Source organism: Equus asinus, chromosome 23, assembly GCF_041296235.1.
Source record: "Equus asinus isolate D_3611 breed Donkey chromosome 23, EquAss-T2T_v2, whole genome shotgun sequence".
Classification (NCBI taxonomy): domain Eukaryota; kingdom Metazoa; phylum Chordata; class Mammalia; order Perissodactyla; family Equidae; genus Equus; species Equus asinus.
The window spans coordinates 19,506,640-19,578,728 of record NC_091812.1 but is presented as its reverse complement, the minus strand read 5'-3'; the positions used below and the strand labels follow the sequence as shown (position 1 = coordinate 19,578,728).

At 42.2% G+C, this 72,089-nt stretch overlaps 1 protein-coding gene across 2 annotated transcripts; it reads right to left on the bottom strand.

The window, feature by feature from the left end:
• Window positions 1-19,392: 19,392 nt before the first annotated feature.
• Window positions 19,393-53,272, bottom strand: LOC106831015 (solute carrier family 28 member 3-like). Of its 2 annotated transcripts, none has more exons than XM_044756684.2 (17): window positions 52,775-53,272; window positions 47,138-47,304; window positions 45,851-45,942; window positions 44,282-44,471; window positions 43,056-43,200; window positions 41,696-41,809; window positions 40,999-41,076; window positions 38,845-38,925; window positions 37,399-37,479; window positions 35,462-35,587; window positions 33,700-33,830; window positions 30,581-30,749; window positions 29,983-30,180; window positions 25,393-25,474; window positions 24,559-24,657; window positions 24,214-24,334; window positions 19,393-23,327 (listed from the first exon to the last, which is right to left on the bottom strand). In XM_044756684.2, exons 2-17 carry the CDS (start codon window positions 47,245-47,247, stop codon window positions 23,204-23,206), a joined length of 1,941 nt encoding a protein of 646 aa, XP_044612619.2. In that variant the 5' UTR covers window positions 47,248-47,304; window positions 52,775-53,272; the 3' UTR covers window positions 19,393-23,203. The 2 variants fall into 2 exon arrangements, with proteins under 2 accessions (XP_044612619.2, XP_044612618.2); XM_044756683.2 differs by having other exon boundaries at window positions 20,460-23,330.
• Between the last annotated feature and the right edge of the window lie 18,817 nt (window positions 53,273-72,089).

The window sequence follows — 72,089 nt, the reverse complement described above, 5'->3', positions numbered from 1 at the left end:
CTAACAAGACAGACTTTGGGAAGCAGAAGAATGAACTTCATTGAGACGTGTGTGTACAACTGCCTTACACCAGGCAGACACACAAAGGGTTACTAGACTGATCAACTGGGGAAAGGGAAGCCCCCAAGTGATCTGTACCAACATCAGTAGGAAAGTAAAAGAAACAGGGCAAAAGCCTCTTGTTGTCAATTTCTTTTGTAGACATTTATTCATCTTGGAAGACAACATCTCTAGCACATATTTTGGTGAGCCTGAAATAAGTGTTCAGGTACTTGGGTCTTTGGAGCAGTTACAGAATCTGTTGTGAGCATCAGTTCTCTGCATGGATGCTGTGCTGTCAGATCAAACACATGATGCCCATCTGATCTGCCTTCTTCCCTGGGTTTCTGGGTGCACACACCTGTTGGCTCAGGCAGCAACTCCCCTGTCCCCAGGGTGCATGCCCTCAGTGAGGAGTGGCAGCTGTGAGAACCTTACAGGGGACTGTGCCTCCTGCTTTGGAACTGAGCTTTGCAAAGAGTGCTGCCATCAGCCAGACGAGCCTCTCTCCCTCCAGGAAGGCAGGTGCTACACCAAGTGCCCTAAGCTTCCCCCGTCCTCTCTCTCCCTGCTTGTGTGCATTCTCCTGCAGTATCTGGGGCAATTCCTTCCTATGCTCCAAAGAACCCTCTCTTTCCTGGTTAGAACATCTACATAAGTGTCCCTTCTTGACCATCTGGCATCACTGTTGGCCACAGCAGCCAAAATTTACATAAGGCCAGATGCACACTTCTCCCTCATTACTATTATATGAATATATTTTTACTTTTGTGAGAATATGTTATTTTTCCACCTTCTATTTGGGATCAACTAGTTGTCAGTATTTGGTTTTTGGGTTTCCCCCCAAATCACAATAGTGAGGCTGTGATAGGCTGGGTAACACATGAACTTCTTCTAAATGTTCAAAGTAGGTGAGGTGTGAATCATAGATAATTAATAAAGACTAATATAAAGGAGTGACATCAGCATCATGGCAGAGTTATCTCTTCCCTTAGTCTCTCCCCCAGAGAAACAATGAAAAGGACATTCATAAGCCAATGGAGGATATTCACACAACACAATAGACATCTGTGAAATCCACACAACCATATTTCTGAAGGTGGGAGTGCTGGAAACCCTGGGAGGCCATGGAAGGAGGTAAGCAGATCTCCTCTCCGTTCCCAGTGTCAACGATCTAGGGCATAGGGCCTCACATGGTGGCCAGTGCATGGCTCTGAGAAGAGAGGGGGGAAAAGGCAGCCCTCTGTGGGAACACTTTAATTCTTGGAGTTGCCCTCTAGCCTGCAGGAACACTCTACGTTGAGGTGGCTAAGCAATCTTGGGTGTGTCCTCACCTAGCTGAACATCTAGGCAGGCACACAGTGAATGCAGAGCAGGAGTGTGTGGGGTTGTGTATGTGAAAGAAAGTCCACCTCCCTCCCTCCCATGTGGCACACCAGCTTGGCTGATTGGCCAGAGCAGGGGATCCCTGCCACAGTGCCTGTGCCTATGTCCGTAAAGCAGCAGCTATCAGTGGACAATTGCAGACAGGGCCTGTTGGCACAGCTTCTTATAGACAGTACAACCGCCCAGGGTCCTGGTGGGCTCAGAAAACAGAGCTCCTGCTCCTTCCCATGGCAGCAGGTGGAATATGCGGCCAGATACTACTACTATGTGTCAGCAAAAGTCCATGCCATCAGGTAATATGAAGAAGTATATTAACACTCCAGACTGGAAGGAAAATGACAAGGACCCAGAAATCAATCCTGAAGTCACATAAATTTACAATCTAAATGACAGAGAATTCAAAATAGGTACCATCAAGAAACTCAGCGAGTTACAAGAAATCTAAGAAAGACAGTTCATTGAACTCAGGAATAAAACTAATGAACAGAGGGAATTATTCACAAAAGAGATTGAAACTATAAAAAAAATCAGAAAAATTGGAGATGAAGAACATAATGTATGAGATAAAGAAAAATCTAGAATCCTCAAAAACAGAGCTGATATTATGGAGCAAAGAATTAGTAACTTAGAGGACAGAAATATACAAATCTTCAGATGGAGGAGGAGAGAGAAGTAAGACTAGAAAGAAATGAGGAAATTCTCCAAGAAATATGCAACTCAGTTAGGAAACTCAACAAAATGATTATGGATATTCCAGAGGGAGAAGAGAAGGAGTCAGGAGCAGAGACCTCATTCAAAGAAATAATAGCTGAGAACTTCCCAAACCTGGAGAAGGAGCTGGAGTTACATGTAAATGAAGCCAATAGAACTCCTAATTACAAATGTGAAAAAATCTACTGCAAGGCATATATTAGTAAGACTGGGAAGAGACAACGACAAAGAAAAAATATTAAGGGCAGCAAGGCAGAAGAAAACAACCTACAACGCAACCCCTCTCAGGCTTTCAGTGGATTTCTCAGTGGAAAGTTTACAGGCTAGGAGAGAGTGGAATGATATATTCAAAATTCTTAAAGACAAAAACTTTCAGCCAAGAATACTCTATCCAGTGAAACTATCTTTCAGATATGATGGAGAAATAAAAACTTTCCCAGGTAAAAGCTAAGGGAGTTCATTATCACAGGACATCCCCCCCCCCACCACTAAGAAATGCTCAAGAAGACCCTCATACCTGAGAACAAAAAGAGAAAATATTCACAAAGCCTTGAGCAATGAGATAAATAGACAAAATCATAAAACTGCAGCTCTCTATCAGAACAGGTTAGCAAACAATTATAACATTAAAGATTAAGGAAAGGAAAGCATCAAAAGTAACTATAATCACTTCATTTTAATCACAAACTAAAAACACGAAATGGAATAAATTGTGAAAACAGTAACATGGATGGGAAAAGGAAAGGGATGGAAACTGCTTAGACTAAGGAAATAAGAGGCTATCAGAAAATGGACTATCTCATCTATGAGATCTGTTATACAAACCTTATGGTAACCACTAAACAAAAAATCAGAACAGAAACGTACATGACAAATAAAGAGAAAACTGAGAAAACCATCATAGGCAACCACCAAACTGAACTGGTAATCAGAAATACATGGGATAAGAAACACGGTAAATAGAGAACAAGCAGAAAACAAGTGATAAAATGGCAGTATTAAGCCCAAATATATAAATAATCACTCTAAATGTAAATAGATTGAATTCTCCAATCAAAAGACACAGAGTGGCTGGATGGATTAAAAAAGAAGATCCAACAATATGCTGCCTCTAGAAAACACATGTCAGCTCTAAAGACAAACACAGGCTCAGAGTGAAGGGATGGAAGATGATACCCTAAGCTAATGGCAAACAAAAGAAAGCAGGTGTTGCCATACTTCTATCAGACAAAGGAGACTTCAAGATAAAAAAGGCAATGAGAGACAAAGAGGGGGAGTACATCATGATAAAAGGGACACTCCACCAAGAGGATATAACACTGATAAATATATATGCACCTAACACAGGAGCACCAAAGTACATAAGGTGACTATTAACAGACCTAGAAGAAGAAAGTATCAGCAACAGGAAGTTAGTAGGGGACCTCAACACCTCACTTATATCAATGGATAGATAATTCAGACAGAAAGTCAACAAGGAAACAGTGGCCTTGAATGAAACACTGGTCTCGATGTACTTAATAGAGGTATAGAGAACATTCTACCCAAAAATGGCAGAATACACATTCTTCTCAAGGGCACCTGGAACATTCTCAAAGATAGACCATATGTTGGGAAACAAGGCAAGCCTCCATATAGTTAAGAAGATTGAAATCACATCAAGCATCTCTTCTGACCACAATGTTATGAAACTAGAAATCAACTACAAGAAAAAAGCTGGAAAGTCACAAATATATGGAGACTAAACAACATGCTACTGAACAAGCATGGGATCAATGAAGAAATAAAAAAATACCTGGAGACAAATGAAAATGAAAACATAACTCTTATGGGATGCAGCAAAAGTGGTATTAAGAGGGAAGTTTAGAGCAATACAGGCCTGCTTCAACAAACCAGAAAAATAAAAATTAAGTCATCTTAAACTACACCTAACAGAACTCAAAAAAGAAGAACAAACAGCCCAAAGTCAGCAGAAGGAGGGAAATTATAAAAAGTAGAGCAGAAATAAATGAAATAGAGACTAAAAAACAGTATAAAGGATCAATGAAGCTAAGAGGTGGTTCTTTGAAAAGCTATACAAAATTGACAAACCCTTAGCCAGATTCACTAAGAAAAAAAGAGAGAAGTCACAAATAAATGAAATTAGAAATGAAAGAGAAGTTACAATGGATACCAGAGAAATACAAAGGATTATAAGAGAATACTATAAAAAACTATATGCCAACAAATTGGATGCTCTAGAAGAAATGGATAAATTCTTAGACTCACACAACCTCTCAAACCTGAATCAAGAAGAAATAGAGAATCTGAATAGACCAATCACAAGTAAAGAGATTGAAACAGTAATGAAAAACCTCCCAAAAAACAAAAGTTCAGGACCAGATGACTTCTCTGCAGAATTCTACCCAACATTCAAAGAAGATTAAAGATGTGTCCTTCTCAAACTATTCCAAAAAAATGAAGTAGAAAGAACAGTTCCTAACTCATTCTATGAGGCCAACATTACCCTGATACAAAAACCAGACAAGGACAACACAAAGAAGAAAATTACAGGCCCATATCACTGATGAACATAGATGCAAAAATTCTCAACAAAATATTGGCAAATTGAATACAGCAAGACATTAAAAGGATCATACACCATGATCAAGTGGGATTTACACCAGGGCCACAGGGATGGTTCAAATTCCACAAATCAATCAATGTGATACACCACATTAAAAATGCAGAATAAAAATACACAAATCATCTCAATACATGCGGAGAAAGCATTTGACAAGATCCAACATCCATTTATGATAAAAACTCTCAATCAAATGGGTATAGACGGAAAGTATCTCAACATAATAAAGGCCATATGTGACAAACCCACAGACAACGTCACACTTAATGGTGAGAAACCAAAAACCAAACCTCTGAGAACAGGAACAAGACAAGGGTACCCACTCTTACCACTCCTGTTCAACATAGTACTGGAGGTTTGGGCCAGAGTGATTAGGCAAGAAAAAGAAATAAAAGGCATCTAAACTAGAAAGGAAGACATAAACCTCTTGCAGTTTGTGGACAACATGATTCTATGTATAGAAAACCCTAAAGAATCCATCAGAAAACTTTTAGAAATAATCAACAGCTACAGCGAAGTTGCAGGGCACAAAATCAACTTACAAAAATCTGTTGCATTTCTATACATTAATAAGGAACTAGCAGAAAGAGAAGTCAATAATACAATCCCATTTACAATCACAATAAAAGAATAAATATCTAGGAATAAATTTAACCAAGGAGGTGAAAGATGTATACACTGAAAACTAGAAGACATTATTGTAAGAAATCAAAGAAGACATAAAGAGATGGAGAGACATTCCATGCTCATGGGTTGGAAGAATACACATAGTTAAAATATCCATATTACTTAAAGTCCAGATTCAATGCAATCATAATCAGAATCCCAACATTCTTCAGAGAAATAGAACAAAGTGTCCTAAACTTTATATGGAACGACAAAAGACCTCAAATAGCCGAAGCAATCCTGAGAAAGAAGAACAAAGCTGGAGGCATCACAGTCCCTGACTTCAAAATATACTACAAAGCCATAGTAATCAAAACAGTATGGTACTGGCACAAAAACAGACACACGGATCAATGGAACAGAACTGAAAGCCAAGAAATAAACCCATATCTCTGTGAATAGCTGATCTTCGACAAAGGAGCCAAGAACATACAATGGAAAAGGAAAGTCTCATCAATAAATGATGTTGGGACAACTGGACACACACACAATAGAATGAAAGTAGACCATTATCTTATACGATACACAGTAACTAACTCAAAATGCGTAATATTGACTTGCATAATATTTGCAAGGGTCCTGCCCAGCTGGGTATTTGAGAAGATGCTTACTGGTGAAAGGGTCAGGGTCAGAGAAACCAGGGGGAGAAGGGAATGTGAGGCAAGACAGAGTCAGGAGAGTCCCAGCCCTGCTCCCCCAACGATCATGCTCCAGCCTCAGCAAAGTTAGCAAAGACATTATTACACAACAGAGGAGAAGGTCAGAAATCTACTTACCAAAGTCACCCATTGTTTCCTCATTGACCTTTGCCATGGTGGGACTGAACTGGTTATCATCATTATCACCTTATTTATTTAATCTTTACCACCCTTTCCCAACTGTCTCTTGGAGTCTTGGAATGTGCCAGGAGCTGACAACCCATTAAAGTGAGGAAAAAGAGATGCATTTTTGCCTTCATCCAATAGTAGACCACTCAACAATTCTTTCCTCCAAATCTGGGGTGATCCACTCTTAGGCAGCAATGGGACACTATGCAGTTACATGGCAGCCAAGATACTTTGTATCTTTGGAGCCATAGGGACACTACTAACATGGTCTGAAAATCCTTCAGACTATGGAATCACGAGCATGCGCCCTCCTGTTTGAGTAGGGTGGCCTGATTATCGTGGGGTCCCTTGTCCTCATGTTTACAAAAAATCAGAGGATTCAAAGTCTGAGGAACATATAGTACCCAGCTTGGCTTGGCAGCTTTGTTGCTGTTTCTGAGAAATTGCCCTTTTGGGTGCAATTCAACATAAAACAGAAATAAGATTTATAACAGGAACACAATCTGCAATGAAACGGCATCCAAGTATTCAGAATTATTTAAAAGCCAGCATTAGGGGCCACTTTTTCAAATATGGTATATGTTCATGAAAGAAAAAGCTCAAGTAGTAACATACATCATTATAGCGATTGTTTAAAAAGCAACGCAAAATTCAAAGTGTGCTCAAATTCACCAGATGTGAACAGATTTGAGGCTCCAGTAGAAGAAAAGCCAGTCTTCCTTTAAGCGCTGGCTGCCATTGTCTTGGTGTCTGTAAGATACAGGTGGAGCTCCAGACCCACACAGTTTTCGTTATATATATTGATCTGGGCAGAAAAACTTCAACGTAAATAAAGTACTTTCAATTTAACTATTTAATACAGGTGGTCATGTTTTCTCAAAAGAAATGTTTGTCTTCTGAAATAAAATTACAGTGAAATAGGGCCTTAACGGAAGAGTTTTGTAAGTGCAGGGAGAATGCAGGAGGACAAATTGCTGGGCAGATCTGTGTGGAGAAGTCTGCTTTAGCGAAGCAGCTCTCTGAAAAAAAACACCTCACGTTGCTTTCTGGCTGTCTCCCGACAAGTTTCTGAGATTCATGTATTTTGAGTTAGCAGTAGTCTTCAATACTGTTTCCCTCTATTTTGCTTGAATCCATTCCTTTCCTTTCAGCTTCCCATCTGACATCCACTGACTCCCTGACGAGAAGAATCTGAAAAAGGTTTCTTCGTGCTGCATCTTTTTCAAATTTGTACTAGAATTGCTCATCTTCAGAGTCCAGAAACTATTCTGTAGCAATCTAGGTCAGGTCTAGCATAGAAAATTCCCCAGAGGTCGACTGACATCACGTGGCCCAAAACCGCTAACCTGAAAACACAGAGTTGGTCTTCTGATGTATCCAGTCCTCATCCTAAAGCTGCAGGGTGTGGCCGGCCCACCCTGAGTCATTTTGTTAGCAGGAACTGACCGGTGTGGTAGGAGGGCCCATGATGGATAACACAGGCCTTCCTACCACTTGGGAAGTTCCAAGAGTTTAGAAGTTAACAGGGGGAAATGCCAGACCTCTCTTCATTCGAGGCCAAATTTTTCACTGCACACTTAGAAACAATGAATCCACCAAATTCTCATTCAGGTAGAACATGTGACGTGCTTGAGAATGCACTAAATTTCCTCAGTTTCAAATTTCTCAAATTCAATTAAACTCTTGGTGAGGAAGTAATATGTTTCTATCCACTGTCTCAGCAAATTCATTTTTAAGAGACTGACTTGGTTGGACAAAGCAGCAGTGTCTTTGTTCTTTAAGTGTTCTCCATCGTGGTCCAAAATCTAAGGATGCTAATGTGTGAGGAAGCGTGGTCTTAGCTTTCATCTGGTTACTATTTAGTTCCTCCCTCTTCTACCTAAACATTTTTTTTTTGATGAAGATTAGCCCTGAGATAACTGTCCTGCTTCTGAAAGCTCTTCTCTTCAGTTTTTCCCTCCAAAGAAACATTGTCCATACTTTGCTCATCTCCCAATTACATTTGAGAGGACTGGGTTGTTCATATTTACTATGTTCACACACGAGTGAGTGATTTCTATGATGTCACAGGTTAATCACTCAGGTACAACACATACAGTTACCAGATTCCACCTGGAAGAAAGTCAATCACACAAACACAAACTCCACTAACAGGCGCTCCAGCTGTGGTTGATGCTGTGTGCAAATGTTACATGTATGTTTGAAAGAAGCCTTTGGAGGCTGGCTCAGAGCATCCAGAACAAAAGTGGTTCCATTTCATAGGGCATTAAACCTCTTGAGACTTTTAAAAGTATTTTTTCTAATTTGTTAAATTAAAACAACTTTATCATTAAAAAACATATTAAATAAAAAGCATTTTCTACTTTGAGCATGAAGAAAAAGCAAAAGAAAAAATGAAAATCAGGAGATAAAACAGGGAAATCTGAAGAAGATGACTAAACTAGATAGGAATTTATATGAGCTTCTTCCAAACAAACTGAACTCCCCAGGATGACCCCTGTCCATTTCGTGTTACTTCTGCAGACATGATCTCTTACCACACTTCCTCAGGAGATCCGGTGGTTCGTCTGGGTCGACAGCAGCAGCAGTTCGTGTTCACAGCCCTGACTCCTTTGCCCCCAGGTGGGAGTAATCTCCCCGGCTGGAGGCTTCCCCAGTTGCTCTCTCCTCCCCACAGGGGCTTCTATGCAGAACATGGCACCTGTGAACGCTGCAGCTCTTCTTGCAGAACGTGGAGGAAATGCCACCAACGGCCACTCTTGTGAAGGGGGCCTCATCCTGGACCAGGGAGGGGGACAGGAAACCTGCTCTGAGAGGCACGTGGCTGTGGATCGCGTGTGCAAGTGTTGCCCAAAAATGTGTCAGGAGTGCACCCATGAGAAAACATGCAGAGGTCGCTGGGAGCATCCCATGGGAGAGCTTGGCTCTGCGGAGCCTCCCCAGCTGGGGACCGACTCTCTGAGGGTGGGGTGTCCGAGCAGAACTGGGGGAACCAGTCTCTCTACCTTCACAGAAACGTGTCCATCACTGTGCACATCACTGAGGAAACTGAGGGTGAGAGAAAGCCTTTCCATTGTGGACTCTGCAGGTTAAGACAGACAGCCCTTTTTTTGCACGATTTCTTCCACACACTTGTGCCGAGAACGTAGGGGGTGCCAAGCACTATCCCAAGTGCTGGGGGAAACTATAAGACTCTGAGAATAGTGCTGTAGCTAGGAACTTTCTCTCTGGAATTATCTCCCAAGAAATGCTGTCTAATTTCCTCCCAAGGATAAGACTGACTCATAACTGGTGCTGTCCTATCCAAGGGATTCTCTTGGTGTAAACAAAGTGTTTTCTGGAATTCTCCCCCAAATAAGAGAATGAACAGAAAGTATACCTACAATGCATTTTTCATGCTAATTAACTGTGTATATTTCATTGCTCTACCCTATCAGTGAATAAAAATTAATCCAAGAATTCCTAAACTGCTTTCTGTACTAAATAGAGCCTAAGGGGCTCGATACAACTTTAAAAATCTGTTACAGCTTTCTGGGATTTCAGGACAATCTCTCCAGCATCTCAGCCATCACTCATCTGCCACAGCACCACAGTTTTTTGCACCCCCAAGGGGAAGATCATTTCAGGATGTAAACCCAGCACCATCCAATCGGGCCACTATATGTGGTCTCCTCTCCCAAGGCAGGGCCTGTGCGACATGGGGGATGACCACTGGCAGGGTGGGGATGGGGCAGACGCACGTACACTCAGGTCCAATGAGACAAAGTGGTGGAGACAGGCCAGCCCTCTGCAGAAGGATGAGTTCCTTTCTCCTGTCCCCCTGGGGGTTGCTTGCTGCTCTTTCCCCAGAGTGTGTGCCTGGGTCCTTCCTGCGCAGGGATATGTGCCATCAGTCCTGTCCCCACCATTCCTATGAAGATGCACGCCAGTGTGTCCCCTGCCAGGAAGACTGGAGGGCAGTGGCCCCTCAGCGGATGACTACGACCTCCGTGCTGAGGCGTCCTTGGTTCTCTATGAAGCGGGGTGTTTGGACGAGTTTGCAGCAGGAACTTACTATGAAAAAGAGACTAAGGCGTGCAAAGGAAAGACTTCCCGGTGGTGCACAGCTGAGCGCTGCATCCCAGGGAGCCTGACGGGGTTATGGGATTCTGCTGAGACAAAGAAAGTTCTGGATTCGCACAGCTCCCGCCCCAGAGCTGTCGTCACAGCCATTCCCTCCTGCTCAAGGAAGCATATTGTGACTCTGCCCTGATTCATTATTTATTTTTAAAAGGCATCATTCTTTAGCTTTGATCTTGTGCCTGTCATTACAATGGCTAATGCTGACCCTCCTCACAAAAGTGGCTGATCCAAAAGGATCCTCATGTGAAGATTTACAACAGAGATGAGGAGCCTTCAAAAGCCACCCAAAATGGAAGATTTTTCTCAAAATTTTAAGTCTTTATAGATTACAGCAGCCTAAGGAAAGCTGAGCCACAGAGGATTTTCTCGGCGCCCCTTGTCCCCCTTCACCATCGCCTCCCTAAAGCTCCCTCCGTCCTCCTCACCTTCAGCTCTGCTGCCCTGGGTCCTTGCTCCAACCCACTTGGCACCTCAACCCTACACAGTCAAGAGGGGTCTGCTCTTCTGATGCCTCCTCATGTTTGAACTGGGCGTGAGTTCTTGCCTCTTACTAGGTATCAGGGAACAGAAAAATTAAACAAATTGCCCATTACCAGAGGAATCCTCAAGCAAGTGAGAGAAGCATCCTGGGGAAGGGAGTTTTCTCCACCCCCCCACCCCAGTTTTAATGATATATAACATTGTAAGTTCAAGGTGTACAACATGATGATCTCATACACATAGATATTGTGAAATGATGATCAGTTAGGCCAGTGAACACACCCATCACCTCACGTGCTTACCCTTTGTTTTGGTAAGAACTTTGAAGATCTACTCTCTTAGCACCGTGCGTGTGTACAATACTGTACCGTTAACTACAGTCACAGCATCCACTGCAGCTCGGCAGTCAGTGGTAATCTCACCCCATGTGGCCTCCAAGCAAACACGAGATAGACACCCAGAGGCAGGCCCCTAACCTCAGCGAGAGCTTGAGGGCGACTCCTGCGGCAGGAGAGACCTTGGGCCACCCACGTGCTAGGAGGTCTCAGGGACCTCTGTTGGTAGGACAGGAGGACGTAGGTTTCCTGGAAGCTTTCTGCTCTAGCCTGTGGGCGGGATCTACCTTTTTCTGTGTTCATGTGAAGCTTCTTTAGTGTCACTGTCCCAGCTGACTAGTTGTGAAAAACACGGGCTTGGAGACGGGCAGTGGTGCCATGCAGCAGAAGGACGGAAGGAGCCCGGGTGGCAGGCTGTGGAGTTGGGCTCTGTTTCCATGAGAAGTTCAGAGACTCGCCAAGGCCTGCAGGGCCGTCTTGCCTGCACCAGGCCGGGAACTGAGGACCGACTTTGGGCCCTTCTCTGGGTCTCAGTCACAGACGTAACTTGCCATCGAGAGAGCTTTACAGGTCTCAGAGGATGGTTCCTTAATTTACTTGATTTGATTTTCCCATTGAGAAAGGCCCTGGATCTCACCCCTGGCTGCCCATTAGAGTCACCTGCAGAGCTTTAAAACCACAGATGCCGGGGCTCCCCTCAGACCCACCCAATGCTGGAAAGTGACTTGAGTCTGTCCCTGCAATGCTGTTGCCCCTGTCACCAGTCCAAGGGGAGGCCGAGGGAAGAAACGCAGTGACCACTTGACTTTCCACAGAGAAGAAACAAAGGACCTGACCTGAAAATTAAGGTTTGGGGGGGGGGGGTGTGAAGAAGCACCTGGAACCAAGCCACCTCCAACCAGGACACCCTCTAAGAAACACAAGGACTGGGAATCCATTCTCATACCCCAAATTATCCCCCACGAGATAGCAGAGACACCTCTAAGCGTCCCACAGCTCTCCCGGGGCACCGGGGCAGAAATAGCGAGAGCTCTTCTTAAGGTCCTGGGTTCAACTGGTGACTCTGCCCTTTTCAGCCAAGTGACTAAGCTCCTCCAGCCTTTCCTGAGGAGGAATTTCCTGGGATAGATAAGAGGAGATGATGACAATCACAATAATAACACCAGGCAGCTATTCATCCAGTGAGTGCTTCCTGGGCCTCCTATGTGCCACGTGCTCCTCCAGGCACAGGAACATCAGGGGACAATACACACAGAACCCTGTCCTCGTGGAGCTTGCATTCTACTGTGGAAGGCAGACTCTACAGAAGATAAGTCAGAAGGAAAAATAAGGCAGGGAAGGGGGAAAGGATGTTGGGCAGGATGGAGCCAAAATTTGAGAAGGAGGTCTGGAAGATGTCACTGAGAAGGGAGGGAGCAAACCAGGCTATACCTGGGAGAAGCGAATTCTAGGCAGAGGGAGCAGGACTACTAAAACCCTGAGGGGGTGTGAATGGTTCTCACTCATTTGTCTGGCAAACATTCACAGAGTGCCTGTCACATGCCAGGCCCTCTCATAGGTGCTGTGCATTCACAAATAAGTACAAAAGAGGCTTTTTGTCAACAGGTAATTAAAACATATCTAGACAATGGTTACATTAGTCATAAGCACAAGGCATTCTGGGAGGTGAGTGGAGAACAAGAGAACAGGAGTCACGGCGTGAAAAGGCCACCGACCAGTGTGTGGCCATGCTGCCGCAGGGCCGCTTAGTGTGCTCTTGCTGCTGCTCAGGTAGTTACAATGAGTCTTCCTAATATTTCTGAGGGGCTGTTGCAGGAAGGGCCTCTAGATACTACAGAGAATATGAAACACACATTTTTTCTCTTTTTGTCACAAGAATGCTCCACCCAGAGCCCAAGGGCTGTCCTCAACTCATGGCCCCACACCCTTGGCACAGAGCCCTGGAAATCTCTGGAAGAAATGAAGAAGGCACATGACACACTTTCCAGGGAACCGATTCCCTAGACGGGCACCGTGGCCTCTCCCACTCTGTCGGCTACCCCGTCCCACCCACAGATTGCCACAAGTCCTGCCGGACCTTCCCAGGTCTGGGACGTGCACGACCTGCCAGGACGGCTTGAGGCTGAAGCACCATGGGGACTGCGTGCCCACCAGGAATGCGCCCCCTCTGAGTACTGGGGTGAGGGGCTCTGGGGTGCAAGCCCTGTCCCGCCAAATGCTCTGCTGCACGGGGCCCTTGGAGGACCAGTGTCACACCCGTCTGAGGGGCAGCCTTCTTCCCAGTGAGTTGCTTTTCCTTGGAGGAGGGCTTCATCCTTCCTTCCATCTGAGAAACGACCTTGCATGATGCTTGGTGCCCAGCAGGTATTGGTGTCTTTCTTTTCTTTGTGTTTGGAAAACTTTCAAACCTACAGAAGAGACACAAGATTGAGAAGAGTACAGGTGCTGGCTGGTGGCATAGTGATTAAGTTTGTGTACTCTCTTTCGGTGGCCCAGTGTTCATGGGTTCGGAGCCCTGGTGTGGACCTCCACACCGTACATGATGCCACACTGTGGCAGTGTTCCACATACAAAATAGAGGGAGATTGACACAGATGTTAGCTCAGGGACAATGCCTCCCCCCCCCCCAAAAAAAGTGAGAACAGTCAAAGAACAAGTACACGTGCCATTTACCCCCATGCCCCCTGTTCACCTCTGAGCCCCTCTGCTTTCTCAAGTGCTTGCTCTGGGTCTCCTGCTCTCAATGTATATGCTGACATAATCCAAAATATAGGTTTTTCAGAGCCATTTGCGGATATGTTACCTATGTCATGGCCCCTTTCTCACAAACACTTTAGAATGTATGTCCTGAGAACAGGATGCTTTCTCACATAAGAACAGCCCAGTTGTCAACTCCAGTGAATCGAACATTGCTATGGAACTTCAATATCCCATCCGTATTATAATTTTGTCAATTCCCCTTTAGGACATGGTCCAGTCTAAAGGTAGGTATTGCATTTTGTTGCCATGTCTCTTTAGCCTCTTTAAACTGAATATTTTCCACTGAATTTCCTTGTCTTTTACCATATTGACGTTGTAGAGGAAGTCAATCCCTCTCCCTCCTTGGTCTGTGTGAAGTTTCCCCACGAGTAGATGGAGATCATGCATTCTCAGCCAGAATTCCTCACGGGTGATGTTGTGTCCTTCTGGAGACACCACATGTTCACCTGCCTCTCGTCAGTGATGTTAATTTTGCTCATCTGTTCAGGGCGCTGTCCATTTCTCCACTGCGCAGTTACATTTTCCCTTGTGATTAATGAGCAGTCTGTGGAGAGACACTTTCTGGAAATGCAGGTGGTCAGCTCCTCATCAAAATTTCCCCTTGATTTAGCATCCATTGATTAATACATATTCTTGAACAGAGTATGGCCCAGTCTGAGGTTGGTGGCCTCCAGCAGATCCCACGTGGAGGTTCCCACTAATGTGGGGCAGTGCCCTCAGGTCTCCAGGGATGCCATGATGAGTCTCAGCACACGAAGGGGAGAAAGAAAACGAAACAAAACTCAACTGAAAGAAGGAGAAGTGGAGGGTACAGGAGAGAGAGAAGGAAGGACGAACATGCTGAAGACCTGGAAAGTGTCAGCATTCGTCTCCCCAGCCCAGCAGAGTAGAGCTGAGAAGCAAGACCCTCATGGCAGAAATGTGTGGCCACTTTTCCTCTTCATCATGAGGGATTATCAGCTAGGACACAATTTCCCTGCAAGGACACAGGGATAGCTATCCTCCACACCATTCCTGTTCCCCTCCCGGTAGAAAACACTCGAAGATCCAGGTCTTCTCCGTCCATCACCTCAGCTCCTCTTACACAAATCTCAGTGACCTTCCTTCCCAGCAGCTGCTGCTTCATGAGAACATTCCCAATCTCCCGTATCATCCCAACCCCAGACCTTCTTTCTTAATTGTCCCAATCTAGAGAGCCACAGGTGATCACCTCAGGAGCCTTCAGACAGACAGGAAGACGTCATCACTACAAGGTGGTCTTCCCTTAAACTAGGGATGAGAGTTAGACTAGAAGGAGACTTCAGTGCTGGTGCATAACACAGAGCCGTAGTCCCCCAAGGGCTGGGCACAGGCTGTCTCAGGCCTGATCTTCTCTCGTTCCCCCACCCTGCCCCTCACCATCATCCCACCAGGGTCGGCTAGTTATAAACTGGGTAATTCCTCTGGAGGCTGTGGTAGACTGAACAATGCACACCTACAAATGTCCACATCCTAATCCCCAGACCCTGTGAATGTCACCTTACATGGCAAAAAGAATTTTGCAGGTGTGATTAAATTAATGGTCTTGATATGGGGGGGGTTATCCTGGATTATCAGAAGGGTCCTTACAAGAGGGAGGCAGGAGGATCAGAGTCAGTAGTTGAAGGCTAAGTGATGACAGAGCAGAGGAACAAAAGAAAGAAGATGCTGTGCTCTGGCTTTGAAGATGCAGGAGGCAGCCACAAGCCAAGGAATGCAGTTGATCTCCAGACGCTGGAAAAAGCAAAGAAATAGATTCTCTCCCAGAGCCTTCAAAAGGCACACAGCCCTGTAGACCTGTTTTAGACTTCTAACCTCCACAACTGTAAGGTAAGAAATTTGTATTGTTTTAAGCCACTAAGCTTGTGGTAATTTGTTACAAGAGCAATAGGAAACTAATCCAGAGGTGTTTCATCTTGAGGGGATTAGGGCTCCGCCCTAGTTAACCAGATACATCAGCTGGACAACGAACTGTTGCCAACATTCGTCTTTAATACAAGAGCCACCGAATAAGCATTCACTGGAGCCCTGGCCTGTGCTGGGTGCTGGGAACTCAGAGTCCATGAGATGGCCCTGCCCTCAGAAGCTCAGAGGGTCTCCCAGCAGAGTTTGAGTCCACAGCACTTTCTGCAGCACCTCTAATATCGCTTAGCTTTTCCATCAGTGCCTGTGCTTAATGCTGACTAGAGTTATGGACACAGCCTGCCTGCTGGTCTAGAGTTGAACTGATCTCTGGGGGAAAGAAAGTCAGTCATGCTTATGTGGGAGGAGGAGTGAGACTGCATGGGAAGGAGCACCAGGGGACTTCCTAAAATGATGGGAATGTGCTGCATCTTGATTGGGGTAATGGTGACACGGGCGTATACGTTTGTCAAAACTCTTCAAGCTATATGCTTAAAATCTGTGCATTTACTGTGTATAAATTTTACCTCAATGCAGAGTGTATGTTATAGACTTTCTCTGTGAGGCGTTCTTCCAAGTGCTCTACATGATTTATCTTATTTAATTCTCACAAAAACATGGGAGAAGAGATGTTTATTTGCATTTTTACAGATGGAGAAACCAAGGCAGAGAGGCTACATAATGATCTAAGGTGATGGAGCTGGTGTTTGGGGTGAGGATTTGAACATTAACAGTTCAGCTCCAGAGCTGGACTCTTAGCTGCTGAGTTATACTTCCACACCTGCCAGAAGTAGCCACCAGCTTGTGGTTTTCCATTTCCTATTAAGAGCTTTTCCAAATGTGATAGAAGAACAATTACTCATCTAGGCAGAAAGAATCCGGTTACTTAAAATACATCTATATGTTAGGTATTGGGATGTTTTAATGATTCCATTTAGTTTCAGTGTAGACAATACTACTAAACTGCAGGCAGGCTTTATCGATTATTAAGAAGGCCAGTCTCCTGAACTGTGTTTGCTGATCACTGTAGAACACAGTTAATGTTGTAGACAAGCAAAGTCACGTGCCTGAGGTTGCCAAGAAAGGGAAGGTGGAAGTGATTGAGGCATTGGGCTGGAAAGAAGACTCATCCACTCCAGCTTGATAGTTGTAGCTTACTGTATTGTTTATAAGATGGAGAGAAAAATTAATAGTGACACTAAAATGTTAACTGTGGCAAACTATGGGGAATGAAATTGAGGTGGGTGGAAATTTCCAATTTCTCATTTACACGCTTGGATATCATTTGCAACTTTTATTACGAGTATGCACTTTAGATGGGATTTTTAAAAAGTTTTTTAATGGTGAACCAATTAACTGTTCCTGCTTATGTGAAGGTTGGCCATTTTGCAATATTCACTCATCCATTCATTGGGTATCATTTACTGAATGTTTGCTAGATGCCAGATCCTAGGTACTGGAGACAGATAGGAATTAGTAGTCTAGTGGTGAGACAGACGTATGGACAATTACAGAAGGAGGCAGGCGCTCTGTAGTTGAAGGGATTCAGATTAGACCAAGGGACTCTGCCCCAGCTCTGCTGTTAGCCATGCGTTTGACAGCTCTACATGACTAGGGGGTGAGAAGCATTTCTAAATGATGCAAACTTCTAACGTCCTCTTATTTCATGAATATTCCAGAAGCATGCCCAGAGCACGGAAGTTGTAGGGCTGATTCTCCATGTTACATGGCTTGTAAAACATCAGTTTTTCCTGATCGTAGTTTCTCATGGTAAAGCAGTTGGTTGTCAGTTTTCAGAGGACCACATTTCAAGGTTGCCATTTGAGGGCTTTTCTCTGTTCCATGTCTACAGGCTGATCCCTAAAATCAGTCACTGTCTTCGCATTTTGCAAAAGGCATAATGGGTAAGAGGGCTAGCTTGGAGCAGACTCTTTGTTTACTTTCTAGAGTCTCTTGAAATGAAATTGCCAAGTAGCCCACTAACAACCAGGATTGAAAGCAGTCCCCCTACATCCAGGGGGCAGTCACACTGCCTTTGTAATGTAAAGGAAAGGATAATTATTATCAGAAGCTTGTGCTGTCTTTAGAGCCAGAAGAAGAATGGGTAAGTGTATACTTTTCTTCTTCCTTTAGTTTAAAACAAAGTAATTTTTATTTAATTTTTTAAAATTAAGTAACAAATTGTAAAAAGTAGCTTATGTCAGGACCACGTGGTTCATTAGCTCCCCGTGGTGCCCCTGTACCAGGCGTTCATTTCTTAAGTCCTGCACTCCTGCCTGTTTAAATGTGCGTGGTTGCCTCCCTTCCCCTGCTCTGGTGCACTCGGGTAGTTTACCCCTTCCCAGCACACTGTCCTGCAGCACCTTCCTCATGAGCGTGCCTGATTCAGAATTGGTCTGTAATTGCAAGTCAGCCTCACTGGGCAAGTACACGTCTCCAGCTCTTCACAGTGGCCTGCTAGCCTCGTTAGATTACGGAAATATAGAAGCCATTAGTTGGAGGCATTTGCAAAATGAATGCATGTTAGTGATCTGTGTAGTTATAGAGACCTTCTCACTCAGATCTAACTGTGTGGATCTGCTGATTTGACAAATGGAAAAAAAAATCAAAGAAAATTCTCTATATCCCATGACTCCAGTCTATTCTTGGCTGAGACCCTAAGGTCTCTGCAAGGTCAGAGAATTTGTTTATAACCATGGTTTCTGGACTGGGGAGAGAAATGTCATTTCCACCTCTCTCTCCTTTTGCAAACCAGTGGAGAACAACAAGGAGAGCAGAAGCAGTAAAGAAACTTCCTTCTTCATTGGAATTTGGAAAAATTCATATCTGGACCCATAATATTGTGTTTGAAAAAGGGTTTTCAGATTAGTGAAAACTGTACCAGTGTGAAGATAGACACAAAAAGAAGGCTGAGGGCTTCAAATGTCATGGGCAGACTAGACAAAGTACAGAATTCTTCAAAATAGATGTCACAGCCTTGGCTTGAAACATGGTCAGGGTGCATAGATGGACAGCAACCTGCTGTCAGCCCTGATGACTTCAGACAACAACCAAGCAAACACACCGGAAACACACACACACTCCATCTTTGCCATCCTGGAAGGCTATGGGCGGGTGGGTGGAGGATGAACTCGGGGGAACAAACAGCCCCCCACCTTCTGTGTCTGCTAGAGAAGAGCGAGGACATCACCCAAAATCTCCAAAACCTCCATCAGGTGGTTTCACTGGGAGGAGGGAAACTTCCAGCCAGCCCAGAGCCACTCACAACATTCACAGGGGATTGAGAAGGTTCTGGAGGCAACAAGCCCAAAGTGCTCACCAGCTCACTCACCTGGTCCTTACCCTTACTATCTTTTCTCATATGGCTCAGGAATAGTAAGCCCATCCTCAACCCAAGGATTGACAACATTAAAAAAAGAAATCAGCATGGCACTTATGTGGTCATGTTGCATTAAAAATATCACACATACACACAGAGGTAAATGAATAAAACACATCAGAAAGATTGTATCACGAAGCAGATGAAAATTAAGACAATGTATTTTTCTAAGAAGCAATCTGGCCAATTAATACCAAATATACACACACATTTCAGTTCACCTAGGAAATCATCCTTTAGAATTTCACTGCCCAATATGGTAGCCACTAATCCTTAAAATATGGATTTATTTCATATATGGAACTGACGACGTAAAATTTTAATTTAAAAATTATATTAATTTCAACTGGAAATGGAAGTTTCCATTGGAAAACTTTTAAGCGTGTCTTGAACAACCTGAGTATGTAAATTTGCTTTTCAACTGTAAATTTTATGAAATCTAAATACAGAGCAAGTATTGCCAAAGAAAATTTTGTGTCACAAGATATGCTCTAAGTATAAAATATACACTAGATTTTAAAGACAATTCAATAAATAGAATGTAAAATACCTCATTGAAATAATATCTTGGATAGAGTGGGTTAAATATACTATTAAAATTAACTTTACCAGCTTTTTTTATTATTTTAATGTGGGCTACAAGAAAATTTTAAATTACTTGTGACTTGCATTATATTTCTGTCAGACATCACAGCTAAGGAAAATAAAAGCAGCAGTATGTAAAGTAAATGGACAAACACTGTTCAAAGTAGCCAAAAAACAAAACCAAAAGAAACTGGAAACAAAATGAATGCTTGTGCATAGAGGACTGGCTCATACATATACATACATGTCATGGGCTATTATGAAGCCTTTGAAAAGAAGAAAGTTTTGCCAGTGGACTTGACTATCCACAAAGTACTGTTATAGAAGAAAAGTAAACTGCATAGAAATGTGAGCAATCCCAGTACAGATGGTCTCCAACTGAACAATTGTTCAACTTGTGATTTTTTGACTTTATGATGGTGTGAAAGCAATATGCATTCAGTAGAGACTATACTTTCAATTTTAATCTTTTCCTGGGCTAGTGATACTCCATGTGGTACCACACTCTCTCGTGATGCTGGGCAGCTGCAGCTCCCAGTCAGCCCTGCGATCAGGAGGGTAAACCACCAATACACTTAGGACCATTCTGTGCCCATAAACCACTCTGTTTCTCACTTTCAGTACAGTATTCAACACTTTATTATAAAATAGGCCTTCTGCTAGGTAATTTTTCCTAACTACAGGCTAACGTAAGGGTTCTGAGCATGTTTAAGGTAGGTTGGGCTGTTACAATGTTCAGTAAGTTAGGAGCATTAAATGCATTTTTGACATGACATTTTCAATTTATGAAGGGTATATCAGGACATAACCTCACTGTAAGCCAAGGAAGATCTATATTGACAAATTACCATCCCAATGATCAATAGATGGATATGTTTGTCAAATATGAGCTGAACATGAAAAAAAGTACAGTGATGTTAAAAAACATCAAGTTACATAACCTGAGTTACCTATGTGTGGTGGGCCAGGGCAGGACAGAGGAGGAGGGAAGCAAGTAGAAAGACAATAAAATGTCTAACTCCCTCCCATCCCCAGCATGTATGTTATCTCATTTATGTAGAATTGCACACACACACACACACACACACTAGGAGGAAGGGAAGGATAAAGCTGGAACTATATATAATGACTTGTAGGAATTTCCAAAGTGTATTGCCAAGTGAAAAGAAGTTGAAGGTGATATGTAAAGAGGCTTGTTCTATTTGTGTAGAAACAACAAGTTCCCCATTTACTTATATAATTTTGGTGAAAGGTGCATATGCTAATTAACAATAATAATCTCAGAGATATGTGGTACTAGAAAGAGAGCTTGGGTGAACAGGGTTGGGAGAAAGATAGGTGTATGTATAATATTATCACTTTTTATTACAAATGGGTATTACTTTTTGATGAAAAAGAAGAACACAGCAAAAAAAAGGGCAGTAATTAAGATTTCATTGAAAAAAAAAGAGCTCAGAGAAGAGCTACAAACATCCAAAGAACAGTAATGGCAACAGACAGAATTGGAAAATTAGTTGGCCAGAGAGGCACACTAGAAACAGCAAAGAGATTGTCTCAGAAAGAGATTCTTGGGAATAAAGCAGAATAGAAAAATGCAAAGTTTAGAAGGAGAAAAAAAGAGTTAGAAAAATAATAGCAATAACAGACAAAGGAGATCCAACATGTGAATAACTGGCACCCTGACACACTCTGCCACAGCCTTTTATGAAGGCTAACACCAGACACTGAGAACGGAGGGAAAGACAGGTAAATATATTTTCCTAAAACAAAGTCTAAATACTGAAGGGACACATTAAGTGCCAAGAAAAATTTGATACAAATGATCAATAATTGGGAATATCCTAGCATCTTGTTCTTCAGAGATTGAGAGTCCTTTCTGCATTTAGCTCACTCTTTCACAACCACCACCACAAAAAAATCAACTATTTACACAAAGATTTAAAAAAATTACTCTTGAGCATGAACAAAAAGGAAAATATATAAATAAATTACTTAAGGTATTCCAAAAACTTTTTCACATGCTTGCTTTTGGGTGAATCACTTTTTAATCCAGTCATTACTGTTTGGAATTTATAACAAAATGTGGTCTTTATGCTTTTAAGGGCATTGATGATGAACATTAAAGAGCATCCCACCATTGTTTCTGGAAGTTTCTTCTGAGACACATTAAGTCTCAGAATCCATTAAGGTTCTTCTTTGATACCCATTAAGCAAGTTTGATGCTGATGCTCTTCTGGAAGTATCAATGGAAGGTTTTTCTTCTTAAAGTGGTCCTTACATGGCTTTTTGACTAAAGAGTAGCGCCATTTTCCAACTTGTCACCAGGAACGTAACCAAATTCGCACATGAATAGGCTTATAGTATGCCCTATAACAGGTTGACTTCTTGAAGGGAGACATGTACATTATATACTCATGTGGTATATCATATTATTTGTTCAAAATATTCACTATCCCTCCCTATGACAGGATAAATCATCTATGGCTGTTGACTCATGCTTCCCACATGACTGGTTTGGATAATGCAATGTAGTCGAATGAAGGGTGTCACTTCCTAGCAGAAGGTTTAAGAGCCATCACGTGGTCCCCACCTTTCTTTTCTCTCTTCTGTAAGACCAACATGCCCCATGTAGGGGTAGATCCTTTAGCCTGGGTCCTTGAAATGAAGACAACATGGAGTATGGCCAAAATTGACCCTCAATAATCACAAAATATGAGCAAAAAATAAACTTGTAAGCCTCCAAGGTTTTTTTTAGTTATTTTTTACTGCAGCATAGTTCAGCTTAAGCTGACTGGTATAACGCTAAGCACACGGCATTTAAAACCCAGCTTTGGAATGGTCTAGGCACTCTCCTGAAGGACTCCTGATTTTTGTGGGACTTCCTCAGGGCAGGTGAGGAGTGGGTGATATGTGATTGGTCCTGCTCCACCTGAGATACACGTTTATGCTATTTCAGCTCAGCCAGGGTGAATGCAGAGACACCTCACCTGAGATGTTTTAAAAGTGGGTCACTCTGGATTACTTAGAGACTCACTCTGAGCATGGCTGAGTCACAGCCCAGTTGTTGTTAGCTGTCATTTATACCTGCATTCTGGTTAAATGTCCTGAAATTCTAAGGTCAGAAGACATTTGGGGTACTGGAGACAATACCTCACTTTAGTACATTATAGTAGTTCTCAGTGGGGAAGGGGCTGAGGAGGGGAGGAAGATGCTCTAGATCTGAAGGGTTCACTCCTGTTTTTCTTCTTTTCAGGTAAAGCTGACTCCATGATGGAAGTACCAATCTATGAAGAATAAGGTTTCTTTTTGTCTCCCTAAAGCAGAAAGTTCAGTATCTGTGCTTAGGGTTCTGTTGGAGAAGTGGCTGAACTCAAAATGCATCAGGGATCCAAGTGCAGTTCAGTGTCGATGGCTTCAACAATTCACAGCAGTTCTTCAAAGAATTCAGGCTGTGGTTTCCTCCTGGGATGACCTCCCCGGGACCTGTGACAACACTGCTGGTAGAAAGTGGAATGAAACAGTTAGCTGAGACTTGGAAGATGGAAACAGTAGATGAGCAGAAGATGACATGTTAAAAATGGCATATGACAGGGAGCTGACTTCCCCCCTCACATTCAGGTGAGAGTGGGTTAAGGACAGAGGCATGAAAGAATTAGTTTTGAATTTGAAACCTTGTATGACCTTAAGGATTCCCCCTATTTCCTCCAGAATAAACAAAGAAAGGATAGAATTAATCCTCATCAAACACCTGCACATTAAGAAGGGCAAATGGGGTGGAGGTATTGATTTTGCAAATAGAAACCATACAGGGAGTGGGTGGCCGGCATGGGGCACTGACAGCCCCTCATCCACCATGGCCCATCAGCATCACCATGTTGTCAGGACAGTCAGCATTGCTTGATCCCCTTGAAAATGAGGCAGCACCTAGTAACTAGTACCAGAGTACTACAGTACTAATTAAGGGCATGGGCTCTGTGAGGAGAAAGACCCAGATATTCTTGGGTCTTTCTATCTGAACTGTGCTTGCGCTCATTTTGCTTGGGTCAGTGACATAGCCTCCCCAAGTCCTGATTTTATATAATGCTTAAAAAAGCGACAGTGCCTAACTTACACAGTGTCTGCAAGGTGTGAGCGAGCTGATTCACACCAGTGCACAACACACAGTGGGGACACGTGAAGCGCTTGAGGGACACTAGATGGCTATGGGTCCTAGTCTTAGCCTAGAAACGTCAAAATGAAAGGCAGTTAGAATTGCCACAGACGTTCTCATATTTAAATAAAGTAAGAGTTATGAAGATTAAAAATAAGTGGATGGGGTCTTTAGGTCTGATTTTTAAATTAATGATGGATATAAAGAATTTATGATCAAGAATACAATACCTGCTCAATAGGTTCTGGCAACAGGACACCACATTGGTTGTGTTTTGAGGTAAGCCGGAGGCGAAGGCGTTCTCTAAAATGTGATGGCAGTTGATGTCTACAGGAGTGCTGGAGAGGATGCCTAGAAGTGGAACAGAGCGCCACGGATTTTATTAATTCACGAGGTCACTGACGTCTCCTGTTCCAACTTCTCCACCACGCTCCACACATTTCACTTCACGAAGTGCTTAACACAGCCCTGCCTCTCAGCTCTCTGCACAGCATATGCTGCATGTGCAGGTTGCAGGCACTGCCCCCTCAGAGTTGTGGGCACAGGGACACAAGACACAAAGACGGAAGCAGTACCTGCAATGCAGGCGGTCATGAAGGAGGAGATGATTCCTGCAATCAGAGCTCTCACTGCCACTGCGGCGATGTCACGCTTCCTGGAAGGAGCAATGGATGCTGGAAACATGGAAGCAGATACGAGGTTAATGTTGAAGCTTATTGTTTAGAATTCCAAATTTCTAACCTCTGAGAATTGTTTTGGGGCTGGAGTCTCAGATCGGCTGACTTTTCCTTTTTTTATTCAAACTTAGCTTGGAAATTCAAGATTCAAGAGCTTAGTGATGAGTTCCACGTCCAGAGAAGTCCTCTGGTGCGGGAGGAAAAGAAGTCTGTCCACACTGAAAGGCCCAGAGGCTTCCATTCTCCACAGAAGACACAAGTCCTAAGGTTCATCCAAAGGGCGCACACAGTGTTGTGCTTAGGGCACAGCAGTGCAAATGCATCGCAAGGAAGGATCCCAAACATCTGCAAATCATGTGTCACCATCCACATCTATGCCCATGGAAGACATCACTCATGAATTACAGCATTTTCCCACTTAACTTCCATTGGACCTCAGAATCTTTCTCCAGGCAGCCATTATAAGTCTACTGGAATTGGCATGGGAAGTGCAAGCCATGTGTCATCCCTGGCTGGAAAAGCACCTGTGCATTTGGACAAATTCTTCCCGATGTTAGCTTGGGTCTACACAGTGAAACTACATTGCAGAGCAGGGATAACAAATAGACCCCAAAGGATTCACTGCTCTTGCAGGGCCTTCTTTTCCCGATTTGAATAATGTTACAGAGCAACATGGAGATCTGAAGCATGTTTACAACACATCTTTTGTTGAAGAATATTGTTTTTACTTACTGAATGTGCCGATCGCTATTCCTAGGGAAGAGATATTGCCAAAGCCATAGAGAGCATAAGTGGCAATTGTCTCAGAACGAATCTGTAAATAAGCATAAAGACACAGATGCATACATGGTGTGACCAACTTAGTAAATCTGACACCCTAACTGGGCTTCCTATTCTGATGACAGAATCAATACTGGCAAATAAGTGCGCAGTGCACCGTGTCAAACACCTGTTGCTTCCTAGATTCTAGTTTCCATTTCCCCTTGAATTTCAATGGAGACAAAGGGGCTGTGTGGATTCAGAGACTCTCTACAAAGGACTTGGAATTGGTAGTTTGGGCCCCTACAAATGTTACTTTCTGCTCAGTGACACTTTTTTTTTTTTTTGAAGAATCCAGGATTTTTTTTTAAAGTTTGGCTCCTGAGCTAACATCTGTTGCCAATCTTGTGTTTTTTTCCCCTTTTTCCCAAAGCTCCCCAGTATATAGTTATATGTTCTAGTTGTAGGTCCTTTTGGTTCTGCTCTGTGGGACGCTGCCTCAGCATGGCTTGATGAGTGGCGCTAGGTCCATGTCTAGGATCCGAACCAGTGAAACTCTGGGACCTGAAGTGGAGCACACGAACTCAATCACCCAGCCACGGGGATGGCCCCTCAATAACAACTTTAAATATTCAATGTGACCTGGCCACCTGCTATAATGTGCCAGGCACAGAACCAGTTGCTGAAGATACAAAATTGGTCCCAGAAAACATTCACATTTGACAAAAGACTTATTCAGAATCCAATGATCTTTCTTTCACCATACATTACTTTGGCTTGTTCTAGAATTTCCTATGAGTGGAATCACTTAGCGTTCATGTTGTTGCATGTATTATTTATTTGCCTTTTTATTGCACAGTAGTATGCTCTTTTATAGAAATCTACAATTTGTGTATCCATTTACCTGTTGAAGCACATTTGGGTCATTTCCAACTTGGGACTTTTAGGAGTAAAGCTGCTATAAATATTCATCTACAGCCTTTGTGGGTATATCTTTTTATTTCTCCTGGGAAAATTTCCAGTAGAGGGATTGCTGGGTCATGCAGGCAGTGGATGTTAACTTGATAAGAAACTGTGAAGTATGTTTGTATTTTAAAAACAGGTTATGTCACTTTACATTCTCACCAATGATGTACAAGAGTTCCAGTTGCTCCACATCTCTGCTAACACTTAGTATTGTCCACTTTTTCAGCCATTTTAGTGGATGTGTGGTGGGATCTCATTGTTTTAACTTGCATTTCCCTAGTGATAAACACCATTGAACATCTCATGTGCTTATTGGATGTTTGCATGTCCTTTGTAAAATCTCTTTATTCATTTCTTAGGCACTTGTCTTATTATTATTGTTGAGTTACAACAGTTCTTTATACATTCCTGGGACTGGGTTTGTGTGGGAGTCGGGGGCTGTTGACTACACTGGCCATGAGGAAGATTTTCTAGGTGTGGTGGAAATGTTCTATATCTGATTGTGGTCATGGTTACACAGGGGACACATTTGTTAAAATTCACATGTACACCAAAAATGGGCCTTTTTTGTATGTAAATTGTATTTCAGTATAAAGGATATACTGGAAAAGGAATCATATCAGTAGAAAGGCAGCTCACAGATTTCACAGGAGTCCTTTCCATCTGGTTGTGGGGTGTGCTTGCCTTTCTTTGCTCCTCAGCTCTGACCAGCCCATAGGAACATTAGGTGCCTCTTCGAAGTGGGAGAACGGATTATCCTCTCACAGGGCCATGAGAGGATGGAAGGTGAATTCGTCCAAGTGTGAGCGTGGCCCTCCATCTCTATTCTGAAGGCAAGAGGTGCTGCTCGGCCAGATGGTTCTTTCTCAGGGTGAGGGACTGACTGCAGAGGATTGGAAGAGCCAGGGCACTTCACTGTTCACTGGAGGAACACCCAATCTGGCAAAGGCACCCTGACAATTGAGGCAACAATTATTTTCCCCGAAAATCCTGAAAAATCTATGATTTAGTTCAAAAAACAAACCAGGCCAATGCTACATTCAAAACTGGTGGTGCCTTTATTTCTTTCACTAGCTGGATTTTTTAAAGCTGCCATTCAAGACTCAAATGGTTATGGTAAGTTTTAGTTGAGAAAGCGCCTCTTTTTCCCTGGTTTCTGAGAACTCCTTTGTTGATGTTTTCAATCAGCATGCATATAGCAGAAAGGGAAAAAATATTTCAAGTATTTGAGCAGTCCACTGTTTCTGGAATAGCTCATCCTCGTCCCCTGCTCTGTCTAGTGCTTTTCATTTAGTTCAATTGGCTTCAAAAACAGGCCAGCTTATTAGGAGACCATGGGGAGGGAGAGGGCGTGAAGTGCTCGAGAGTCCTCTTTCTCCTTTCTGGGGATCTGCAGAGGAGGGCACACAGATGGGGCCACGTAGGGTTTTATAAAAAGAGGGAAAGGAAGCTGGGATGATTCCACTTTGTCGTTGCCCATAAATGTGCAAGACTACATGGTGGAAAGAACTGCACTAGGAAATTAATAGTACATCCTACAGCTCTCCTTGACATGAGCAAAGATGCCATATGTACAGGGACGGTCATTGTAGCACTACTTCCAATAGCAAAAAATCGATAAGAGTGTTCATCAACAGGGGACTGGCTAAAATAGGTTATGGTGTGCTTGCACATAGAATACTGTGTCACAGGCACTGGTGTGGAAAGGCATTTGAGATGTGTTATTAAGAGAAAAGAGCAAGGCTAAGAACAGTGAACATAATACGGCACAGGGAGAGGAGCTAGCGCCAGTGAAATAGGGAGGATGACTCACTTTTCCCTCTATAGCTTTTTGTACCTTTTGAATTCTGTGCCATGAAATGTATTACATATAAACAAACAAACATGCAAAGTATCATCTTTAAGAAAGAGAAAATGGAGTAATAAAGTGCAACATACACATGCTGACCTCTTACCTTAGATGGAGATCAGCATTGGGCATAATTTAATGGGTAACACAGAGTTTTTGCCTTATGGAGCCAGATCTTACACTTCAGTCACGTGGTACCTTTTCCAGGAGACTACTTGGACACCCCCTCCACTTCTTTGTTGGTAAACAGAAATTGCAGGGACTCATCCCCATTTTGTTGATTAGAAATAAGAAACTGGGAAAAACAAAATGCTTTTCCCATTGTGAGACAACAATAACAGAAGCCATTGAGCTCATATTCCTAAATGTCCTCTGTGCACCTGCCCCTGGTTGGGCTCACCTCCAACCTGAATCAGCTCTACTGGCCTGTCTCTATCCTCTTACTAACCTGCTCACAAACCTGCTCAGCACTGCCAGACCTGTGAGCTTGCTTTGCTCATTAACAAAACTACTCTCTCCTGACAACTGGCAGTTGGGAATAAAAAACATTTCACTTAACTGAGCCTATGGTTTACTTTTGGCAGGGAAGCAAGCTGCTTTGTGGTGGCATCCAGACAACGAGGACATTTGGCCAAGCCCCACTGCGTGGTCAGCTGAAGAATGAGCATATGAGAAACAGGAGACCTACAGAGTCACTATTCACATCAGAAGTGTGAGTCAAATGCCCCTGATTAGAACACACAAATCAATACTCTCCTGGGGTGTGCTGTTATTTTGTGTAACACGTGGGAGTAAATGCGCATGTTTTGTCTCTGGGAGGCTGGAGAGTGGGGGCTGTTCATAGGTGGGCCATCTCAGTTAGGAGCTTGGGCAGCATGCTTTCCCTCCCCTTTCCTTTAAAAGCCCAATATGTGCCTAGGACATTAATTCCAAATGGATTGTTTCCATGGATCATAGTGGTGGCCAGAAATACTCACCGTTTCCCTAAGAGTTTCCGTGTGTGCCAATTCTGTTCTTTAGGAAAATAAAAGTTGGAGACTCAGCTGCAAATATGGCCCAAGTAAGAGCCCAACCTGAGCTCCCTTACCCCATCCAAGGCCAAGGGGACATGAGCATCTCCTTGCAGGCTATCGACCTGAAGGCCTGACATAGTTCTAGGGCACTTGTTTCAAAGGTTCAGACAATAGACCCTGAGCTTCTTCTCTTCCCTCCTCTACGTGGAGAGCAGTGATTGTGTCTCACTACTTCGTTAGGATGTCCGGGCACTAGGTTGCATTTAGGCAGTTTCTCAGAGTTCATAGAATTCCTTAAGCTGAAAGGAAGAGAGCTTCCTGATCATTAGACTCTGAGACCCAGGAGGGCAGAGGCCTTATCACTTGTTCAACGCTGTGGCCTCTGTTTCTAGGTACACTGCACACAGAAGGCATTCGATAAATGTTTGTTGATGGACTGATTCCAGTCCCAGCTCATATGACTCTGGGATTGGATCCATAGTGCTCAAGGGTACATGACTGCAGTGGTAAGGATTAGCTGTGGTTCTACACACACACAAGATTATTAATTCAACATAACTGAGAATTATGTGGTGCTATGTTCATTATGAGCTCCATGAGCTCTGGGATTTGGGTCTGTTTTGTTCTTTGATTTATCCCAAGTGCCTTGCCTGACACACAGAGGCACTAGTAACTATTTGTTGAGTGTATGTATGTGATAAAGACGTGCACCAAAAAATCAAAATATTTACTCACCGACATATATTGCTGCACACCATTCACAAATTTGGGTCCAGCCTCTTTCCGTAAATTCACCAATTTTGAGAGGCGCCCATAAGCCACAAGCTCATTATAGAAGGTCTTATAACCTATGAGTTTGCCAACCATAAAGCTGTCTTGCCAGTCCACTCCCATCATGAAGGAAAAGGGCATGAAGATGTAGGAGCATATCATCTACAAAAACCAAAAATGGATACTTTATTAGAGTAGCTATTTGCTCCCATTCTTCTGCCTCACCCTCATGACAAGATTGTTCCCACCCCTCTGTGTGTCCTTATAGACATAGAAATCCCCTCATGTGCCCTTGTCCATCTTCATCCATTAGAAGTCAAGGTTCAAATTAGCCATATGAAGTGACTGGATCCTTCGGATGGAGAGAATGACAGTATGTTGGTGGAATGAGGGTAATAGGAGACAGAGAAAGAGCTGTGGGAAGATAGAGGATACATCTAAGTTTTGTGTTGGTGTAAGAGTGCACTAGAGGCAGTTAGGGAAGGTGATTCACAAACCTATTTTATTTTTAAACAAAGATGGGCAGAAACAAAATGGAGAACAAACATGATAGAATATATACCTCGAAACTCAGCTGTGGGTAGTCAAACATGCTTCCAAACCAGGACAGGGCTGCATTCGCAAAAGACGACAGGGCCAGGAAAGCAATCAGAATCACAGTGATGTTTGCCACCAGGGAGATGGATGCGGATGCTCCCTGTGATGCTGCTTCTAGGATATTCCTTGAATCACTTTATAAAAAAATAGCAATGGCAGAATTACCACGGAGCTGTCAGCAGATGGACATCACAGGTGTAGATATGGGGAAATCAGAGCTCATTCGGATGGAGAGACAAATTCTCAGGCCCATGCCTTGGTTAAAATCCTCACCTGGATTCCATGAAATCATGAAGGTATTTATAATTACTGAGTGTAGGTGATGGGCATATGGGTGTCTAACTGTTTTACTACTCTTTTAATTGGTGGCATTTATAATTAAAAAGTTGGGAAGAGATAAAATACTATACTTTTAAAAATTTTATTTAATTAAAAGTAGCTACCAGAGAATATTTATAACATATTCATGGAATAAGCACTAATACTTTAAGGAAGGCCTGAATATCCATCACCTAAGAAATGGAAGGTCACCCTCAACTTAGGTCCCCCTCCTCACACCGTGCCCTCCCTTAATCTCATCCTCTTCAATCTCATAGGTACCTGGCTCCCTAGAAGTTGCTTATCATTCCCTTTCTTTTCAATTTCCCTATATGTCTGCATCCCTAAATAACATGTTGTGTAGGTTCACACATTTGCTAACTTTATAAGTGGAATCACACGTATTCCATATATATATTCTTTGGCAACTTGACTTTTCATTCATGGTTATGACTTTACCTCCATACAAACAAGAGGTGAATCTTGGAAACATGTTGGTTGTTGGATTCTGTTATTTAATAAAATACTTTTTTTTTCTTTTTCTTGCTGAGGGAGATTCTCCCTAAGATTGGTAACATCTGTACCAATATTACTCTATTTTGTATGTGGGTCTCCACCACAACATGGCTGCTGATAAGTGGTGTAGGTCTTCAGCAGGAACTGAACCCAGGCTGCTAAAGTGGAGCATGCTGAACTCAACCACTAGGCCACAGGGTTGGCCCCAATGAAACACTTTTGAATAACCTAAATCCCTTGGTCTTTTCCACCCTTTTCTCTTTGTTTTACACAGGGCAAAAGAAAATGAACTGAAGAAAGGTTAAGGATACCCATATCACGGCTTCTTTCTCTATCATATGAGACATTTCCAGAAATGGTCATCCAATGATTTTGCAAAAATCTTAAATCAAGGCTAAATGAACACCACACGATATTTAAAATAAAATACCTACATTGAAGTCAAGGAAATGTAATGACTTTCAGGTATTTAGAAAGGTTCTCAGCAAAGCAATCTTGAGAAAGACGAACAAAGCTGGAGGCACCACATTCCCTGATTTCAAACTGTACTACAAATCTATAGTAATCAAAACAGTGTGATACTGGCACAAAAACAGACACAGAGATCAATAGAACAGAATAGAGAGCCCAGAAATGAATCCCTGCTTTCATGGTCAATTAATATACAACAAATAAGGCAAGAATATACAAAAGGGAAAAGAGAATCTCTTCAACAAATGGTGTTAGGAAACCTAGACAGCTATATGCAGAAGACTGAAATGAGGCCATTTTCTTACACCATACACAAAAATAAATTCAAGATGGATTAAAGACTTGAATGTAAGACGTGAAGCCATAAAACTCCTAGAAGAAAACTTAGGCAGTCAGCTCTTAGACATTGGTCTTAGCAATATTTTTATGGATCATCTGTCTCCTCAGGCAAAGGCAGTAAAAGCAAAAATAAACAAATGGAATTATATCAAACTAAAAAGCTTTTATAATGAAGGAAGCCATCAACAAAATAAAAAGACAACCTACTGAATGGGGGAAGGCATTTGCAAATGATATATCCAATAAGGGGTTAATATCCAAAATATATAAAGAACTCATACAACTCGGCAGATGACAAACAAAAAATCCAATTAAAAGTGCGAAGAGAATGTGAATAGACATTTTTCCATAGGAGACATACAGATGGTCAACAGATGCATGAAAAGACGCTCAACATCACTATTAATCAGGGAAATGCAGATCAAAACTACGAGTTATCATCTCACCTGTGAGAATGGCTATTATCGAAAAGACAAGAAATAAGTGTAAGTGAGGATGTGAAGAAAAGAGAACTCCTGTACACTGTTTTTGGCAATATAAACTGGTGCAGCCAGCCAGTATGGAAAATAGTATGGAGATTCCTCAAAATATTAGAGATAGAACAACTATACAATCCAGCAATCCTATTTCTGGATGTTTATTCAAAGAAAATGAAAACAGTAATTCAGAAAGATATATGCACCCTGTGTTCACTGCAGCACTAGTTACAATAGCCAAAATATGGAGGCAACCTAAGTGCCCATCAATAGATGAATGGATAAAGAAGACGAGTGTACATATATTACGGAATATGATTCAGCCATAAAAAAGAATGAAATCATGCCATTTGCAACAACATGGATGGACCTAGAGGGTATCATCCTAAGTGAAATAAGTCAGACAGAGAAATAGAAATACTGTATGATTTTGCTTATAAGTGGAATCTGAAAAACAAATGAATAAATATAACAAAACAGAAACAAACTCAGATACAGAGAACAAAGTGGTAGGCAATGGAGGGGAGGGAGGTGGGTGAAATTGCCAAAGGGGATTAAAAGGTGCAAACTTCCAGTTATAAAATAAATAAGCCATGGGGATGTAATGTACAGCATAAGGAATATAGTCAATAAGACAGTAATAACTTTGTATGGTGACAGATGGTTACTAGACTTGCTATAGTCATCATTTCATAACAAGTATAAATGTTGAATCACTATGTTGTACACCTGTAACTAATACTGTATGTCACCTATACTTCAGTGAACAAAAAATGGTTTTCAAGGGTTGAACAAGATCTTTTGGAGTGAAGTCTAATAGTCAGTGGGATATTAAATTCACTTTAATACTGTAATTCACTGTGTTCTCTCAATTTTTTGCTGTTCTTTGAATGTGGACCTGTTCCCCCTGCTCCCCCGCCGTCAGCTTGTATAGTCATTAATGAGGTGAACGAATCTCACTTACCTCATTCCCATTTTCATGGCATTTTTGAGGCTTATTTTAGGTGTTTCTGTCTCAGGCCAAAAGAGTTTAGCCACAGCCAATGACGCGGGCACTGACATAACTGAAGCAGTTAATAAGTGGGCGGGTGAAATCTGTGATTTTAGGAGAAAGAAGGCCAACCTAGGTTTAGTTTTTCTGTTGTGTTCAGAAAGAATGACTCAAAACACGCACAAGGGAAGAGATGGGCAGGAACTGTGTCTATGCCAGAAAACAATGTTTCTTTGGAAGCTTGGGGGAGCTCAGGGAGCCAAGCTGGCATCACCGTGAGAATCAGAGGGAGGAATTTGTGTGAATTGACCACATCTTCAGGGAGAAGCACAAAATCAAACTCCGAACATTTCAGACGAGAATTAATCCTGTGCTGTAGGAGCTTTCAGAGATCCCTCCACCTCTCTGTGGTCCTTTGGAATGTTCAAACAGTCCCTAGAGCCCATATTTCATTACATCTCGATTTAGATGAGGGTGTCTGGGACTGCAGGCATGGATACAACACTCTCCGTCTTCCTTGTGCTCTGCTGAAAGTTTGTGCCTTTACCTAACACTCATTTACGCAGAGTCCTTGTGATCTGTAAGCATCTCTGCTCTCCTCACCGCAGGTCTACTTAAACTCTTTCCCCTCCCCTCCCCACACCCTTATTGTTTCTGGATTCTCTTCCCTATCTTTTCAGAATTCCAGAATCAGCACCCCCTCCCCACGCCCATTCCACCCAGCACATTTCTGGAGGCAGCGTTCCCACAGTGGTGGCAGAGTGGATCATCCGGGGATCCAGTCATAGTGCTATTCCTGAGGTCTCCTTGACCCTTTTCCTCTTCCCTGTTCCCTCTTCCTGCTGATCAGCTTCGAGAAACAGATGAAGCCCTGGAGTGAAACTCGCCTATCTTGTAAGAACGCCCAGTCGCCTGGGTCACATGGCTGCTGTTGATTCCATTTCTCCCATGGGGGCTACATCTACGTGTAGCTTGCCGGCTCTGTGCTTAGGACACACGCCCCAGTTATCATAAGGCTCTCCATCCTTACGCTATTGTCCACCAGCTCTCAACGGTCTGTACATTGGAATCTGAGGAGCTTTAAAAAAATACTGATGCCTGGGTCTCACCCCAAGAGATTCCGGTTTAATTACTCTGGGGGATGGGCCTGGGTATTCGGGCTTTTAAAGGCTCCCAGGTGATTCTAATGTGCAGTAAGGTTTGAGAACCACTGCTCTAGGTCAGAGTCAGAAAACTGTTTCTGTAAAGGGCCAGAGAGTAAATATTTTTGGCTTTTTGGGCCACATGTACTCAACTCTGTAGCATGAAAGCTGCCAGAGAGAAACAAATAGGAGTAGCTGGTTTCCAGTATAAATTCAGTTACAAGAGAAGAAGAGTGATCTAGAATTGGCCCATGGGTCATTCTTTGCTGACCTCTGGTTTATATTGCCTTTACTAGTGTAATTGTTTTTTATTTTACATATTTATATTTTCAGCCACAGTAGCCTCATAATATCACTGTATGCTGCCATGGTTGGATAAGATTCACATTTAGGTGGCAGGGATATAAAAGTGAAGCCCCAAAGCTCCTTTGGGCACTCCATTCAAATGCCAAAGGAACTTTGACCAGTCATCCAGCAAAAAGGAATCTTTGGGCCTCCTTATCCAGCAGCAACGGCAAAGAAAAAAAAGAAATGACAAAAGCAAAGAAAGAAGAGGTTGTATTTTCCATAAATTGATCCCCAAACATTCTTACCCCAAGAGAAACATATGTGCCAAAGACATTTGCTGCGATGGTAGCAAACCCAGTGGTCATGATTGCGTGGAACTCGGACCTGGTGAGGTATGGTAAATATGGCCGGATCTGCAGTGGAGACTCCGTCTAGAAACAGAGAGTGAACAGATTAAGCGTTCCCTTTTAAGTCTTAGGAGGGTATGCCAATCTACCCAAAATTCCATCCTCTAAAGCAGTATTTCTAAGAGAGGACCTGAGACCAGCTCCATCAGCATCACCTGGGAACTCCTTAGACATGCAAATTCTCAGACTTATTGAATCAGAAACTCTGGGGGTGGGGCCAGCAATCCTGTTTTAACAGCCTTCCAGGTGCTTCTGATGCATGCTGGAGTTTGAAAGCCTACACCCTAGCTGTCTGGGTCATTTGAACTCTAGGTCAGTGTGCGTACAGAATCATGTGTAAAGTTTGCAGAGTGTGCAAGGCCAATTCACACAAGGCCCCCACTTAGCCTGGGACTGGACTCCACTGGCTGGGACACTTTTCTAAGGTTGGAACACCATTGGCTAAGTAACTCTGCCCAGTGGCCTGGCCTTGAGAACTGGGGATTCCCAGGCCTCTGTGGCTTCCCATCTTCTAGCTTCATCTCGACAGACTTTAAATCTCCTTGCTGACACCACAGGGAAATAGAGATATAAGCATAAAATAAATAACAAGGACAGGTGCCCAGAGACCTTTTCCTAATGAGAATCAAGACCCCTTCTTCCCCTTGGGTGGAAAGGAATCAGGTAGAGTGCAGTTGTAAAGGCTTGAGGCCCCTCAAGAAGGGCAGGCAGCCTGCAGCCTGGGGCTTTCCATAAATAATAGCTCAACTTTTAGCATATTAGGTACCAAAGTGAGCATGTGTGCAATTTTACAATTTTATCATTTCTAATGGTTCTGTAAGAGTGAATGTGTTGAGCGTCAATTTATGGACTGAATAGAAATTCAGTACATGAGCCCTCTTACCCCACAGGTAGGAGGAATCAACTCAAGATGGTGCCCTGATTAGTCCAGAGAGATCTTATGACTGTAATTATAATAATTTGAACTCCTAGGGAAGGAAGCATGGGCCCTGCTCTGAAGACTGTGCCCCAGGTTAGCAACCTAGGCTGGCCGATAAGAAGGCTCAGCTGCCTGGAGCAGTCGTAAGCCTGGGATCCACAGCCATGTGTTTTTCTGGGTGACTATTTTTGCTTCAAATCCAATTTCCTTGGGCAGCCGTGCTAGTGAGCACTCACACTTGGTTTCCTTGGCATGTAACTCCATTCTGCCTGAAGCTCCATGTGCAGAGTGATGAGGACGATTATTCTTATTTCTCACTCATCTGCCCCTTAGGAATGCCCTGTTTTGAGAGACACCCCTTTTGTGCCATATTTCTTTGCTTAAATGGACTTCAGGCAAAAGAGCATTTAACTGTGGAATGGATTGGGGAGTGAAAATACTTTTGCTCATCAGCGTTGTTCCTCAGGCTCAGCAAAGACAGACTCTTGGCCAGTTCAGACAAGTTGAGAATGAACTCAGGTATCTATACAGCTGCACAGTTGTAGGTGGGAGCCTTTCCTGGCTCTTTCATCGCCCCAGCCTTACACTACAGCATGTGAGGCTACCTGCTATGGGTTTGCAGGCATGAGATAGTGGTGAACTCCATGTGAGTGAATGAGCTGCTCACCTCTGAAGGGTGAGCCAGAGGCCTCAACAATTCTATAAACTTAGAAAAGATTGATTGAGAATCTATGCATGAGAAGTCCAATGCTTTGACAAAGCGATTCAGACTTTGTCAGTCCTGAGGGTTCCTTTTTTGACACTCTTCCCTCTACACTAAAAGAAATAAAACCATCATATTTTTTTATTTCACTTTCTGGAAAAAGTGTCCATTTCAGCAGGTGTTTGGTTTTGTTTTGTTGGTATTACAACTTACGTATCCAAAGAATACATTGCAAGCAGCAACTACAGATTCAATAGGAGATGATCCCACAGTAACCAGCATGAGCCATCCAACCTAAAAGGGGACAAGGGACAAAGTCAGTGAAGAGCTATTTATATACACAAAACTTCAGAGTAGGGATAAAACCTTTGGAGGAAATTGCTGAGGCCTTCAACAACTGTAGGCAGGCCAGCAATGTGCTAACTGTGAGGATATTTTACCTAGTCCTCAGAGCAGGCCAATCACACCCTCCTATTGGAGGGGTAAGTCTGAGTCATTGCACATAATTTCAACATTATATGAATGAATTTCTACTGAAACGTTGTGGACCAGCCATAAGTTATAATACTTGCTGACAGTCATGGCAGGCTTACTGCATTCCAGGCAGTTTTGAGCCCTTGATCTGAGCAATGCTTTAATCCACACAATAACCCTTTGAGGGAGGTCCTATAATTATGCCCATTTGATAGAAGTGAAACTGAGGCACAGAACAGTTTAGCTGTTTTGTCAAAAACCACCCAGCTAATAAGTAGTGGGGTGTAGTTTATGTTTGGCTTTTTCTTCTTAACTCTCAATCTAACACGGTTTATCGTCCCACTTTCATGGTGCCCCTTCCAGCTGGAGACTGTGGTTCCCACCTTAGGATGGGGACTTCCTGTGGCATTCTTTCTCCTTAGACATGAACACAGCAATTCTAAATGTTTAAATCAACAATCAGAAAATTGCAGGCCCTGGTTCTCTTGCTGAAATACTGAATTCTGCCGGTATTCTGGTTCTCTCTCTCTCTCCATTTTATTTATTGACAGGGATCCAAGGAGGGCTGGGTTGTGCCCAAACCCTGTGTGCACGGTCTTGCTCTCATGTGCGTTCAAACTAGCTTACACGTTTCATAGATTTCTGGTCTAACATGTGACTGTAGGACTGACAGTTGCTGGGCCAGCAGGAATGAGATTAACTTTTTAGACTTTAAAAAAAAATTTATGGGCTTATAAAACTCCCTCAGGAGTGAAAAGCAGGTTCCCCTTCCTGCTCTGATTCTCTAGTAGCTTCCAGACCAGAGTGCCCCCTTTTGGAACCTCCTGTGGAAAAGCAGTGACTCTGCATAAGGCACAGGGTGGTCGCCAAGATGGAGGACAGTGCTGTTCTCCCCGGCAGGTGTGGGACCTGTGGGAGTCAATTCTGTGGCTAAAGAAGCAATTGCTAAGGTGTCATGAAGATATCAGTGGGTTGCAAGTCAAAACCCTGTCAGAAGTCCCTGAGATAGACTTCCCTCTAGGGACACGTAGGATTTTTGGGTTTGAATCCAGTAACTTGGAGAGTGCAATGAATCTTAGTGTGAAAAGAGAGTCACTTTGTAAAACTCTGAATAAAAAGTATTTAGGACTTTGTCCCTGAAATAATCACCTCTATGCCTGTCACCCATCCCTTCTGGTCCCGTACCTTTCTAATGATCCACTGCATCAGTCCAAGATAGTAGAGCACGGACATGACGGCACCAAAAAAAACCACCATTGGCAGGACCTGGGGGAGGAGATGAAAGTAATCATGGGCTAACGTTGCCCTCAGGAGTATTAGTAGGTTTCAGATAGGTCTCCTTCTTTCTACCTCCTTTTCCTCTGAAACATTGTAAAAATACTGGAAATGCCTCTTGAACTAAACAGTACTTTTGTCAGGCAGCTGCCCCATCTACAGTCTCTTATCTAATTTGCTCTAGATAAGCTTGAGTATATTTCATAGGAAACTTGACATTTTATTTCCCCTCTGCTATAATTATCTTTTCTTCCTTTAGTGTCTCAGAGAAGGAATGAAGGTTTGGAGGAATTTGTAATAATTAGGCCCAACACACTGAAGGCCACTGATGGGTGTTCTTGTTCTGATATTAAAAAGACATGAGCTTCACAACTTATTAGCAGAGTAACCTGGGTCAAGATTAAGTCCCAGCAACCTCAGATCCTCATTCAAAGTGGCTGCACAGATCAGATAGAGCATGGTAGGTCCTCACACACAGTGCCTCCTATGGAGGAAGCATCTACTCTTTGAGCTTTTAGAATGATAATTATTTTACTTATAGACTTTTGATCACTAAGAAACAGTTAAACTTTGGAAACCAGCTTACATCTGTGTTCACAAAGGTTGTCCTTTCCTAGATCCTATTTTCCTGATGCTCTTTGGATGCCTTCAGTGCAGCCTGTGTGTCTACAAGGAGCCGTGTCTCCCCTGCAGACACCACACAGAGCTGCGGTCTCAGTCCCTTCCCACCCCTACCCCTCCACACCCCTTCCCCTCTGCTCCCCAGCTAAATGGCCAGGGACAAGCTGCCAGCAGAGGCTCAGAATGACTGAGGACAATTTGTACAGGATCCAATTTGGGAAACTCTATTAATACTATATGTTAAAAGACATTCTGAACCCTCATTCAGAGCTCACACACTTACGTGATTTTGTTGACTTTAATGGGCAGGCAGAGCCTTCCTGAAAGCATCAGGGAGTTGAAGGGGATCATCTCTTAAATGTGCCCAAAGGAATTCTGTGCTTGTAGAGAGGATGGAGGCTACTGCTCTGAGGGGAGCAGGAGGGAGGCCTGAAGACACTGGTGCAGTCTGGGCAGCAAGTCACACTTTCTTTGTGACTTTATTTTTTCTCATTCTGGATTGAGATCAGATATGAGCATATTTCCATCTTAGTTTGTAAACACTTGACCTTTCAGAGATGGCTTAGTTATCTCAGCACCAAAGCATCAAATCAGCAGTTTAAGAAAATATCCAGCCTAACAGTTGGCCTAACTGAAACTGGGGTAATTTTCAGGTAAATTGAGAGTCCCTAAGTGAGAAGACAGTTTAGAAGTGTAGGAAGAATAATATACCACAAAAAGGAAAGCTGAAGAAAAAGCCAAATGCATCTTTCTGACTCATCTACAGGAATCTGTAGGGACTTCCCAGAGGACAGTGACTTCCTGGGTCTTATGAGTGCCCCAGGAGGGAATCGATGAGGCCCGGGCATGGGGCCAGGTTGCCTTTACACTGTAAAATAACATCCTTCTTTGGCTGGGAGAAGGCCCAGCCCCCAGGCCTCCCTAGGCAAAGATACTGCTGAAGGAAAATGGGAACGGTTTAGCATGAGGATGGTTCTGGAAGGACAGAGGCTGATGTGGGTGACCAGCTGTCCTGTCTAGCCTGGGACTGAGGGTTTCCTGTGGGTGCACCTGTCGCTGATTCTGGACATGGAAGCCATTAGTGGCCGTATGCCTGTTCATGGCCAGGTACCTAATGTTGTTTTCCCTGGAATCTCAGATACTGTTGCCCTGTATGATTTTTCATAAGTATCTCTGACAACGCTACAGGCCCTCCAAAAGTATTCCAATATTTCTGACTACTCTACATGTTTCACTTAATGCTATAGTAACAAAGTAAAACATTTGCAATCCATCAACTTCAGATAAAATTGTCATGAGAAAGGACTGTGGTGTGCTGTGCACCTATGACATGCCCAGCAGCTGTACGCCTGGTTTCTGGTAGTTGAGTTCCACCCGAACATCCACAAAGACAGAGAAGTTATTGAAAAGGATGTGACTCTGTAGACAAGGATTTGGCTTTACCTTAAATGCAAAGAAGTGGTCTGTGTAGTTCTCACCAAAGACAAAGGAAGCACCAGCATCTGTGTACTCCAGGAAGGTCTGAGATAAAGAAAGGACAAGAGCAGATCATTATAACCCCTGAAGCCGTGGTTACCGTCCTCAGGACCCACCAGACCCTGAAGAGGGTGAGGACCCAGCAAATTTGTTGGGTAAACTTGGAGAGTTAATTTTCTCGCTTTCCTCCCTCCAGTGGGTGGAAGGGAAGTGTATTTTTGAACTATAACTGTGCATAGTTTTCCTGGCATTTCTAACATTCAATCTGACTCTAGGGTGCTGAAGAGTAAGCTGGGTGTGGTAATTGCTCCAGAAGCAATAGATGGCACATGGGTGACACTGCTGACCACTACATGCAAAGAGAGCCTGTCTCTCTGTTTGTGGAACCATCTCAGAAGTGTGGCACCCCTTTGGCAAGATGAAGGGGGCAACAGGGATAGGGGAGTGATGCAGTGGATGGTATGGGTGAGGGGCAACAATAATATCAATAAACTGGACAGATTAACATTTTCCACACAGAATTGTTTGTCTAACTCATGGTATGAAATTAAAATTTGATTCAATACATGAAGACAAATAAATCTATTTCTTACATATCTTGAGGATTATATTCAAATGTTAAAAGCCACTATAAAAGTAAGATGTTCTATTGAACCCAACTTACCTCAATTTTGTTGCCCAACCACTGAAAAGCCCAACATCCAGGGCCCGTCCTTAGTATTATAAGCCCAAGAAGAAACTGTAACCCAATTCCCCAAAAGACAGGCCTCCAGCGAACCTATGCAGAAAGATGGAGAGAGATGTGTCTTATTAGAGGATGAATGCTGACCTCAGCATAAACGCCCAGAGGATCACTGTTTCCTTGGAAGATTCTCACACGTGGCCTGTGACCCACCTTCTCTGGGAGGCCCAAGCAGTCATGAGAAGAGAGTCTCTTGATAGACTCATATGCAGAAGTCTCAGGGCTGTATTCTCTCTTTCTAAACCTGAGTTTGACACCTTCAGTCTCAGGGGAGTATGGAACCATTATGTCATGATAAAAAAACTCAGATCCAAAAGTAGTCTTAGCAGGGCCATAAGGAGGAAGAATCTAGCCTTGATGGTCATGTTGTAAATATTCAATACATATAATTATTTCCCCTTCTGGAAATGGAGAGGCAGAACATGACTTCTCTGTGTGTCTTAGGTTTGTTGATCTGACAAACTGTAAGTGAATTAAGTGAAAGAAATTCCACCCTGTTGAAGTGCTCTCATTTCAATGTAAAAGGAAGCAATTATCTGTAACACAGACCCAGGGAGAGCAGAGTCATGGACAATCAGCTGCTTTCATTTTTGGTGCAGAGATGAGCGGCCTGCAAAGAACTATGGGATTGGAGGCCTAGAACACAGCAGAGATGTTCACAGGGGAAAGAATTTTATCATATTAGGTGACCTTTGTCTCTAATGCTTTTTTTTTGAGGGGTCAACCTTTCAGCCAGTAAAGTCTCCCAGGATTTGCCATTATGAGTCACTTGTAAAGAATTGATGTCTCAGAATTCTTGCCCATGTATTGGGTTACTGACTGACAGAACAAGGATGAGATGGGAATTCAGTGTGAACACAACTGTTGCAGGAAAAATTTTTGGAGTGAAATAGCCAAGATTGAAGAAGAAATTTGATAAACTGCAGGATCCAATGGTAGAATATTAGATTATTTACTGGTCTGGGGAAATCTGGATCAAAATGGATGAGTTTTCATTGAATGTGTGTTTAATGGGGAGAGGAGGGTACAGAAGTAGAAGTTGGACTTGACACGACAGAACATCTCACTGATTGTGTGACTGGAAAATTACTGAGAATGAACAATGAGAAAGTGACAGTTCTATGAACGTTCAGGAAGAAGGGCCCCCTAGCCACTCAAAATAACATAGTAAGGTAAGAAAAATACTGAATAACAGTTAAATCCTCTCACACTCAATATTTAGAGCAATTCACACCTGAGAAAAAAGAAGGAAAAAACAAAAAAGGATCAATTTCATACTTACTTTGCTTGGGTGCTTGGAAAATAGAAATAGCAGGATAATGTACACTATGAGCCCACCAAAGGACACCAACTGCCGTTGGCCCAGTTTGGCGGTGTCAAAGATCAGCCAGAAAACAACTCCCAGGATCAGAGAGCTCCAAATCACCCTAAGAGAACCAGAAAGGGAGCATCTTTTGTTGTATTTATGGCATTGTTTGTAGCATCCAAGTGCTAACTTGAAAATCTTAATCAGGCTTAAACTAACAAACAAAGAATATTAAGAGTAACACACTCTGGCAACAGAAGTTATACTTCCAGAAATTGCAACAGACCCTCTTTTGTTGTGGCTATAATGCAAACATTAGCAATGTGTCCCCCTCATTCCACAGCCCTTGGGCCCTTCAAGGATATATAAAGGGGTCAGAGAGAAGAAAGGATGTTTGGAGAGAAGTTTTGTGATTTTTTGAGAGATCTATGGGGAGTCCTCATCTCCATTTTGGACAATGGGTGAGGTGTTAACTTCTTCCCTTTTAGAGAGAATTTGAAATGCATTCTTTGCAGTTAGGGTACCTCACCTGAGCACCAGAGAGCCAACTTGGACTTTAACGTACATTCAACTCCTTGGGGAATCTGGTGGGCATGAGAAGGTTGACACATGGCTTGGATGGCAGAACCAGAAAGGGTGCTGTGTTGGGATTGCACAACACTGGTTTATTAGGCCAAGGATGTGTGAAGTTTCCTGGTAGATCCCAGGTGGGCCATGCTGGGGAGAATGGGTCCTGGGTCCTACCAAGGAGGGCCACGTGGAGGGAGAGGAGGTCTCACAGAGAGAGACTGTGAGAAACGCCCTGAGTGGTCACCTGCAAGCCACGGGCTCCTGTAGGACAGGGTTGGCTTTAGTAATTCACAGACCCTTCCTCCCAAGGAGGCCAGCTTTGTGCCTAGAGCAGAGGGTCACCTCCGCAAAGGAGAACCATCCCATCGTTTGGACAACATCTTATCATTTAGTGGCAGTTGAAATTAAGGCAGTTTGTAGGGACATTTGAACACATCTCGAACGAGTCCTCACCTTATCCAGGCCTTGATTTCCTGTTTGTAAAATGAAAGGATTTTAACAGATTATTCCCTAGTTGCCGCTAGCTTGAATATCCCATAAATGAGGAAGCAATTTCAGAACACAGTTTTGGAAGCGTTTTCGAAAAGACTAAGCTCCCCTTCAACAGCAGTAAGAGAACCAACTGCATTTACCACTTCAGCCAGAACCAATGGCTCTCCAGAAACTCTCTGCCAGGAGACAGGAGCCCTTCGATTTGATGCTCATATTTGGGAATAAAGTGATCCCAGACCACAAAGAAGATGGCAGCCACGGTGATCACGAAGAGAAGAAGGGCTCGGTGAAAGTTGAGCACACATGCGGAAATCACCATAGCCAGCCAACCTGTCAGGAAGCAAACACAGATGGGGCCCATCGGCACCAGCTGGAGACCAGCCACAGCACCAATCGGGTCCGCCAAGGGGAGGTTCAATCAAGGGACCATTGAATGCGGGAGTGCTCGTGTTTTTGGGGGGGCTTCTGTTGTTTTTCCAAGCAAGTCCCTAACGGTCTCACCATGAACACTAGGAGGACGGTGTGCTAGGTCTTTTTCTCTTACAGAACCTTTTGAGTTCTTGAAACCTGATGCTTTATAACTGGGCCTCTCACTCAGTACTAACGACTTTTTTCTGGCATTCAGACTCAGCAGGTGAGCTTCCATCAGAGAAAGGCCAGGAGTTGAAGCCACCACTGACTAAAGGTATTGATTCTCCTGGTTTGCAGCTCAGGTTTGGCCTAAGCTTGAGTAGGAAATCAGGCCCACCAACAACCTCTAAGTGTCCCGGGATCTCTACAGGAAAGGGAATGGGGTGGGGCAATTACCAAGGGGGCTGCTTTTGAAGAGGAGGTTGTAGGACAAGAACAATAAAGTTTCCTGTTAAAAGTCAGCAAACATGGTCTGAGGTTAAATCTGGCTGCCACATGCTTTGTAGGTGGCAAGTTCAGCTGTATTTGTGTTTGTATTTGTATTCTACAAATAAAGTCTCATGGGAACACAGCCACACTGTACGCTTTTGTCCCATAAGGCAGAGTTATGTGGGTTTCGCCATATGGCGTGCAAAGCCTGAGACACCATCTGGCCTGGGACACGGAGAGTTTATGGCTGGTCCCTGTTCCCGCGGTGTGAGCATCAGCAGACCCACTGACCTCAGGGTGCAGCAATCTTGGGTTAAGGTCTCTGGACTTGGGTGGGAGGTCCCATCTTACAGACAGGAGTGCTCTTTAAAATGGGCTGCAGAGCCCTTTGCTTTGGAGGGAGCGTAACTGGATACCTACTCATCTGTGAGGAGCTACGGTCCTGCCTTTAGGTAAGAGGAGTGGGCTCCCTGACTCCAGGCTCCTCCTCTCATGTTGTGTTTGCGTAGAGTATTAATTACTTATATTTCCCGCTGAAGTTAGATTTCTACCTCATGATTATCACCATGTTTTCCACTTACTTGGATGTGATGAACCAACCCTCAAATCGACACCACAGTCACAAAGGCCTCAGGAGTAGGGGACCTAAAAACTTAGCTGCTGGTACAAAAACTGGACAGGGAACCATTCTGCACAGGTGTCCTACGCTGAGACCCTCCCCTCCAGGGGCTTCCTTATTGATTCTCTCCCTCTCTGGATGATTCCGTGAGGTCTGGGGCAGGGGAAAGACTTATTTTCTTTCCACAGAAGGCTCATATTTGGGGGATCTGCAAAAAGAGGCACTCAATTCCATCCTCTTTGTTATTTACCTGCTAATAAGATGCCCCAGAAGATGTACTGAAGGGTGGTTTTGTGTTTTTGATAAAAATCCCGAACTCTACCATGCTTCCTTTCCAGATACCTGTAAGAGGACAAAAGCAAAAAGGCAGGCAGAAGTCAACACCAAAATCATGAAATAAACCGGTAGCTAAGGCTGGATGGGGCTTTGTAAATCAGCATGCAAACAACCAAACTCATGAATTGTGTGTCCTACAATGTAGAAATGGAAGACACTTTTCGTTTTAGTCTAAAAGCAGCCATGTCTTGTATCTGCCTTTGCTGAGTGGATATGATTTGCTGAATTGAATGTGCCAGACCTTGAAGGGTTACAGAGATGAGAAAATGTGCTCTTGGAAATGGAGCAGGGGAGATGGAGAGCTATCCAAAAGGTAAAAATAAATCATAGGATGAGAGTGTTTCTCAGTGGCCTAAGAACCTCCACTAGCTGTTAAGCTGCTTTTATAAATGTCGATTTAAGAAAAGTAAAAAGCCAGATAGGGGTGTCGTGGTTAAGTTTGCACACTCCACTTTGGTGGCCTAGGGTTTGTAGGTTTGGATCCCGGGCACGGACCTAGCACTGCTCATCAAGCCATGCTTGGCAGAGTCCCACATAGTATTGGCACAGATTTTAGTTCAGTGACAGTCTTCCTTAAGAAAGAAGGGCCAATCTTCCTCATTAAAAATAAAATACAATGAACTCTCATCCCTTCTGGTTCCACAAAGTTTGAGTAAGCTGGTGGTTCCCTCTCCTCTCTCACCATACTTCATAATGGGATGCTGACACACTTCACTGGGTGCTTGAAATGTAAAGTAGGATTTGGTGGATTTGAGAGCTATTAACCAGTAGCTTGTAATATATCTTTCTTATAAAAATCTAGAATTTTTGGCATGTTTTTGTTTGTCCCAAGTTTAGTTATGGGATGGTGGGTATGTTACCAGACTAAATGTGAGTCCCATTCTGGGTGAGTTAATCAATCTACACCAGAAGTAGTTGTCACACAAAACAGAAATTTTGTTTGCAGCAGGCAGGAAAGAAAATGGAGACCATAGGGAATAATTCACAAAGCTATGGCTCCTTGAGCACAGGGTGGTGGGTCCCTTTATTTGGGGTCGGGAATGAATATTCAAAGGGGAAGTTTTATCATCGCGTGTAGAGGTGGGCAGAAGCTGACACACTCGTGGTCTGAAATCATGCATTTACACGCATCACATGATCTAAAAATGATTGCTTTGTCCCTCCCAGAGGAGAGTTTGGGATGTTACTGAGGGCAGATTACTTTAGCACAACTCCCCGCCTGTCTGCATAGGCGTCATTCTTGTTGGTCTGGTCAGGTTCAGAGCTATTGGGTCCAGGGTGGTCGTCACTTTGAACTCCTTTCTCCTGCATAGCTGAAACCGCATAAGCTCAAGACCCCGAAGTTGTTGGAGAGGTGAATGTCTGCACCTTTCAAGAAGATGAGAGAATTAGGTCAAACACAAAAGGTTAGAGTTTAGGCAGGACAAGAGAAGCGGGTTACAGTCCAGGGCTGGTGACAGAATCCCTCCTCTACTTTTATCCTGCTCCTCATTCTTGAGGGTATAGGTCAAAGGTCCATCTTCTGTAATTACTTCCTGAATTACAGCATGAATGTTGTCATAGGGGCCGGTGGAGGAGTAGAATTTTTCCCACTGGTCTAAGGTAGGTTTGTGGGTCACCAGGCATGGCTCTTAATTGTTCATATCCTTGGTTAACAGGGAGGTGGCAGCCACAGCTCTCCGGCATGGAGACCATCATTTTGCCATGGTGTCTAGCTGCTTTGAGAAACAGGCTATTGCTCTCTTTAAGGATCCCAACATTTGGCCTAATCCTCCCAGAGTTATTCCTTGTCTTTCATGAAGGTACAAGTCAGATGGTTTGCTCAGGTCTGGTAAGGCCAGTGCAGGTGCTTCTATTTGGAAGTTTCTAAGCTTATTGAAAGCTTGGTCACATAGCTAATCCCTTTCAAAGGGGTCTATTTCTGGCCCCTGTAATTTGTCATAGAGAGGTTTAACAATCAACCCCAATTAGGGATCCTCGTGTGGCAGAAGCCATTCATCCCAGGAATACTCCTAGCTGCCTGGATGTTCTTGGTTGAGAAGTTGATATATTACCATTTTCCTCTCTTGAGGAAGGCTGTGCTGCCCTTTTGAAATATAAACCCCAAATACTTTAAAGTCTCTTTAGATATCAGTGTTTTTCCCTTAGACACTTGATATCCCTTAGTGGCTAAGAAGTTTAACAAGGTCATTGTGTTTTCATCAGACATTTTCTTAGAAGGACTGGCTGCTAGGATGTCATGCACATACTGTAACACAATGCTTAGTTTTAATTTTAATTCCCTTAAACCTCTGTCCAGGATTTCCCCCAAAATTGTAAGGGAGTTTTTAAATCCATGGGGTAAGACAGCCCAGCAGTGTTGTTGTTTCTGGCGGGAGTTTGGGTCCTCCCATTCAAAGGCAAAAATCTCTTGGGACTCGAGGTTCAAAGGGACGTAAAAGAAAGCATCTCTTAAATCTAGCGCTGTATGAAGCATGCTGTTCCAGGAAGATTAGCCAGCAGGTGTAAGGATTAGGTCCTACAGGATGTGGGTCTTGGGCTGTTTTCATTCACAGCCCTAAGGTCTTGAACAAATCTGTACTTCCCTTTTCCAGCTTTTTAATGGGCAAAATGGGAGTGTTACATGGGGATCAACATGGCCTGATTATTCCTTGTTTTAAAAGTTTGTCAATTACAGGAAAGATTTTTCTTATGGCTTCTGACTTTAGAGGGTATTGTTTTCCCAGAGGCCAGTGATCTATCTGCTTTAAGTCCACCTTTACAGGTATGACACTGGCTGCCTGTCTCGTTTGTCCTTGTGTCAATACCTCCAAGTTGACTCAGCTTAGAATGTTTGGGGAATTTATTCCTTTTCAGGTACTGGTTTGTCTTGTAACAAGGCCATGAGCTCGACCTCCCAATTTTGGGGAAATTATATTTCTATTTTGTCTTGTTCCAAGTTTATTGAGGCCCCTAGTTTTGATAATATGTTCCTCCTGAGGAGAGGAACAGGGAATTCTGGCCAATATAGAAAACAATGTCTTAATGTTTTTGATCCTATTTCACAGATCAGGGGCTCTGGAAAACTTTTGGTCTCTCCTCTACTGATACTCCTTTTATATCACATGTTCTTCTTTGAAAAGTTTCCTTTCCGGGTATTTAACACCAGGAATGTGGCACCAGTATGGAGCAAAAATTCAGCATGCTCTCCTCCCACTGCTAAGGTTCCCTGGGGTTCTTGTGGGGAGATGAGGACAGGTTGCCTGGAGCCAACTGAGGAACCCCATGGCCCCATCACATCTTATCTGTAGTCATGGGAAGTTACCATGGCTTGGTCTTGTCGGATCCCTTCCCTCTCTGGGGTTGGTTTGGACAATCTCAATGCTCTTCTCATCTGTAGTTGCACACTGAGTAGGCCCCAACTTCATTGGTGGCCTTCTGGTCCAATGGTGGGGGCCAGGGTCACTCACCCATGGAATATTCTTCTCCTTTAGGTGACCTCGAGCAGACTGGAGGGCCACCAACAGCAGAGTATCTTGCCTCTACATCTCTTGGTCATCTTTCATTTCTTCTGTCATATCTCTGGTGTTGGGCACCCTGAAGGCCACCTCCACTAACTGCACAGAACTGGTATCAGGCCCTACCATCAACTTTTAGAGTTTCCTACAGATATCTGGAGCACTTTGAGATGTGAACAGGTATCAAGAACCACTTATATCAGTGACATTTACCCACATAATATAACCTAAGAAGGTTTATTATTATTTGGTAATTTTTTAGTTATTTAATACACTCAATAAGCCTAAATAGCCTAAAATCTCCCACTTTATAGAAAGAACATATTCTTTGAGAAGTCTCAGGGTCCCATTGAAGCCCCCAAAAGACTTTACTTAGGATTTGAACCTTGGGGAAATGTGTGAAAAAAATATCAAAGGGCTTTAAAATACTTGGTCAAATAGGAAATAATGTTTAGTTACCCATTTAATCAAGGTGAAAACAGAAAATGTCAGAGGCAAACAGAGAGTGAAACAGTCTAAAAAGAAGACCCTAATAGAGAGACTTCAGTCACCTTGACTGTAGGAAATTATTTCAACGAAACATAGATTTTCTGTCTTGTAAGTAGACTCACTCAAAAATAAAGAAAAAAAAAACCTTCTGTAATCTCTTTGTCAAGAGTAGACCAAAACTTTAAGAAGATTATCCTTTTAAGAGAGACAAAGCCAAATTTGTAATTTTGTTAACCTACTTTTGATATAGAAACTCATTTATTTAATTGAATTTATTTTAATCTTAGTAAACCTGACTATGTATAAAACTCTTCTCGGGGATTTTACTTTCACAAACTTTCTGTCACCTGCTTCTTATATTTAGAATTTGTCCCATGTCTTCCCTCCCTTTTTATTTCTAGTACTGTAGGACAAATTTATCTTTTTTAACCAAACAATTAAACATATTTATACTCTTTATGTATCTTTTACTGAAAACATACATTTTACTTTTCTTGAGTACAGATATGTTTCTGTTATTAACTTTTAGTAGCTTCAATCACATATATTAATTAGAATTTTTAGCCCTTACAGACTTTGATTTTGTTTGCAAAAACTAAGAAGTAAGTAATTACATACTGTCTTTTACATTAGTATTCTGTAGCTTAGCATATTTATAAATACTTTTTATAACTTTTAGAAACGTTATTTTATAGTATAATCTTTTAATAAAATATAGGACATGTTTATTAATAGACCTGAACATCTTTTAGTTGTTTTTTAATAAGAAGGCAAAAGTAGATTAACCTTTATCTGATATTTTGACTTACTTAGAAATTATCTAGATATATAATGAATTTTTTATCATTTAATTTAACCAAGTAAAACTTCAAAGTTTTAACTTACCAAAGAGATTTTGGAAGTTATTCTAAATAGATATGTTATAAAATATAATTATCATTAAAAGCTTATCCATAAACTCTTACCTCACTTACATTTAAGCCATTTGTTTTTAACGATCATGTCCAGATTACTCACAAAGTCTTTATGTGACAACAGAGCAGTTAGCCATCATTTTAAGTTATTGAAGTACATATATTAGAACATATGATTACTGTTAAAAGTTCTCCTCCACACTTTTACCTTTTTACATCTATTTAGTTTACCTGTTTCCAATGAATATTTAGATTGCCTATAAAAACTTTATGAATTATCAGACAAAATTATCTATTATTTTAAGTTATTAGTTTTGTTGACAAATTCTGTAACAGAGACAACACAAGTTTGACTCATGAAGGCTGTGTGTTTACATTACATCCTATGTTGATAACACTGAGGACATGTCTATTTTAATTAAACCAACAAACTTAAACGAGTTTTTATTTACCAAAGATCATTTTAGATCATGTCAACTTGAAAGACATCTGGGCTAGTTTCTATCACATTTAGAAATAATTTATATGGCACTTATTTTAAGTCAATTAAATAGAGCTCTCTTTAGAAATGACACCATCCAGACACACACATAGAGACATATAGAAATTGGAAACACAGATTTTTAAAAATTTCAGCCATGTCTCAGGCACAAAATTTAAAAGAATGCTGGATTCAAATTGTGACCTGTTCAGATGGCTAAAGAATTTTGTTAAAGATTTTTTTTTTCTTTTTGCTCTAAGGATCTTTTTTTTTTTAAAAGATTTTATTTTTCCTTTTTCTCTCCAAAGCCCCCAAGTACATAGTTGTATATTCTTTGTTGTGGGTCCTTCTAGTTGTGGCATGTGGGACGCTGCCTCAGCGTGGTTTGATGAACAGTGCCATGTCCGCGCCCAGGATTCGAACCAACGAAACACTGGGCTGCCTGCAGCGGAGCGTGCGAACTTAACCACTCAGCCACAGGGCGAGCCCCTCTAAGGATCATTTTTAATAGCTGGTTTTAAAGTCATTTTTTCTTTTAACAGCGTCTGTGTATTAATCAAAGAATGCATGCCACTGTGAGAGGTTTGGAATCCTCTCTTTCAAAGTGGACTTTTTCTGGAACAAATTTCCCCAAAATGGCCATTACGATTTTAAAATATTTTAAAGGTCTACCTATTTTCACTTGCTTAGTTTCAGATCTGGAATTTTGGAGAAGGTGAAGTGGGGGAGCCCAGCAAGAGAGGAGGGAGGAGGAGCAGATTGGGCATTCTTTCCCTAGCACGTTTGTTTATTTAGTTATTTTTTCTTAAAGAGGCAGCAGGGGATTTTTTGTCTTGTTTAGAAACCTCAAAAATTAAAATAGGCAGAGCCAGCCCAGTGGCGTTGTGGTTATGTTTATGTGCTCAACTTCAGCGGCCCAGGGTTGAAGGGTACGGATCCTGGGCATAGCCCTACACACTGTTCATCAAGCCTTGTTGTGGCGACGTCCCACATATACAATAGAGGAAGATTGGCAGAGATGTTAGCTCAATGACAATCTTCCTCACACATACACAAAAAAATAAAAATAAGCTTCCCCTTGGTTGTTTAATTTTTCATGACTGGCTTCGTCTCCAATTCTGAATGTAAATACACCAGTTTCAGTCAACTGAACTTGCCCCATTTTGGCCATCTTAAGGTGAGGTCTCTCTTAGCATGGTTAATTAACATTGGCTGAAGGGTGGATTTATATGTGCTCACAATCCCCACAGTATAATTTAAAATATAATTAGGCAAAAGAGGTGTAATCATTTTACATAAAGCCCATCATTTTTAGCTGGTCCTGCTGGAAAAGGTTAGCTCAAAGACAAAAACAACAAAAAACCCTGACAGATCCAATATCCAGTAAAACAAAAACTGGACCAAGTGCTGGGAGGGCAAGTACCTTGGCCCCATCGTGCACAAGTTCCATGACTCACCACAGTTGTCTTCTCAAGTCCTGAGCCTCATTTCTTCCTCCAGCAAAAGCAAAGTCACCCTCTTGAAGGAGGACGGTTAAGGAGACTAAGGACCTCAGGAAGGTCCGATCTGGGAGAGGAGAGGCCGATTGAAAGTCTCCAGAAGGAAGTGAGAGGGAAGGAAAAATGAGAGCCTTGAGTTTCCCCAAGGACGGCTGGTAAGGGAACTGAAGACAGAGAGATCCGAGAGGCCTGGAAGCCCGTCTATTGAGAAAACAGAGAGGGATAGAGGATCCTCTGCTGGGCGTGCCCACCCACTTTGTTCCAGATGGCTCAGCAGTTAAGACTCAGACTGCAGGGACCTAAGCCTGCCTTGTACCACAGTTACAAGATAAGACTCAGACTGTGAGTCCAGATACCAGCTCCTTCTGTCACTGACACAGCACAAAACACCAAAGGGCCCTCAAATGGGCTTCAAACCCCAGCAGTGACAAACTCAAATGGGCTTCAAGCCCTCACTGCCCAAAGACTAGTCAGCAGGGATTGCTCCCATTGGCCAGAGCCAAGCTTCGGTTCTTCCGGGGTGGCCGGGTCACGCAATCCTTTCAATCACATGGAGATTGTCACTCCCTTGAGCCAGGCCACCTCTCGACAGAGACCTGAATCCCGAAGCCAGGCTCCAACATGTGAATCTTGGGACTCAAAACCAAGGCTGGGGCAGCCTTAAACCCAAGGTTCAGGCAACTGACTTTGTGAGACAACTTAAAAAAATAATACTTATAGTTGTGCCATGGGTTCGACACGGCTGACCTCCATCGAGTGATTCTCGGAGAAAAATTCTCAGAGTGGCTGCTGGGTCTCCTGATGGGGACATGATGCTAGGCCAGCAGCAGTGACACCAAGAGGAAAGTCTCTCCTCATGAAGCTCCCCCCTCAACCTCCAGTAGCAAGAACCGGTTCTCCATACATTGGAAACCTGATGTTTGGAAGAATAGAGCCTGAGAGGGACAGAGGTCCCCTCTGGGTCACCAATTTGTACAGGTAGCGTGGGAGCAATGTTTGCATCTGATCACTTTGTCTGGGGAGGAAGGTGTCCACCCATAAGTGAGTGTGGAGAGGCCACAGGGCCGTACCCACAATGATTGTATCTATTTCTCCTGGGATGCTCCCGGTCCCCTCCAAACCTTCTCTGAGACCTGGCTTCCCTGCAGGTGCCTCTTTGCTCAATGACACATCTAACAGAATCCTCTGCTTCTCCTGCTTGAGGCTGGATAGAAGAATTTACTCTCACACTTAACCATTGCCACTTCCAGGCCACTGGACAGCATTTCTAAAACAAGCAATTCTCGTCCCGTACAGGATTCCCAATCTCCAGGACCGCACAGGACCCTGGCCATAGTTGGGACCATCCCTCTCCTTGGTTAACGCCTCTGGTCCCCTCCTTCCCACAGTCATGCCCACATGTCCAGGTCTCAGCTCCTTCAGGTTTCAGGGCACAGCTCAGTCCTTAGTTTCTACGAAGCCTTCTTGCATCTGCTCAGGCAGAGGCATCTTCTGCACTTTCTTCCTACTGTCTTCTCTGTGTTTAGTTATGAAGGCTTGACTGACTATAACTTCCTGGAAAATGGATGTGTGTGAGCCCTACAGCACCAGCACCGGGGACACCAAGGATGTTTGACAGGCATTTGTAGAATTACTGGATAAATGCAATGGGAGTGTACATTGCTTTTCTGGAACAGTATTTCACAGCTGTGGGTTGGGACCCCTTAGTGGGTTGTGAACTCACCCAGGGCATGATAACCATCATCAAAAGGAAGAAGAGGACATCTCAGAGTGTACCACACAGAGTGACGGAAGGTATACTTCATGAAACTTTTGTCTTTATCGTGTGTGCATCTGTACTGAGAATTCGAAACACTGTTCCAGAAGATATTGAAGGAATATAAATGTGTAAAGACTAAGTTTTTCATAGTCTAATTTAGGGAAGGCTGATGATGCATTATCCTCAGTCATGGACATAGTGTTAAAAAGTAGCAGTGGTGAAGGGCAGCATTTAATAAGGCGCATCCACCTGCTTTAGGGTGGATGTATCTGATTTCTTAATTGCAGGGAATGTGTGTAGTCCCTTACAGCAAGCTGACACTGCATAAAATAAAAGAGCCAGAAATAGATCCTTGGCCATTTGGTTTTCTAGGCTGAACACCTCCCAATCCCCTGGGGGTTGTTTCCATCCCATTGACATTGGTGAAACCTGAGTGCCTCTGGCCACTCAAGAGAATCTCTCAGCCCCCAGTGTCAGAGACTCAGAAAGTAAAGTGAAGGATGAAACTAAGCTCAGGTTTCTGACGCGGTAAATATTCTTGATGGTGTATATGTGATAAGAGAGTTCAATCCTAATTCTGACCAACTGCAGAGATATCTTCCAATACATAAAAACAAAGCTCCTCAGAGATTTAGGAATTAAATCAAATTTAAATAGGAAGTTAGAATATTGACAAATACCTTGGTGTTACGATAGAGTACCAGACAATTTTGGACTAGGAATCAGAAGCTGAAGTTGTAAGTTAGCCTTGTTCCACTCTAGCTGACTAACCTTGGGTAAATCACTTCTCTGAGTTTCATTATCCTCATCCAAAAAATAATGACAATAATTTGCCTCTCCCACCTAATGGGTGATAAGGACCTGGAATACCTTCACGGTAATACAAGAGAAGAGCAAGTTTGTTGGGATTTAAAATGGGTTGGGCTTTGAGAATTCAGTTGCTTGTTGATTGACATTGGGAAGATGAATTAACTACTTTGTATGGACTGCAGTAATTAGTTGGTAATTTATAACATTAATTAGAAGATCATCTTGGATATTGGGTTCCAGGTGGGAGATCAGAATCAGCCACCCCAAAATGTGTCTCTTTGACTTGATTATTTTTAAGGAGAAAAGACTCTGAAAGAAACTTTGACCTCTCCTTAACCCTCTAAAAGAAAGTTAAGATAAAAGACCTGTCCCCAGGACAGTCCATCACCATAGATAACTCTGGGTATTTTTAGACTGGGAGGGTCCTTGTTAAGCCTATTCTTATCAAAGTTCTCTTTACCAAACATTTGCTTTTCCATCTCCATGTGAATTGCCTTCCATCTCTTTGAAGTCCCAAATCACTACCCCCAACACCCTCCTTTGTCTTTAGCTAAAGATGTTATTTGAGGCGGCAGCTTCAGCTATTCTGGCTGAGTTACCCAGTTTTCCTAGGTTTCTCCCATGTATTCATGTTAAAAGCTTTGTTTGATTTTCTCTTATTATTCTATCTCATGTCAATTTAATTCATAGATCAGCCAGAAAGACCTAGAGGGTACAGGAATTCTCTTCCTCCCCTACACAGGACATCAACAGTTTGAATTGACCATGTTGATTATCCTAGAGCTCCATTAATTTTCCCAAAATGGCATTGGGTGGGTAGTAGGGACGGGGGACTGGTGGTGGTGAGGGAGAGGTGGTGACCATCTCTGATAAATTGTAACAAAGACTAAAAGTTAGATGAGGATAAAACAGCCACTCTGTTTAGGAGGTAGGTGTGGTTATTTGTCTGTACCCTTTTGATGAGTCTCTTGGTCATCCTTTTCATCTTCTTTGTTTCCTGGAGAATCCTGCTCAATGGTGACCTGTTTTTCCTCCTGGAAATAAAACAGTGGAGCAGAGATGGAATATTGAGATCCTGGACACAATGGACCTTGATCTCTTTTAATCAGAATTTTGGCAAAGAACTTTTTTTTTCCCTGCTTTTTCTACCCAAATCCCCCTAGTACATAGTCGTATATTTTTTTCAGCTGTGAGTCCTTCCAGTTGTGGCAAGCAAGGAACTTTTAAAAGGTCCTTTTAAATCATTATGCAAGAAGATGGCACCTATAATCTACTACACAGACATTTTTTCCCCTCATCACAAAAGAACCAGATCACACGTCTCTTCCTTTACCTCCAAAGGAGCTGTTGGTATTATCTGCTTTTCTTTAGGAACAGGCTCATATCTCTGTTTTTCACTCCTGCCTCTACTGTAATCATTCAACTGTCACTCTGTTTTCAGGCCAGTGTGAAATGAAGCTAACACCAGAGCTGCGTACATCTCTCTTTATGGTCTGCCAGCCCCAGTTTCCAAAGGACTGAGATGAAGGCAAACAATATTTGCCACCCCAAAATGTGTCTTGTCAACATGAGAATTATTTTAGGCTGACTGTTTTTAAGAAACAAAAGACTCAGAAAGTTTTTCTTGTTACCTCCCCCTTAACTGCCTAAAAGACTTGAGGAAAAAAACCTGTCTCAGGAAGCACGCTATTGCCTTAGCATACCATGAACTGGGTGATACACAGGGAGGAACCTAGAAAAGCCTGTTTGTTGGGCTCCCTCTGTGTTCTTCTGTTTCTGTGTGGCCAAAAGAACATTTGTTTCCAAATATTTGCTTCTTTTCACCTACCTGTGAATTGCATTTCTTCCCTTTGAAGTCTCTGAATCCCCCCACCCCCAACATCTTCTTTTTTCTTTAGCTGAGGATTTACCTGAGGATAGTTACTCAGTTTTCCTGGGTTTCTCCCATGTATGCATGTTATTAAACTTTGTTTGATTTTCTCCTGTTAATCTGTCTTGTATCAATTCAATTCTTAGACCAGCCAGAAGAACCTAGAAGGGTAGAGGAAAATTTCTTCCTCCTCTGCAGAGACCAAGCCTGGTGTTATTTTCCTGGTAGCCTAAGGCTTGGTCTATAGATGTGAACACTAGCTCAGCATCTTCAAGAGCTGACAAACTCCCCTCTGGAACTAGAGTCCTTCTATCAATCAGGCTAAAGGGAAATTTTTCCCTTACTCCACTAGCCCTTGCTCTCATTGACTGAGTGAAGTGGATACCTGGGCCATCTTTCATGGAAAATCTTTCTAGGTACTGTTTGAGCTCTTAAATATCCTGACCCATCCTACTCTTGGGATGGCATAGAGGATTTCCCACCTCCCTCCATTCTGCAATAATGTCTCCAATAGGTCCAGCTATTGTATGCAATGGCGAGGGGAGATGGGGAGGAAGTATGTGGATGTGGAGCAGTTTTGAACATGCTCTAGGAGGTCTAATGCCAAATCTCAGCTTTAGTTTTCTGTCATATACCATGATGCCTTTGATTCTCTTTACCTCAACAAAAATCATAGAAATAAGTCATTAGCATGTTTCTGAACCAAAGGGATCCTCAAAGATCACCTAGTCCTTCGAAGCCAAACTCCACTATACTTCTGACTTAGACGGCCTTCATTTTCTCAGTGGGCCTTGGGAACTAGGAAGGCGAGGGCACAACTGCAAGAGAGACCAGCTGAGTCCAAGCTGCAGCTGCTAAGATCGGGCTGAAGACAAGCCTTATTCATTTCCCCCCAAACACTTAGCTTGGCCAACAAAGTTTGGTAAATTTTTTATTTAAATAATCATAACTATTATTTGCTTACAGTGAAATTGCCAAGTTATCTACTATCTGGAATTTCTGACATTACTGTTTTTTCTTGCCTCTCTTCCCCAACCTTCTCATCTTTAAAACAACATCACCACCTTCTTGACCCCACAGTCATGGACAGCAGCCCCCTCCATCCCTTCACAGCCAGACCACCTGCTTTACTTTTTGTGACCTGCTCCCTCATATCCTGCTCCCTCAGCTCCCTGTGGTCAGGCTTCCACCAAGACGGCTTCTGCCAAGGTCACCCAAGGACCACTGTTGCCCAATCCAGCAGCTACTCCACAGTCTTCATGCTTCTATTTATGATAGTAAAGTATCTAATTTTGGGTGTTGCTTTTTTTTGTGAAACTATATTTTTAAAAAGACTTTATATTCTAGAGCAGTTTTAGGTTCACAACAAAATATAGTGGAAAGTAGAGATTTCCCATATATCTGCTGGTCCCACACATGCATAGCACCCCGCCCCCATTATCCACATCTCCCACTAGAGTGGTGCATCTGTTACAATTGATGAGCCTCCATTGACACATCATTATCTCTCAAAGTCCATAGTTTACATTAGGGTTCATTCCTGGTGTTGTACATTCTATGGGTTTGGACAAATGTATAATGACATGTATCCACAATTATAGTATCACATAGAGTAGTTTCACTGCCCTGAAAAACATCTGTGCTCTGTCTATTCACCCCGCCCTCCCCTCTTGGTAACCACTGGTCTCTTTACCATCTCCACAGTTTTGCCTTTTCCAGAATGTCATATGGTTGGAATCATATGATGTGTAGCCATGTCAGATGGCTTCTTTTACTTAGCAATAACATTTAATGTTCACCCCTGTCAACAATACAGAGCGCCTCAGCCTGCTCTGTAAACTTAGGTGTCTCTGAGGAACCCTAGGGCATGGTGGACACAGTTTTAGAGCCATATCTTAGAACCTTCCTCGTCTGCCTCATGTACCTTAAAATTGAGATGCTTTTGTTTAAGACAGTGCCTTCGACCTTAGGATGGAGCTTGGGATTCGTAATAGTGAGGTGTCGGAGGAAACCTGGGTACCCTCCACATCAGAGAACTCTGAGGACAGGTGTGTTAACACAAAATCTTTGTTTGGGCTTGTGTGTTTTCTTCATGACTCTGCCTTACACACTCTAATGACCATTTAATTCATTCCTCCAAGTGCCAGCCGAGCACCATGATTTCTGTCCCCATAGCACTCAGGTGCTTGTTGCAGCGTGGTTCCCATGGTAGCAGATTCATTCAGCGCCCTCCTCCCCTATCTGTTTGCTCTCTGTTCTGCACAGCTCTGCTCCTCAGCGAGTTGTTGTTTCCTGATGTGTTGTGGTTTTCGTGAAAGTCTTCATTCTAAGAAAAAAGTACAGATTGCAAGCCAGGCTGTGGAGGCATCCCACATACAAAATAGAGGATTGGCAACAGAGCTTAGCTCAGATCCAATCTTCCTCACCAGGAAAAAAAAAAAAGAACCAATGAATCTTGGCTCATAAAGACACAAAGATGATTTTTGTTTTGTTTTGTTCTGAGAGGAAAGATTTGTGTGGTCCAACTTGAGGAAGAGAAAAAGGAGGACAACTGTCTCATCCAGACCACAGGACTTTCTAATTAGCAGAGCTGAGACTAGGGGGCAGGTTTCCAGTCTCCTTTCCATCACATGACACAGGCTTTTAACTTATAAAATAAAACAGAATACAGTAAACCCTAGGCTGATAATTTTATTCTTAGATATTGGCTTTATGGGATGTTAAAATGTGTTTTCTTTGGTTTAAAGCAGTCTCTGGTAGTAATGAGCACAGGACAAATGCCTCCTCTTGTGAGGCTGGTTTTACTTTAAGGAACTGAGTGAGGTGTGCTCTGGGAGTGGTGTGCTGACCCCCTGCTGCTTTTTGCAGATGTGACAAACACCTGGCTTGTTGCTCTTTTCCCTTTTTTTGGAGGGGCTCCAATTCTTCTCCCATCTCATGCCAGCTTGCCTTTTTTTTTTTTTTAAGATTTTATTTTTTTCCTTTTTCTCCACAAAGCCCCCCAGTACATAGTTGTATATTCTTCGCCGTGGGTCCTTCTAGTTGTAGCATGTGGGACGCTGCCCCAGCATGGCCTGATGAGCAGTGCCACGTCCGTGCCCAGGACTCGAACCAATGAAACACTGGGCCGCCTGCAGCGGAGCACGCGAACCCAACCACTCAGCCATGGGGCCAGCCCCATGCCAGCTTGCCTTTTGATAAGGTATGTTTTATATGGCAACAGATACATACATGGTGTCAGGAGGGTCCATATATCTTTTCAGGAAATCTCCCCTGCTAGTCCTGTCAGGTGAGATCTTGTCTTTGAAAAAAGAACAAATATATGACTAGATTTTAACTTTAAATCTCTGGCTGTCCCCGAGGATCTAGACAAAATTACAGTTCCAACTTGTGTTGCATTTTCCATTTATTGAACACAAGCGTGTATAGCATGAATGAAATCTAACTTCCAGCGCACACATGTGGGGGATCAGAATTGTGTCTCCCACTCCAAAATGTGTCTCTTTGGCTTGATTATTTTTAAGGAAAAAAGACTCTGAAAGCAACTTGACCTTCCCCCTAACTGCCTAAAAGAGTTTAAAACAGAAGCCCTGTCCCAGGACAGGCCATCACCATGGAGAACTCTGGGTGTAACAGACTGGGAGGGTCCTTGCTAAGCCCATTCTTACCAACGTTCTCTCTCTCTGGGTCACCTTGTCTATAGATGGCCCAGCAAACATCTGTTTATCAAGTATTTGCTTTTCCATCTCTATGTAAATTGCCTTCCTCTCCTAGAAGTCTCAAACTACTACCCCCATCATCTTCCTCTGTCTTTAGCTGAACATGGTATTTAATGTGGTGGCTTCAGCCATTTTGGTGAGTTACTCCGTTTGCCTGGGTTTCTCCCATATATACTTGTTATTAAACTTTGTTCGATTTTCTCCTGTTATTCTGTCTCATGTCAATTTAATTCTTAGATGAGCCAGAAGGACCTAGAGAGTAGAGGAATAGTTCTACCTCTCCAACACACACAGAAGTCTTGTTGCCAAACCGCCCTTTTATGTTACAGTTGTTTACATCTTACTTTAGCACAGTTCCTTGCACATGGCAGACACTAACAATTACTTGGAATTAATGAACCATAGTGATTTTAATTTTGCACTAACTGGTACAGGAACGTAATACCTTTGGGTACTTGGTATAAAGATATGGCAGGGAGTGACAGTATATACAGTATGAAAGGATGACAAAATGTTGCTAATTGCTGAAGCTGGCTGATGGATACTTAGGGACTCATTTTACTAGTCTTACTTTCATGGATGCTGCAAATTTCCTCACTAAAAAGTTAAAAATAAAATGCAGCGTGACCTGCTAGAAAAACAGGACACAAGTAACTGAGGGGAGTCAACACAAATAATCCATACCCAACCTGTAAATCAACATTGGGGTGAGTTTATTATGAGCCAGAGTGAGGATGATAACCAGGGAAGGCCTTAAAAGGTATTCCGGAGAAGCATGTGTTTCAGTACATTCTTATATCATTTTAGAACAAAGAACATACATTGAACACACCCAGGATACATTTCCATCAAAATTTCAAAGAGCTGTTCAGTTGAAAATTAGCGGGTCAACATGACCCTGATGTCAGGAAAGGGACTAATCCAGGCATTACCATTAGGGGGTTACCCATAGGGCATAGGAAAGCAACTATACTTTCTTAAGAGAGTGTATTCTTTACTTTAGTGGTTAAGCAGATGTAGAATGGATGTTTGATAGACCAAAAGTCAGGCTTGTTCAAGCCAAATCAGTGTTGAACTCATATAGTTACCCCATACACCTCAGTATGTGACAATCTCTTGTCATTGCCCCCTTATGATCTATCTTTTGATAGAAAGCATTGCTGATCAAAATATTGTCCCTTGGTGCCAGGGTGGTTGCTGCCCGCCCTGGGTCCATCATGTCTCTCAGGGCAAAGCTTTTATTTCAGTCATTTGCCCAGTTATCCATGTCGGGGGGAAATAGTCAGATATAGTGGACAAGCATATTGGTATATATTAACAGGGGAAGTATTTCATAGGCTATGTCACTTGTCAATCATTTTTAGATTATTGCACAAACATTGCACATGTGCTTTTACATGACTTCATATAGTTACATTGTTTATAATAATTATAGAACAAGTAATCCAATACTTGAAATGGTTAGCTTAAAAATGAATTATTAGGCAAAGCCTTAATAAAAGGGGATTTGTTCAGGGTTGTAGGATCGATCAACCATCTCAAGTTGCTGAACAATCATTACTCTGGTTTGCATGCCAGTCATACAAAAATGAGAAAACAGTAATTAGTTTGAATATTATAACTAATACAAGAATTCCAAGGAGTAATAGAAATAGAAAATGATTCCAGGTCACAAATGGAAGCCAATATTTAAAGGGAGCCAACTAAACAAGTCAAGACCAGGTACAGGATCACTTAAGGCATTCACCTGCTGTTTTTTCATCTCTGCCTTAGCAGAGATGATACATTGGAGGACTCATCAGGTATAAAAACACAACATTCAGTTTGAGTGATATATATATACTACCTTGGAATGCTGTAAGACTATATAAGGCCATTCTATTTTGAAGGACAGCCTTTCTCACTAAAGACATTTCAGTATCTAACAAGGCTATTCTTGCTTGACTACTTTTAAGGGCTTCTGTATGGGATATGAGATCCTCTAGCCCCAAAGGAACAACTATAGCTAATTGCTCTGTTTTCATACCAGTGGAACACTGAATGAGCCCATCTGGCCTTAAAGAGATGGAGATTGGCATTAGGATTCAGCTCAATTTGAATCTTTTCCTGCATGCAAGGGAAACTCAAGGTGCAGTGTTTTAGCCCTCCAGGCAGTAGCCAAGGCCAGAGATTTGTTCCACATAACCACTGAGTTCCATTAGCTACTAGTCAATAAATGTCTGACCTTCAAGACCAGTCTGTTCCGAATCAGTCACTTTCTTTAAGTATGATAGTGCTCTGAAACCTTAAGTCAAAAAATTATAAAATGGGCATAGAGTTTAAGCATAACAAAGGTTTGAATGAGGAGATACAAGGTTGGGAATACAGGCCTGGTCTGGAGTCTTGGGACAGCTGTCTACAACAGATGCTGTCTTCTTCTCCTCCTGTTTTGGAGAAATTTGTCTTGGTCAGTTGAAGTCGGGTGTGAGGAATAGGAGCTGAAACTGACTCAAGTGGAGAGGCCTTTTTTTGTGAAACAGGAAATGTGAATCCATGAGTCTATGCCTTTTGATTTTGCAGCACATGAATTGGTTAAATGTACCTGGTATGGTCATTTCCAACAGGGCTGCAAAGAGTCTTTGATTTGATGACTCTTCTGATAAATTCTCCAGGTTATAGTCAATGATCTTTAAGGTCTGGAAGCTCTCTGTGAAAAGAATCAGCTACCAACTTTTCATTTCTTTTAAACACCTCAGTGAGACCCTGATACCAATGTAATCTCTCCCTCAAGCAAAGTTGGTCCATATATTTCCTCATCTAATTGCATAGGCCATTCAGTTATTATCTAGAAAGGAGACAGCGAGGTTTACCAATGGGTGTAGATCTAAGATTGAAGAGCTTCAGGTCAAGAGAGAGTAAACACTTCTGACAGCTTTGCCAGTTAAGTTTTGCTTATGCTCTTAGTTCTTTCCACCAATCCTGAGGATCAGGGATAGTAGGTGCAGTGGAAATGCCTTATTGGCCAAATGTTACAAATAGATTTAATTATTTGTCTGGTGAAATGAGTTCCCCAGTCACCACGTAACTCCGTAGGAATTCCTCAAACAAGAGTTATCCTTTTTAATAATAATTTACCTAAAGCTATCACTCTTCTGAAAGAAAGGCCTCAACCCAACATGAGAACATACAGATCACTACAAGATGTATTTATCCTTGAGATGGTGTACCTCAAAGGGTCCCTTACAAAGGGTAAAGCACCTTGTGATTCATGAAATAGGTTCCCTAGATTATATTTTGTGCATATAGCACAATGAGTATAGGCCTTGTGAGCTGCTGTGGGAGAAAGGTTCCAAAAGTATTGTTTTCCCCCTTTTATTGCCACCTTTAATTCTTTTCTTCCATGACGATTTCTTCAGCCTCTAGAGGGAAACCTTTTACCAGGTTAGCAGAATTAATAGAAAGTAGTGGGAATTCTGGACACTGGACAGCATATCCAGCTTGGTAACACTCTTGCTTATCATTTAAGTAAGATCTGTCTGTAAACCAATTAAATAATAGAATGCAGTCGTGGTCTTTTCCTTTTGTGATGTTGGAAGCAAGGTAGCAGGGTTAAATAGTGAATAATCTTTACCTACACAATATAACCTAAGCAGGTTTTTCATTATTTACTTGATAATGCTTCCCATGCAACTTAGCATACCAAACACGCCTAATTAGTATCCCCTCCTTAACAGGAAGAGAGAACAAATTTCTTTGAGTAGTCTCAGGGGCCCTCTTAAAATCCTCAGAGAAAGTCTCTTTCTTCTTCCAGGTCAATGAAAGCCTTTATTCAGGATTTGAATATTTTTGTGAGGGGGGCTTGTCAAAAATATTGAAAGGTTTTAAAACACTTGGTCATGCAAGATCAAGTGTCTGCTGATCTTGTCGCTGTGAAATACTCAAGGGCAAACAGAGCATATCCACTTTAAGAGAGAAAGCAAAATTTTAATTCTTGTACCAGATTACTTTTTATATTAAAACTCATTTGCGTAATTAGATTCATTCCAATCTTAGCCAAATTGACCATGTACAAAACTCCTCAGGGTTTTACTTCCATAAATCTCCTACCACTTCCTTTTTTCATTCAGAATTTGTCCCATGCCTTTCTTTTCCCTCCTCGTTCTTTGGGACAAATTTATCATTCTTTCTTTTTTGTTTTTTTGTTGAGTTCATAATAGTTTACATCATTGTGAAATTTCAGGTGTACGTTATTCCTTGTCCATCACCACAAAAGTGCTCCCCTTCATCCCCTGCGCCCACCCCCACCCCGCTTCCCCTGGTAACCACTGAGCTGTTTTCTTTGTCCGTGTGTTTGTTTATATTCCACATATGAGTGAAATCATCTGGTGTTTGTCTTTCTCAGTCTGGTTTATTTCGCTTGTCATAACTCCCTCCAGGTCCATCCATGTTGTTGCAAATGGGATGATTTTGTATTTTTTAATGGATGAGTAGCATTTCATTGTATATATACACCACATCTTCTTTATCCAACTATTGGTCGATGGGCACTTGGATTGCTTCCATGTCTTGGCTATTGTGAATAGTGCTGCAATGAACACAGGAGTACACATGTTATTTTGGATTGTTGATTTCAAGTTGTTTTGGTAGATACCCAGTAGTGGGATAGCTGAGTCATATGATTTTTCTATTTTTAGTTTTTTTGATAAATCTCCACACTGTTTTCCAAAGTGGCTGCACCAGTTTGCATTCCCACCAGCAGGCTATGAGAGATCCCTTTTCTTCACACCCTTTCCAACATTTTTTTATTTTTAGTCTTAGTGATTATAGCCATTTTAACAGGTGTAAAGTGGAATCTTAGTGTAGTTTTTATTTGTATTTCCCTAATGATTAGTGATGTTGAACATCTTTCCATGTGTATGTTGGCCGTCTGTACATCTTCTTTGGAAAAAGATCTGTTTGTATCCTCTGCCCATTTTTTGATGGGGCCATTTGTTTTTTTGCTGTTCAGTGGTGTGTGTTCCTTATATATTATGGAGAATACCCCCTTGTTGGATATATGATTTTTAAATATTTTCTCCCAATTGGTGGGTTGTCTTTTTGTTTTGATGCTAGTTTCTTTTGCCTTGCAGAAGCTCTTTAGTCTGATGAAGTCCCATTTGGTTATTTTTTCTTTTGTTCCCCTTGTCTGTGAAAATATGTATTCGAAATGATCCTTTTAAGTTCAATGTCAAAGAGTGTACTACCTATATTATCTTCCAGGAGTTATATGGTTTCAGGGCTTATCTTCAAGTCTTGGATCCATTTTGAGTTTATTTTTGTGTATGGCATGAGATAATGGTTTACATTCATTCTTTTGCATGTAGCTGTCCACTTTTCCCAACACCATTTATTGAAGAGACTATCTTTTCTACACTGTATGTTCTTGGCACCTTTGTCGAAGATTAGCTGTCCATAGATGTGCGGTTTTATTTCTGGGCTTTCAGTTCTGTTCCATTGATCTGTGTGCCTGTTTTTGTCCAGTACCATGCCGTTTTGGTCACTATGCCTTTGTAGCACATTTTGAAGCTGAAATTGTGATACCTCCAGCTTTGTTCTTTTTTCTTAGTATTGCTTTAGAAATTCGTGTTCTTTGGCTACCCATATGAATTTTAGGAATCTTTGTTCTACTTCCGCGAAGAATGTCATTGGGATTCTGATTGGGATTGCACTGAATCTATAGATTGCTTCAGGTGTTTATTCTTCCAATCCAGAGCATGGAATCTCTTTCCATCTCTTTATGTCATCATCTGTTTCTTTCAATAACGTCTTATAGTTTTCATTGTATAAGTCCTTCATTTCCTTGGTTAAATTTACTCCCAGATACATTTTTTCTTTTTGATGCAATTGTAAATGGAATTGTATTCTTGAGTTCTCTTTCTGTAAGTTCATTATTAGAGTATAGAAATGCAACTGAATTTTGCAAGTTGATTTTGTACCGTGCAATTTTCCTGTAGTTGTTAATTATTTCTATTTGTTTTCTGATGTATTCTTTAGGGTTTTCTATATGTAAGATCACGTCATCTTCAAACAGTGAGAGTTTCAATTTTTCCATTCCTATTTGGATTCCTTTTGTTCCTTTCTCTTGCCTAATTGCTCGGGCCAAAACCTCCAGTACTATGTTGAATAAGAGTGGTGATAGTGGGCATCCTTGTCTCGTTCCTGTTCTCAGAGGGATGGTGTTCAGTTTTTCCCCATTGAGTATGATGTTGCCTGTGGGTTTGTCGTATTTGGCCTTTATTTTGTTGAGGTGATTTCCTTCTGTCCCCATTTTGTTCAGAGTTTTTTTGGTTTTATAATAAAAGGCAGTTGGATCTTCTCAAATGCTTTCTGTGCCTCTGTTGAGATGATCATGTGGTTTTTATTCCTCATTTTGTTAATGTAGTGCATCACATTGATTGATTTGTGGATGTTGAACCATCACAGTGTCCCTGGTATGAATCCGCCTTGATCACGATGTATGACATTTTGATGTATTGCTGTATTCGTGTTGCCAATATTTTGTTGAGGATTTTTGCATCTATGTTCATCAAGTATATTGGCCTGTAGTTTTCCTTTTTTGTGTTGTCCTTGTCAGGCTTTGGTATCAGAGTTATGTTGGCCTTGTAGAATGTGTTAGGAAGTGTTCCATCTTCTGTAAGGTTTTGGAGTAGCTTGAGAATGATAGGTATTATATCCTCTCTGAAAATTTGGTAGAATTCTCCAGCGAAGCTGTCTGGTCCTGGGCTTTTATTTTTTGGGATGCTTTTGATTACCGTATCAATCACTTTACTTGTCATTAATCTATTCAGATTATATATTTCTTCTTGATTCAGATTTTGGAGGTTGTAGGAGTCTAAGAATTTATCAATTTCCTCTAGATTGTGTATTTTGTTGCCATATAGCTTTTTGTAGTATTGTCTTATAATCCATTATATTTGTGTGGGATCTGTTGTTATTTCTCCTGTTTCATTTCTGATTGTATTTATCTGAGCTTTCTCTTTTTTCTTCGTAAGTTTGGCTAGACATTTGTCAATCTTCTTTATCTCCTCAAAGAACCTGCTCTTTGTTTCATTGGTCCTTTCTACTAGATTTTTGGTTCAATAACATTTATTTCTGCTCTGATTTTTATTATTTCTCTCCTACTGCTGGCTTTCGGTTTTGTTTATTCTTCTTTTTCTAATTCATTTAAGTGTGCCTTGAGATTGCTTATTTGGGAGTTTTCCTGTTTGTTAAGGTGAGCCTGTATTGCGATGAATTTCCCTCCTAATACAGCTTTTACTGCATTCTGTATGAGTTGGTATGGTATGTTTTCATTTTCATTTTTCTCCAGATGTTTTCTAATTTTTCCTTTAATTTCTTCAATGATCCATTGCTTGTTATGGTTTAGTCACCACATCTTTGTCCCTTTCTCAGATTTTTTCTTGTAATTAACTTCTAGCTTCATAGCCTTGTGATTAGAAAAGATTGTTATTATTTCAATCTTCTTAAATTTATTGAGACTTGCTTTATTTCACAACATATGGCCTATCCTTGAGAATGTTCTGTCCGCACTTGAGAAGAATGTGTGTTCTGCTGTTGTGGGATAGAGTGCTCTAGATATGTCTATTAAGTCCAACTGGTCTAGATTTTCATTTAATTCCACTGTTTCCTTGTTGATTTTCTGTCTGGATTATCTATCCACTGATATGAGTGGAGTGTTGAGGTTCCCTACTATTATTGTGTTATTGTTAATATCTTCTTTTAGGTTTGTTAATAGTTGCTTTATTTACTTTGGTGCTCCTGTGTTGGGTCCATAGATATTTATAAGTGTTATGTCTTTTTGGTAGAGTGTCCCTTTAATCATTATATGCTGCCCCTTTTTGTCTCTCTTTACCTGTCTTATCTCGAAGACTACTTTGTCTGGTATAAGCATTGTGACATCTGCTTTCTTTTGTTTGCCATTAGCTTGGAGTATTGTGTTCCAGCCCTTCATTCTGAGCTTGTGTTTGTTGTTGGATCTGAGATGTGTTTCCTGCAGGCAACATATTGTTAGGTCTTGTTGTTTAATCCATCTCCCCACTTTGTGTCTTTTTATTGGAGAATTCAATCCATTTACGTTTAGGGTGATTATCGATGTATGAGGGCCTAAGGCTGCCGTTTTATCACTTATTTTCTGGTTCTCCTGCATTTCCTTTGTTTCTCGTCCTGTGTATTTTGGTTTACCAAATGAGTGATGTAGTTTTTTATGTTGTGTTTCTTTGTTTTCTCCTTATTTATGATTTGTGTCTCTGTTCTGGTTTTTTTTTTTAGTGGTTACCATGAGGTTTGTATTCAATATCTCATAGATAAAGTAGTTCATTTTCTGATGGCCTCTTATTTCCTTAGACTAAACCAATTCAGTCCCCTCCTCTTCCCCTCCTAAGTTGTTTTTCTCACATCCTATTCCATCTTGTGTTGTGAGTTTGTGATTAAAATGACAAGATTATCTTTGGTTTTGATGTTTTCCTTCCCTTTATGTTTAGTGCTATTCTTCTGATGTAAAGCTACAATTTTCTGATTTTGTCTACCTATTTATCTCCTTACTCCATGCTTTTTAACATCTTTCTCCCTTTTTTTTCAGGTATGAGGGTCTTCCTGAGGATTTCTTCTGGGGGGGGGGCATCTTGTGGCTATGAACTCCCTTAGCTTTTGTTTATTTGGGAGAATGTTTATTTCTCCATCATATTTGAAGGACATTTTCTCTGGATAGCATATTCTTGGCTGAAATTTTTTGGCCATCAACGATTGTGATTTGTCATTCCAGTCTCCCGTAGCCTGTAGGGTTTCTGCAGAAAAATCCACGGAATGCCTGATAGGGGCTCCTTTGTAGGTTATTTTCTTCTGCCTTGCTGCCCTTAGTATGTTTTCTTTGTCATTCAGATTTCCAGTTTCACTACTATGTGCCTTGCAGTAGGTCCTTTTATATTGACATATTTAGGAGATCTGATGGCCTCTTCCACATGGATTTCCATCTCCTTCCCCAGGTTTGGGAAGTCTCTGCGATTATTTCTTTGAACAAGCTTTCTGCTCCATTCTCCTCTTCTCCCTCTGGAATACCTATAATTCTAAGGTTGCATTTCCTAATTGAGTAGGATATTTCTCAGAGACTTTCTTCATTACTTTTTAGTCTTAGTTCTCTCTCCCCCTCTATCTAGAGCATTTCAACATGCCTATTCTCGATCATCCTGATTTGCTCCTCTATGATGTCCACTTGAGTGTTAAGGGAACACATATTTTGTTTTATCTCATCCATTTTATCTTTCATCTCCAATATTCTTATTGGTTCTTTTTTATACTTTTCAATCTCTTTTGTGACATAGCTCCTGAACTCACTGAGTTGTTTCTCAATATTCTCTATTAACTCATTGAGTATTTTGATGATAGCTATTTTGAATTCTCTGTCATTTAGGTTACATATGTCTGTATCCTTAGGACCAATTTCTGGGTACTTGTCATTTTCTTTCTGGTTTGGAGATTTAATACAATTTTTGATACTGCTAGAGGGCTTGGCTCTGTTTTTGCACATCATGGCATTATTTGGTCGCAGTTTCTCTTCTCACCCTCAGATCTCCTGCAGGTGTTACCCCTTGTCTGAAACTAACTAGAGGCCAATGGGAAACTCCACTTACAAGTGATGGAATTGAGCTTGGGGATGCGGTCCCAAGTAGTCACACTTCCAGGACCCAGCAGGACAGAGAATGGTGGAAAATGTATCTGGGGCAGGGTAAGGGGTCAGGGGAGACAGACAGTAACCAGGACAGTTGGTCTCTCCAAGTTTCTTCCTATTCTTAAGCTTTTGGATATCTCTAGTCTTGGTAGAAAAAAGAAAGGTCATTCCTAAATGAGTTTTTAACTGGGAGAGAATGTTAACATTTAACTCATAGGTTTGCTTCAAAACAATAAGGGAAGGAAGTAAATCAGTGAGGCTATAGATGAAATAAGATTGGCCATGTGTTGATAATTGTTGATGCTCAGTGATGAATACCTAGGGGGCTACTGCCCTGTCTGGTATAAATGTTTATTTTCTATATATTTAAATTCTTCCATAATAAAAGTAAAAAAATAACAACTTAACCCTGAATTTGTTTTACAGGAAATCAAAATTTAAAAGCACTCTCTTCATCTTCTTGTTTTCCTTTTACATTTGCATAAACCCACGGGTTTAACTCCTTAAAGAGGACTGAACTTGGAGGAAGCAAGTGCGCTTTGCCCAGGCTATTTAACATGTGGAGCTCCACAGTGCTGTGGTCCTCGTTGCCAAAGCTAATTCCCTGACCCAGTCCTGAAGGAGTTTGAGTCAGAGAACTACTTAAAAGCATTTAAAGGTTACCTCTGTTCTGACCCATCCTCAAATCTTTGATGTAATTTGTTTCAAGGAATTCAGGAAAAAAAGACTATTTGCCAGATTTCACTCTGTTGCAACATTGAAATACCAGGAAAATACATCAAGTGGTCTTGTGATGGCTTTGGGGGGGGGGGGGCAACCACCCATCAGCACAGAGGACCAGCTAACACTAACTTGCCATCTCTTCTGTTCTAGTTCACATCATACACACACGCGCACACACACACACCCTACAGCTTCTGGAATATTCTGTGCCAATGTTGAGAACATCAACCCTATCAGCACTTTTGCCCTTGGTTCTGGCACCTTCTTCCTTGTCATGACCCACTGGACCTGGAGTGGTTCATTGCTTATGAAAAAGACAAAAGCTTGGGTGAATGGAGAGAGAAGTGCTTCCTGTGTAGAGATTAGCTTGTCTGAGTGTCTCAGAATCCACAAGTTGGATGACTGCTGGCCCAGAGATGGCTTGAATTGGCTTTAAAGAAAAACTTCCATCAGCCCAAGGAGCCCAGAGCAAGGCATCTATTCTCCTCCTCCACTGGGGAAGATTTGTTGGTGTTGGTGGAAATCCGTGCCACCTGAAATGGTACTTTTCTTCAACTTCCTTAGCTGTTTTTCTCGAGGGGGATGGGAGGGCAAGGGACGACATAATTCAGTGCCTCCACTTAAGCACGACTCTTTTCCCTATCTTTCGATATTTAGAACGAATAGTGTTCTTACAAAAACACGGTATGTCCCCTGTGCTTTCCTTAGGG

Excerpts from the sequence above, each read along its gene's own strand:
- LOC106831015 (XM_044756683.2), bottom strand. The coding sequence starts at position 47,247 with ATGCAGGAGAAAGGAGTTCAAAGTGACGACCACCCTGGACCCAATAGC. Across the intron at positions 41,077-41,695 it reads GGTTGGGCAACAAAATTGAG|ACCTTCCTGGAGTACACAGA; the intron begins GTAAGTTGGGTT and ends TCTTTATCTCAG. Across the intron at positions 24,335-24,558 it reads CATGACCGCCTGCATTGCAG|GCATCCTCTCCAGCACTCCT; the intron begins GTACTGCTTCCG and ends TTCCACTTCTAG.